The sequence below is a fragment of the Pezoporus wallicus genome, unplaced genomic scaffold (genome assembly GCF_028554395.1).
Source record: "Pezoporus wallicus isolate ANWC-B61680 ecotype Strahan unplaced genomic scaffold, APGP_CSIRO_Pwel_v1 contig_8166, whole genome shotgun sequence".
Classification (NCBI taxonomy): Eukaryota; Metazoa; Chordata; class Aves; order Psittaciformes; family Psittacidae; genus Pezoporus; species Pezoporus wallicus.
In genome coordinates, this window is record NW_026638114.1 from 709,429 (window position 1) to 770,376 (window position 60,948).

The window sequence follows — 60,948 nt, forward strand, 5'->3', positions numbered from 1 at the left end:
ATATCCAATTAAAGACCCTTTTTAGCAGTTTAATACTCATTCTCGGCAGTCTTTGCTCTTTCCTGCAGTACTTCATAAACCTCCTTCTTTCTTATTCCAAAAGTGTTGCTGGGAACACCTGGAAGCCTCCTCCTGTCCTGAGCCAAACCAGCAGTGTGGTGTTGGAGAGGGATCAGCTGCTCTGACCGAAGACTCTCATCCTGCACCGACAGCATCTGCTTTCTCTTCTGCCATGGACTTAGTCCCTGGAGGACACTGAAAACTGCACCAGCTCCATCAAATCCAAAGACTGTTTTCTTATCACATCTTTCCCTCTTTTGTCTCAGAGCACCTTCATAATCCCCATGGTGGTGTTGGGCTTTATCACCAGTGACATTTTCCTATTGAGCCAAGAGAACAACTTGCTTCCCTTACCCACAAGTGAGATACACCCAAACCAACCCACCAACATCAGCCACGGAGCATCGTTTGTATGACATTGTATATAATGCTCCTCTTTGCGAGCAAGGAAAGGGGGAGGTGAGGTGGGTGTGCAGGGCCCTTTGGTCCAGGAAGGGCTGGATTCCCACCAAATCCTGGCTTGCTTTCAGGATCAAAAGAATGGATGACTCTACCCATACGAATGGACACAGAACTCTCCTGTTTGCCACAATTTAACATATTATCAGGGAAAAAATGTGAAGGGCTTCAACAACCTCTCTGTTTTCTAAGGTATAAATTGAATTGGGAAAAGGAAGGATGTTAAATTAGAGGCTCAGCTGCTCTTTTTCTTCAGAAAACAATAAACCAAGTCATATAAATGGCTGGCTATTGCTTTACCTAACTCATCTTGTGTAGCCCTCCAGGGACCTGCTAGAGGTGACTTGTTAGACCTGATCTCCCTGACACAACAGTCCAACCTGCCAGCTGCCAAACCCTGCAGGCATCCCTTTGCAGCACCAAAGGAGGTCTCTGAGGGATGCAGAGCTTATCCCAAACTGTTCTCTACAATACACAGGCCAGCTTCAGACGTCCAGCTCTTTGCTGCAATCCTACTGAGACAGCTGGGGCAGCCCCAGGTCTCTCTTTGGTCTACCTCAGCTTTTCAACTATTCTAGGGTCTTTTATGTTGTGGCTATTTCTGTTTATGCTGTTCAGTGTCTCCATGCGTTCTTTTCTAAGCATGGAGCTTCTGGTGCCGAAACCCAAGAAGAACCATCTCTGCTGGGATAAAAGGACTCTAGTGGCATTGGCAGGAGAGGCTGAGAACAGCCTCACATGCAGAGGGACATGTGGCATCAGGACCATTCAGGGACAGCACTGAATGGTTCCCCCTGTCTTCTCTTGGAGAAGAGCTCCAGGGGAAAAGTCCCACAGTGATGGGTTTAGCAGACACCATCAAGAAAAGCTTCTGAAGACAACCTGGAGCAGCCGTCCAGGTTTCCCCCTTTATGGAGGAGAAGGAAAAAGAAACTCCTGTATCCTCTTCCCTGGGTGAATGGAGGAATTGGTGACAAGACTTGAAGACCTCAGCAGAAAGTGCCTAAAACCTCAGGTTTCTGAGCATTACTCATAAAGGGGGTTCCCAACCTTGGGCTCCTCTTTACTGGGGCCTGAATTAAAACCAGAAGCGTGGCCTCCCCCAAAACTGGCCTTAAATGTGGGAGAAAGAGCCGGTGTTGCTTCATCTCAGGACATGCAGGCAAGGAGGCGCACGATGCCTTTGAGCTTGACAACATGAACTGACAAACAATATGGGTAAAATTAATGAACCTTCACAAAAAAATTTGTTGCTGGCTGCATTTAAGGTTTCATCTATTCCATGTTACCTGTTTTAACGCACATGGATGTAAAACATGTTCTTTAGATGCACAATATGTCTCCAAGGATAATACTTGGGAGAGGTTTGTTTTTCAATGCAAGTAAGTGGTGGTGCTAATCTGCCCACATTATACATTATATACACCATAAAGTAGAATGAATTCATTAAACTGATGAGGTTTGCAACAAGGTGTGTATGTGAATGATCCTGCCCTCTCAGTGCCCAGGTTTGGTCTGCCCAGTGCTCCCTGAGATGTAAAGCCCTAAGCCCCACGTTGGAGCTGTATGGTGAGTTTTCCTGATTTCTTCATCCAGTTAAACCAGTTTTGAGATGGATGCCCAGGATTTAGAGTCATAGATTCATAGAATGGTTTGGGTTGGAAGGCGCCCTAAAGATCATCCAGTTCCAGCCCGCCCTGCCATAGGGAGGGAAAACATAAAGACATGGAAAGTGATTGGGACGTGAATACAAAGCTTTGGCCACATGATGGCAACCTCGCTCATGGCAGAGCATGGCCGTGTGCTGCTGCTGTCTTGTTTTCATTCAACGCCAGGTCCTTTTGCTGTCAGAGCATCACACGCTCCCCTCTCAATAGGCAGCCCCGCACTGGGCACCGCGCAGGTGATTTTGGGGTGATCCAGCCCTGCCAATAGCTTCCCTAGTGTATTCCCCCTGGATTGGAGGGTGACAGCAGCCTCGCAGGAGGTTGGGCTGATGCTGGGCCAGGAACAGCAGGGTTGGGATGAGCAGCTTTTGGGGTATGGTTGTACTCATCGCTGTGATGGATCACGGGGGATCCCAGCACACGGACACATATCTTACTCTTGCTTTTGAAGTAGTGAGTGTACGGCTGTGTCACTGAGGACAGAGATCCTGTGGTGGGGCTGGGTGATGCTGCAGGGGGTCACCCCATGCCTCGAAGATGAGGCATTACAATTTATGCACACAGAGACTTGGCAGGTGGGTGTTTTGTCAATGGTTTTCTTTACGATATATCAAATACATTAATTTGTAGCGATGATACTAATATCATTATCTAGGGATAGAAATTAGGAGTTTTAAGGAATCCTCTTTGGGGACCTGGTGATGGGGTTTTAAACACTGCTTTGCCTGGCAGGCAAACAGCCATAAATACAGCTGATTCAGATCCCTTGTGCAGGGCACTGATTGCGTATGCTGGTGATTTTGTCATTGCATTACACAAAAAATCCCTGGTATCAATGGAATTCAGGATACGGACCCAATCTTCTGTCAGTGGCTGCATTGACCTGCCCTTCATGGTGCGTTCCCCAGCACCATGCACAATGGAGTGCGAGAATCTATCTGCTTGATGGCTTGTTCACAGATGCTCAGAGCCCCACATTTCTAACATTAAATGCAGTGACTCCTGGAATAGATAAAAACTGATTAGGCAGACCAGAAGAACCAGGATACCCACTTCTATGCCCTTCTTGCCTGCAATATGAAAGCATACTCAGACCTGTCATGCCTCACATAAACCTGTAACTGCCTGACTTTCACGCTGCTGGTGGTGTTCCAGCTCTTACGACACCTCATATTACTTAATGAGATGCTGGCTGTCTAGCTGTTTTTCCAGTTTATATACTATGTAATGCTATGGTAGGGAGTAAAGGTAACAGTGGTTTATTTCCTCATGTGAAGAAAGCAAAGCAAACAGGAACCAATTTTCCAGTGAAAATCCCTGACCCAGAGGAAGGTCTCTGGTGGTGGGAGAAGCTTTGTGATGCTCACAAAGTGGGAGCAGGATGGGGCTGCCTTTGGCCAGGGGGCAAGGAGAAGGTTGTGTATCCCCCTGCATCCCTGTTGCTGGGTACCTATAATGTTCTTAAGTCCTTCTCCCAGGGCACCCCAGTGGTTTTAGTGCCTGCTGAAGCCATCCCTGTGATTGCTCCTGGCCAGGCTGGGATATTCTCATGCCTCAGGAGTCCCTTCCTGATGTGCCAACACCTTGGGAAGGTGAGATCACAACTCCCATGTCATTTTCTCTTTTCCCGTTGTACTTGAGACACAGGAGTAGGTGATGTCTTTGCAGGCACTAAGATACGTTACAGCTCCTTGGTTTATCTGAAGTTCTTTGCTTTGTTGTAGAGGTTGTTATAGTAGAGACTTGTCTCTAGGCACTGCATTCATGCAAAACAAGAAGGCCAACGCTGTCTTGTGCCCATAAAAAAAAAGGCAGAGTCAGAAGAAATGATGAGATCCAAAGAGAGGAGTGGGAAGAAGATGCTAAATTGAATATAAAGTGCACAAGAACAGCTTCCTTTCCCTAAAGCCATCTTCTTCTTATATATGCTCCTATAGAGTACAGACTGATCACTGCCAGCCTGGATTAAGTAGTACGTAAAGTAACATTCTAGAGATAGGCTTCACAAGGAATTAAGCCATGCAGTGAGGGGAAATTTAAGCAGTTACACTGATTTTTCCTACACTGGAGATCCTGCAGTAGTTCTAAGATCAGACACTAGTGGGACAAACAACCTGTTAAGAGCCATATATGCAGCAGAAGGAGAACATCTTTTTAAGGGGGTCTCAGAGGTCCCATATGAGGTTTCATGGTCAGATATAGAAATGCCTGCTGTAAAAGCAATAGGACCTACATAGCTTATCTTCATGGACCAGCTCATGGGCTATTCTTCCATGTTTCAAAACATTCTAGCACTAAGGTAGCCTACTTTGTATCTAGTATAGGAAATCCTGCCAACTCTTATGTAAGAGGGCCAGGCTATTCTTACTCATGCAGCTATGTGTGAACCAACACCCGTGCTTACTTCATTATTTAATTGAGATCACTGTGTTTCAATCAAGCAGTCGGCAGTGGTTTTCAATGCTTCCAGCATGAAAAGCAAGCTGCAATGGAACTCTGGCTGGTGGAGGGCTCTAAAGCAGCCACAGAGCGAATGCCTTGTGCTGTCTGTCTGTTCTGCATGTTCTGCCTTCCTCTGCATGCTGTGCTGAGAGGGAAATCCAGCACCCAGGGTCATCTCACAGTGGGACAAGCAAGGAAGGGTGAGTGGATTTATGATCTGAGTGCTCTGCAATGCTTCTCTTTCCTGGTGTGAAAGAGGATCCTGAACTGAGAGCAACGGCATCAGGAAAACCTTTACATACAAAAGAACTGGTGATCTTTGTGGAAAATTCCTGCTTTTTCCTGCTTAGTTCTGGGTACTGTCGGTTGTGAGATGCACTTGAAATATGTGCAATGCCCAGCATGGGCATGTTGCTCTCAGGGCTTTTTTTGCTTTTAGATGCCTCAGCTCTTGCTAAATATCATTGCAGCATGGAAAGCTTGGCTTCCCTGTCAGGAGCTCAGGAGAGCTCCGGCGACTGTACTATAGCATGAAACAAGGATGACCCTGAAGGTCCCTCTGAGGTGTGCTCCCCCATCTCACTGCTCCTGAGCACCACTAGTTGTGGTTAGTCAGTTCAAATGGTTTAAAACCAATTTAAACTCTTCTGAAAGGAATGGAACCCCATTACCTACAGAAGCTAAGGTGAGTCCTGAGGACATCCTGTGGTCCATCTGTGTGTGGCTATCAGGAGGTGCCAATGCCCTCTTCAGCCTGTCACATGCTCCCTGAGCTCATCTGGATTTTACACCTTTTTGTCATAGGCAGTTGTGCTATTACTATGCTATGGTTTACCCTTTCGTGGAGGAATTAGAATGACCTTATTTTCCTTTATTTCTACACTAGCATATGTCATCTTTATCTAAAAGAAAGGGAAAACTATACTCCAAGCCACCTTATCTCTGGAAAATGAAACTATTGATAGCATCTCTTTGTTTGCGGTCTCTGTGAGATGTTGATCAGTAAAACAAGCCCGTACATTATCTTGTTTTTCCTTTACAGGGAACGTTTCTTTTTTTCTATATTAAAACGCCCCAGAACTGTTCAGAGTTTCTTGGAAATGCTGCAGTGGGGTGTAAATTCTCTTCTGGCACTCAGAAAACCGGGAGGTCAAATACCAGGTCAAAACAGTGATTTGGAATTTGGATGTTTGTGCAGCATATTTGGTCAGTCAGCCTAGCTTTAAAATAGGTGCATGAAAAGAGAATATATGCTAAAGTATTTACATATCGACCAGGAATGGACAGGACATTAGATGAAGATTTCCAAAGGCACCAGAGGGAATTGTTTGTAAGAGATCATAACATATTGGGAGAGTTCCGTGTGTCCATCCTTTCCAAATCATAGGATCCCAGCCTGTTTGGGTTAGAAAGGACCTTAAAGCTCATCTGGTTCCATCCCCTGCCACGGGCAGGGACCCCTTCCACTAGAGCAGCTTGCTCCAAGCCCCTGTGTCCAACCTGGCCTTGAACACTGCCAGGGATGGGGCAGCCATGGCTTCTCTGGGCACCCTGTGCCAGCGCCTCAGCACCCTCACAGGGAAGAGCTTCTGCCTAAGATCTAATCTAAAGCTACTGTATTTCACCTTGAAGCCACTACCCCTTGTCCTGTCACTATTCCTGCAACAAATACCTGTTCTTGGCTGGAGTCTTACAATCTGGTCACTCAAGAGTCACCAGGCACATTAAGCTGATGCGATGCACTGGCAGCACCCAGGATGATGGAGCTCTCTGCCCCTTCCTTACTCTGATCATCTACTATAGCCATTAGTGTGCAGGGAAGAGATATGAAGTACGGGGATATATGATATGCTGCCTCAGGCTGACCACAGTGAGTATCCCCACTCAGGTTTCCCAATGGCAATATAGGGGATGTTCTCACGTGCTGTTGCACACACTGCTTTCGAGCTTGGTGACCTTTATTAAGGTTTCAGTTCTGGTTTGATTTTTTTCAGCCAGAATTCTTAAAAGGGAACAAAAAGCCTCAGAAAGACCAGATTTAGCATTGGTGGCTCCCCACTTTGACAGCCGGCCTTTTGAGGCTTGTGGGTTTGCAACCTCAGAGGGAAGTGCACTCACAGTCACCTTCTTACCTACGGCAATGTGGCTACTGAATCTAATAGGAAGCGTTGTTTTGGTTTTTTGAGTGATGGTTGAAAAACCTCTATTTCCCCTCTACATGTTGGCCTGTGTCACTGGAAGAGAGATTAAGGGAGAGGAACAGAGGGAGACCAGATACCTAAACATGAGGATGTTGCATTTAACACACTGGTCATCAAAATGAAGACTTTTAAAGTATCAAACCTAAATATTTAAAGATTACATGAAAAAAAACAGGTATTTTTGCTGGAATGGCAGCATATATTAATTTCCATGGTCTTTAGATCAGTCTCTAAATGCTGGACCTTAAGATCATCTAGTTCCAACCCCCCTGCCCATGCCCTAGATGGTCCTTTCCAACCCTAGGGTCCTTTCCAACCCTAACTATTCTATGATTCTATGAATAGAGCCTAAACTCTCCAAAGAGAAGCCATAACCAGCATCACACTCTTCCGTGCCCAATCCACTGCTGCTCTAACCAATACATGGAAAGTTCTTTCTCTGCCAGTTTGACTTCTGGTAACTTCTGATCTGCTGTGAATGGAATACAGCTTCTCTTGTCACCTCTTTGCCCTGGAGCAACAACAGAGTGAGACGGATCTCACTATGCAGTCAAACAGATATGGAAAGATGTAGAGATAACACTGGCACTGCTGGCAGACGGAGATTATGGGGAGGAACCACAGGCTCAGGGAGCAGCTCTGCCATTCTGAGTTTCAACTCATAACAAATACATGGATCTCATCCTTTCGGGCTATAGGCCTGGGTGGAAGTTGTCTGAACTGCTCACTGCCCAGTAAACGTAATGACATGCAGTTACTGCACTAAATGGGATTTCTAATGAATGTATTTTGCTTAAAACCTCCTGGCTGTCATGAAGAGCTCCTTGTCCCTGTCTCCTCACGGCTTGTTGCCATATTCCTTGCACAACCTTGGGCTAAATCAAAGATGCTTGCAAATTCTTTCCTTTAAAACCACCTAAAATTGGGTTTTTGACCATCTGAGAAACCAAGTGTTGTAAGTGCAAATGTTACTCACATCATTCATTTCCTTCAGGGATGGATGCTTTGAACTACATTGTTCCAGCTCTTGCCGAGGGGCTTTACTGGCTGAATAAACAGAGAGCAGCACGCCCATTGCTTCGCTTGAGCAAAAAGCTGTTTCCTCAAGGGAGACCTACCCATCCTGGAAGCCTCTTCATTGATTTTCTGGGAATCACAGGCTCTCGATCACAAAGCAATGATTTTAGCCCTTCTCTAATCATCACCCAGTGCCTTGAAAGATGCCACTGCCTGGCTCAAGGAGTGGCATCCATCCCCACAATATGCCTTTTGAAAGCTGCCAGCTTTAACTTGCCAAGGGAGGGTCCTTGGCTGCTTCTAGGTATTCCCTGGGGCCTGTGTGAAAGCTGTAGCTGCCTAATGGGATGCACACTTCCCACATTAAATCACCCAAGGATGAGCTTCAAAGTGAGCGCAGGGGGCATCCTCCCCAGCCGGGAACTGGGTGTGCAGCAGCCAGGCAGAGGAGCAGCAGACAGATCTTGCTCCGCTCCCCTTGGTGTGCAGGCAGGCAGCGGGGCTGTGCTCACCAAATGAATCCCTTGCTGGTAGGCAAATGCCAGGGAAAACACCCAGCAGATTGCAACTCGATGTCTTCTCTTTCCAGGATAGCTTCAAGAGGGATTCCACTCATCCTCCAGCTGGACTGAACAGCAGAAGGCTCAAGCTTTTGGAGCTATTTACGGCATAGAAGCAGGGAAGCTTAAAAGTCAGCTCTGAGAGTCTAAAAGGGTTACCACTTGCTGTGCTAGGGTGTGCAACTTGGAAAAGAGGAAACGTCTGTGGCCAGAGAAAGCTCTATGAGGCATTCAACCTGATCTGGAGACTCCATCTGAGAGAACTTCCAAGTTAATACCATCTTGGTCACTTGGGACTATTACTGCATCCACTCCTTTCTGCTCCAAATGTGACAGCGCAGTGTGGGTTTGCTCCGAGGGCCCGATCCTTATCTGCACATTGGTGCACGTGGGATCCCAGCCAAGGATTATGGGAGCGCTGTCTGGATGCAGCAGCTGTAATTCAGTGTGACAACTTCTGCACAGCACAGCACAACAGACGCCCTGCAGCATCACCAACCTTCCCTGAGAAAGTTCCTGCTTTGAATCCAGGGGGAATCCGGCCTGTCCTCTTGTTTTCTCAGCAAGTTTGGCAATGGTGAACACGACCGTCTCTTTGCTTTCATGGAACTCTAATTTACAGGAGCACTGGAGACAAACCCCACATTTGAAAACAAGAAGCTTTTGTAGCTTTCTAACCATTGTTTCCTGTTGGGGTGTGATATCATAATGCTCAAATTAATCACTTATGAGGAGCAGCTGTGAATTTCCGCTGTACGAAAGCAAAGTCACTGCAGTAGGTGACTCAATTCCACGTTTGATGCTGTCCAAGCAAAGTGGGAAAAAAGCAGTGGGCACCTGGTATCAATTTTATGATTGGGTTTTTCCCTATTAGAATGGGAATTTTGTGAAGACTCAATTAAAAGGAGTGCCCTCCTGTTCTGCTGCCACCCACCAGACTGAGCTGCACACAAACGCCAGCATGCTGCCATACATCCTCTTCTCTTGTTTGCTGCTCTGTGTGCAAGCACAGAACTGCAGCGTCCGTGAAATCATCCGGCATACAAAACTCCTGCTTGTAAGTTTAGCACCTTCCCTCTGTCAAAGCGCAGGCTTATGCAGCGGGTGACAACAAATACTGACTTCTCACTTGTTCTTTCAGCAGGAAAGTCCTCTGAGTTGCCCCTGTAGGGAGACAGCTGTCAATGTGAGTACACCGCTTTGGAGAACACCATGAGAATGTATTTGTGTGCTGAATGCTACCAATGCTGGATCTTAACGCTCACTCTTTTCATTTTCAGTCATGTTCCTGTCTTCCCATTGCTGAGGTAAGTATTGATTTTAAACTGTTGTAGGTGTTAGGGAAGTTCAGTATTAACTGAGTTGATTTTGCTCATGCTGTTCCTTATACAGCTTTTGCTTCTCGTTATGAGGAAGCCTTTAATGCATGAGCAGCAGCAAAACTGAGCTTGATGTATAGCAGTAGGGAGGGAAGCAGAAGTCTGCCCATCATCAGTGCAGTCAACCAAGCCCAGCCAAACAGAGCCTTGTGGGTTTCACTCATAAATCAAAAGATGCAGCCTCTTGCTCTGAAAATTTCTGCAAGCCTTTGATTTATGGTTACATGCCAAAGACTAAGTGAACCCTGAAAGAGATTTCAGGCCTCAGATGCTTAGCTCTAGGTGTATCTAACACAATTTCACTTTTGTAAGGTACGGTGAAACCCAGCATTGGCTGAAACTATACTTCAGAGTTACCATTTGAGGGTTTCTGAGAGATGTGACAGAAGCTTCTTAAGGCATACACGACGATTCAGGGTTTTACAAACCTCCCAAAGTTCATGTACCAGCTTTCAATGGAAGAATAGAACAGAATACGTCACATTTGATGGTGACATGCTGCCACATTTAGGAATACACAAAACACATTCTTACCCTTTTTTCTTCCTGTAACAGCCTGGCCACGAACTGCCATGCTTTGTGGAAGGAACTGAACACATGCTGAAACACAACATCTCTTCCAATGCAGTAGTTGAAAGGCTTAACCTAAGCTTTCAGATTCAACTGGACAGAAAGCTCTGTAAAGTAAGACGTTTCCTACTTTCCTATAGATCTTTGTCTATCTTTTAAAAAAGAAAGGATTTTTTTAATAATTTAAATATGTGTAGCTGAGTATTAGATTAATTTGAAATATATTGTAAATAATTGTTCTATGCAGGAGCCAGGTATGATAGCTGCAACATGTATGAGGTGATGGAAAGCTGTTAAAATTGGCAGAGGAAGCAGGGAGATGGGTTCTGCCCCACTGTGCCATTTCCCTTCTCCAGATCCCTTTAGCATGAGAACCTTTAAACACAGAACTCTGGGAGAGGAGCTTAATTTAATTTGCTTTTCTATTCTCTTTCCTCAAATGTGTTTGCACTCTAAACAGCAATGATATGTAACCAGAGAGTAGATGTGCTGGGGACCAGCAGGCATAGGATCATTCTCTTCTGGAGCATTAATTCTACCAAAACTGCAATTCCTTCAGGGATGCTCAGGCCTGAAATACTGCTGTGGCCTGCAGCATCTTCAGATTTGTAATGATGCTCAGGAAGACTCTGGGATCCCCAGATGACTTTCCTCAGGCAGTGAAACACTTTACTTACAGTGAGCAGAACTGTTGTGTAATCCAGTGAGACAGAAGATGCTGGTGATGCAGTGTTGCAAGCTCCTTTTAGCTAGCTTCAAACTTGCAAGGGGAAATATTGTTAGAATGGGACTGCAACACCGAGCAGCCCCATTGCCCTTACCTTACCCAGCTTCTCCTACAGCTCTGTCTGCCCTGTATGCCAGGCTGAAACAGCCTTGTTGAAATGATCTCAGTTATATCTATATGACAGCTGTCACCCTAGTCACCACAAAAAGCCACTCACTGCTCAAGGAACGGTTCTTTAGGACCTGCTTTTGACATCTCTGCTTAGCTCCAAAGAATGCCTATTTTAACTGTTTCATCTAAATCCTTTGTATTTTTATGGAATCTTTGGTAACCCAATCTTTGTTCTTCCTCCCATCACAGAGCCTGGCGCACAGGACTCAATGCCAGTACAAGATCAAAGGAAATGTGAAGGAATTTTTGACTAAAATCCTGAGGACCTATCAAGAAATCAATATACATAATTTAAAACAGCTTAAAAAAAAACCCATAATTCTTTGATAAGAAAGGAGAACAGAAAAGTTATTTATTGTATTTATTGTTCACCTGAACTATAGAAGGTAGAAATACCAACTGCTAAACCAGTAAAACTGCTATTTACCTGAGCAACAAAAGTATTCAGCTCTTCATTTTATATGTTTTGTACTTGGGGAAAGGTTTGAACATCCTATTTTGGTGCCACTGGGCACCAAAATGCTTCTGCAAAGCACTGGTCCAACAATTTCACTCACATGAGATGCTACAACCAAACGCATGCTCTGACCACTCTATAGCTCTAGAAACACTCCTGGACTTGTGACTCAGAGATGCTGTGTTTTCTTTGTGCATCACATTTATTTCTGACAACATCTATACACCATGAGTAAGTCACTTCTTTCTTGCAAGGTTGCAGATTTTCCTGCCCAGAGCCACCTTTTTCTTTCTTCTAAATATTCAGTAGTAGAGAAGTCATGAACTGCTTACCATGCAACAGCAAGATCATACCCAGAGTTAACTGCAAGTTCTCAATGGGCTTGTGTATTTGGAACATGTTGTGGACAATCATTTCTTCCTTGGAATGTATTTAACTTTGAAGATCTTTCTCTATTGCCAAGAGCTTAGATTTGGTTTTGGTTTGGTTTTCTATCACCTCTCCACTCGGCTCAGCAGAAACAAAAGAGGCAAAAAGGGAGATGCGCTGGAAAAAAAAACCCAGTATATAAGGGGAGAGGCTTATCTCAGCCACCTATTCCAGCCTCACTGGTAGTTTCTTAGATCTCTTCACACAAGGGAAAATCTCAAGCAGGTGAAAGAAGGTCAAATTTCATCTACCTCCTTTGTGCCTCAAAGAGGAACAAAAGAGATGAGGCACTGTAAGAGGGCTGGCCTTTGAGATGGAGGATCTTAAAAGGTCTTCAATGCCAGTGTCATTTCTTCGCCACCTCCACTGGAGTATGGATTTTTCATGCCCCAGGAACAGAGGCAGGTGTATTATTCCCTTTCTTTTTTCAGCATGAGGTATGATGCTGATGGATGAACATGTTCCTAGGATCAAAAGCACGATGGTAATGCTCATCAACTACATTATTATTCTAAAGGTCTCCATTAACATGGGCCTGGGGGAAAAGCCAGAATTAGATTATATAAAATGCATCTGATACAACTATATAAAACTTATGTATTATATAACACATCAAATGCATTTCTTGATGTGTCTCTGCTTTAAATTTGGTAAGATAATAACTACACAGAAGACTATTTCTGTGGTAATGCTGATGCAGATGAAACCAAGAAATAAAACAACTATTCCTCCTTTCTCTCATTTTCATATCTTCCTACACTTTCTACTCCACATTCAGCTCAGGCAGCTTTCTCCTAAAGAACCTTTCTTTTCAATTCTAATGCAAAGAAATATCATCCACATTTCTGATACATCAGCAGAATGCTTCTGCATGCTCCATAGATCTTACTGAATCTATGATGTCAGATCTCAGATTCTCCAGGTCCCAGGACTGCAGACAGCTGTCCTAACCTGTGCTTTCAACAAGGAAGAAGAGAATTCTTAGTCTAATACTTTTACTCCCCAAATTACTTTACCAGATTTATGAAGCAGGTACAATAATTGTGAAATCACGGCACAAGCATAAGATACATCATAAGTTCAGTTCTGCCCCATATAAGCTGGCAAGAGTCAGCTGCAGTCAAACAGCTTCCAGTCAAATCACTTCTGCAAGACAGTAATAGGAAACTCTTGCACAGGATTTGAAAACCCAAGCAAACTAAACTGCAGAAGATAAATGTGCAAATTATCTACTCATCTGATGCCTTGGTCTGCAACCTGCGTGAGAGAAATGATTGTTGTGGGGTTGAAGCATTCAGTGCAGAGCTGTGCAACATGAAATAAGCACCTCCACTGCTGTCTGTCATTGCACGTTATCTGTGAGCCGATGCAAAGTGTTTCCTCGCACCGGTGAGCTCCTCAAACCCTTGTGATCTATTGTCCAGGAAACGTGGTAGTGCTCCATCCTTGAGTATTTTAGCCCTCTTCCTTCCCACAGGCATATCCAGATCTCCTCCATGGGACTAATGCCCCGTGAGGCTTTGCAAGATGCACGGCAGCCTTATGGGAAGTGCTGGACGTCCCATGCAGGACTGAACATCCCTTCAGCCAGCCCTGGGCCAGCCCCTGTGCAGCCATGGGACCAAGCAGATGCTCATGGGCCTCTTCTCTCACTCTTGAGTTTGGTTCACAATAGGATTGTGAAACTGCCAGGTGAGAACTAAAGGAAACTAATCCACTGAGTTATTTAATGACTGCAACAAGCACCTTTTCCTGATATCTCAGTTATCTTTCTCTTGCAGCTCTCTAGCAGGATGCGTCATGCTACGCTGTGAAGGAGAGGATGTGGCAGAGGGCAGGGGAGAGAGAGGAGGAGGAGAAGGTCAGATAAGTTGATAATATTGTGGGATAGATTTACAATGGGGAATTGATAATCAAATGTGAGTTTAGGGAAGAGCCCTTCTTCCAGCCATTCAAACCTGTCCTGGTGTCCGTGGCAAGGTGCATGCTTGTATTCAAGTATGCACAGCTCCGCACTTGCCTTGCTTCTACAACTCACACCAGCAAAAGGAGGCTCTAAACATGATTTGCTTTGTGATTTCCAAGACAAAATCCTTGGATATCCGATGCAGGGCACGAGTGGCTACTTCCTGCAAACTGCAAGGTAACACCATTAAGTCCGTACATAGCACCTCTTTCTTTGGGAATGTGTCTCACAAGAGTTAAGCGCTGGGAACATGCAGACCAATTCCATACCTCATACCACCACAACTATATGATTTTCGCCATAAGCATGAAATAATGCTAAAGAATATACTAGGAGTGACCCAAAGGCACTTGAGAAGCTGTTTCACTCTTTGCCAAAGGAGACTTCTCCCAGCCCTGCTACACCAGCCACCACACAACCCTTTCTTTGCTAGGTTTTGTTGCTGACAGCAGTCAGACAGAAACCCATGCACAAACCTGCAGTTCTACAGCAGCATTTTCTTCATTCGGGCATCCACTTCATAGCACGGCTATTACAAAACATCTGGTGTTGTCTTCAGAAACCTGGCTAGGACAGCTTTATATGCCCAAGTTTCTGCTATGATACTTATCAAGGCACAAGCCCAGCGGCAGAGCCAAATGTACTCCAGTACCCTATCCCCGTTTCTGCACAACTCCATGACCTGCTGCAGGACATGCCCAAGCCTTAAGCAGTGCTAATGATCTAATAGGAAGCTGTCTCTAATGACATATGAATGAATATTGGTTCAGGAGGTATTCTTGGAGGGACTGGAAGCGCCCCAGTGCACTGTTTCCCTCCACCCCAAGTCTCTTGCACCCCTGTAAGAACAAGTCTGGTATATGTCATGCTCCATGGGAAGGAAAGGCACTGGGATGCCATTCAAATGCTTCCCAGTCATAAATCACACTGGGTAACTGAAAGCGGTTTCACGTATTTGTACAAGAAAGCTGATCTTATCTGGCTAATCCTCACAACACCCTCCTGAGGCATGTGGACAAGCTTTACACAAAAGTAAGGAAACAAGAGTTTGCTGAGGCAACGGACTCGTTTCTCCCCAGTGCTGCATTCTACAGTTGTCTGAAGAGTGACAGCATTTGCTTCAGAGCTCAACACACACCAACCTTTAACATCACCAAACGACAGCACACATAATATCAGGTGGTGCTACTGGGGATACTGAAGCCAAAGAAGCTACCATTTCCATTTTGTTTTCCCCAAAGGTAAGCCTATACCTGCCCACAGCTGCTTATAGCTCCCTTCACATCTTTCCTATTGGTCTCCCACCTTCAATTCAATCAGCTAGAAAACCTCCAGCAGTTAGAACTAAAAATTCCCAGGACTTTCATGGGCATCTCTCACAGATGCAACCTTGGTGATCTGTAACTTGCAGCATCCCCGTGGACACACGCTCTGTAGTGCAAGCTGCACACCAAGCACCCGTTCAAACAGCATTGTTTTGTTGTCTTCTATGAACTTCTGCAAATAATCCTGAATGTTCACGCTACTGTTATGAGATAGAAGATAAATGTTGCTTTCTGTCGCGACACAGCATGGATGATAGCTCAGGAGCACAGTTCAGGCAACCAAAGGAGCAGAACGGCTGGAAAGAGAAGGCAGAATGCTTCCAAACACAACTCCTCTATTGCCATACAGGCTTTAATAATCAAAGATGCCTCCAGATAGGCAATGTGTCTGAACTGTTTCTGCTATCTTAAACCTAGTAGTGTAGTAAGACATGAAACAATCCTAAGCTGCAATCAGGTTATAATCTAGAAAAAGCCACAGTACATTAAGAAACTACATTAAAAAAAAACATTTTTCCATATAAACCATCAGTGAGGCTTCGTTTTACTCATTTCAGAAACAGCATCATCAAGGGGCTTCACAAGAAAACAGATGCCCTTGACTTATTTATTGCGTTCCTATTGCTGGGTTTTAATTTGGCAACTTTCAGACTAAATAAGCATTTTCCAGGGGTAATAGGTCAAGAAAAAGCCCAGGAGTGAGGGGAGTTTCCCCAGACTCCCCACAAAATTGGAATTTTAACAGAGAAAAATAAGAGGGAAATCATGACTTAAGAGCTGCAGATAATGATCAGCCGACTTCTGACTTTGCAAGCAGCCTGTGGGAGAGAAGAGAGAGACTCTGTCTGACAGTGACTTCAGGCAGGATATAAATCAGCCATTGAGATAGAAGATGGTTCCACAGTGGCAGAAAAGGTTTCTTGCTCTTATTTTGCTGTGCTTCCATACGCTTGACATCATAGTATTATGTAAAATGCAACAGAAAGGAAAGCACGAACATTTAAAAGATCCTCATTGACCACAAGGTATTTTCAGCAATATAATGCAATTAGAAATAGAGGCTATGGTGTACACAAGGAAAAGTGCAAAAAGGCATAGAATTGTTATCACCTAAATACTAGTTGCTTTAGCACATCTCACAATGACTTAAGGAAACAGGCATTTAAGACCTAATGGCCCCTTCCTTCATGACTGAGGCAGCAAAGGGTGTACAAGAGTTTTGGGGAACAGGGAAGGGAGATTCAGGTGGTTTAAAGTATGGTCTCCCCTTGCATGAGGGGAAACCACCAGGGAAGTGGAGCAGTGTGGCTGAAGCAGGGGCAAGAGGTGTGTATTGAAGGAATGCTCTGCTGCCGGCTCCACGGCTGCAGAGAGCAAGGTGATAGCACATTCACATGTGTAAGATAAGGGGTGATGGGCATAAGTCATTCCTGGGGAACATTCCAACTGGACACAAGAGGAAATCTTTCCCAATGAGAACAGTCAGTCATTGGAAGAATCTCTGCAGGGAAATGATGGATTTCCCAGCATTGGATACTTTTGGGATTTGCTGGACAGGGTGCTGCGACATCCAGACTAGGTCATGCTTTGCCTACAAAGGTTGGACCAGATGATCCCTGGGGTCCCTTCCAACCTGGGATTCTATGATTCTATGATACCAGCTACAGAAATGAAGAGAGAATTTTATCTTAATCTTATTTTATACTTATTTGATATCAGGATGAGGGACTAAGGAAAACCTCTGTCTGAATGTATATATAGACAGAAATACAGACAAAATTCCTGCCATAAAGTAATATAAAGTTGTATATCAACAGTGTATATATATATATATATATATATATATGTATGTATCTCAACAGAAGATCCAAACATTCTCCATAGAAGTGGTGGTTAGGAGATCCTGACTAGTGCTGATAGCTTTGCTACCTGCTGTCCCCAGGAAGCAATCTATCAACTAGAAAATGCCTGGGACTTTGGAAAAACTTAGCCTTGGTAAACAGCATCCTATACAGGAATCAAGGGGCTGTGTGGGATGGAAAACTGTCCAACCTAAAAAGAATCCTTCATTTTCCATGCAACTCCTCATACAGGTAGGAGAGGGTAAAGAACAGGGCTGTACCTGCACTGGGTGCCCTCTGTTATGCAAGTTTAGCCATAGCATGAAATGATACTTGGACAAGTTGTGAGTTTTTCTGCTCACAAAGGCCAATTCTAAGTGCACTCATTAAAGGTATCTTTTCAGTCAACACCCAGGTAAGCACTTGTGGCAACATGCTTCATCCTTTTTGGATTAATCAATAATGAAAGAAAACCTGGCATAGCTATGACTGCTTATAAGTCTTGTCTGACATGGAAAACATAATGGATGGATCCCTAATGACTTCTGACAAGATTTAACTGAATCTTCTTCATACAAAATGTGAGATCTGAATCTCTGTGCCCTCAGAATGAAAACATTTTCAAGTAGTATCTACCCATATTCTCACTGGAAAACTTACAGAAATGCTTTTCATTTTCAGCAACTGAAAACTAAGGAAAAACTCCTGGTTTCCAATGAGGTGTTCTGAGAAAACCTCAAGGGAAGTAATAATGGAGACTAAACGGGTTTTGCTCCCATTCAGTTCTTCCTCACAGTATGTTGGAATCAACCAATCACTGCCACATGGTTCTACCGTTGGCACTCCACTATGAAACAAAGTTCAGTTATCACCATGCTTTGCTTTTATTTCACACTTTGGTAATTATATATTTACAGTCCCCCCTCCCGCAATCCCTGACCAAGCTGAAAGGCCAGCTATTGCAGATTGATTAGTCCACAAGGATTAGACTGGCTGAAACACACACTCAGAGAATAACAGCATCCTATCACATGCTCTTTTCCAAGATCATCCAGTCCTGTAATTTGGCTGTATCTATTATAAAAAGACAGATACACAGTAGTGAAGGGCATCTAAAATTATACCCTTACACAAACCAAGTGCAGAATCAGCAACAGCACACATAAAAACATCAGTTAGAAGATACAGCCTTGAGAGGGTCTTCACCCTTCTGACAGTGTGTTTGTGCATACATCCAGGTCACGGTACCATGGTAAGTCCTAACAGCACGAGACATGCTCATGACTGTACACCTGGCTTGAGGTCAAATGTCATCTGTAATTTTCTTGGACTGATCCCAAAGTTTTAGGATCTTCAGAACGAGATTGTGCAAACTCTCTTATCACACTAAGTTAAACAAATAGAACAATGGTATGTAGGTGTGGTGCAATTAAATTAATAATTAGATTGTTTAATAAACCAGTTTATAGATAATGATTACTTCAGCATAACCTTCTCTTAGAAGTTTCAAGAGCAGCAGTCCTTCCATCTATCAAGACTGACAGATAGCCAAGTGATTTATGGCTCAGTAAGCAAGCCCAGGTTAGGAAAGCTGACTTCCATCAACAGTGTCTTTCATCGCATAAGGAAGAATCAGCTTAATGAGTCCACTCTGTGCTTCTTGAAACTTGCACATCTCTCCAAACATCTCCTTCCTCCCAAATCCCAAACAAAACACGTAACAGTTCTTCTAGGAATCAGCCTTTTTTCCAAGGGCCCCAAGTTTATCGCTACTCATCACCGATGCATGGCTGAACACCCACTGCGTTTGCAGCAGTGCCACCAGTCACGGTGGGGATGTTCTTTGTGAGGCTGTATTGAAGGGTAGCAGTGGTACAGAGTGAAAACTTGAAGGGAACTAAGGAACTCACGAGGCTAGAGGACAAGATAGAAGATGTGCAAACCAGACATGATGCATCTGAAAGACAAACCAACCAGAACTGCATGCTGCACCTATTACCTTCTTATGCTGCTTCTGCTGGCACAGTGCAGTGGGTCTGCACTGCCTCACCGCCATGGGATAAGCTGAAGGAACAACTTGTGCTCGAGACAGCAGCGCTTAACAAATCTGTGTGAAGGACCAGACACCCAAGGGGTAAGACAACGTAGTTCACCTCCACACAGGAAGGTTGTTACTGATCCCTAGGCAACCAACCACCCTGCACATCTACAACTCAAATACCAACAAGTCCGGATCCAAATCCAGCTACTGAAGTGTCAGGGATTGTCCCATAAGCTATGCATGGACTGTCTTCTATAGCAGTTGGACAGAAACAGCAGCAAGGTGTCCAAGAAACTCTCTCATACTGTGGTCAGTTTATTAGGGGCATTTATTACATGTTTTCTCAAAGGAACTTGCAAATACATGAGCAGGATTGCTGGCCAATTGCCTGACCAGTGGGAACATCAGTGTAGGAAGATGTGTGACACCAAGTTCTGAGGACATCAATTCTCAGGTTAGAAAGCTCTGGATTTATAGGTTTATTTGGTTGAGAAAAATAAGCCTTGAGCAGATTTGGATCCAATCCATGCTGCTGCCACTGGCAGAAATTGATAATTAATTAGTATTTGAGTCTTTGCCTTTAATGCAGACAGTTAACAACCAAACAACATGCGTGCACAGCCAGTACTAAGAATTCTGGGACTGATCCCAAGAAAGTCAAGTTTTGGCTGGCAAAGAACTCTCAGTAAAGGTGAAAGGCGAGCCTGGGCTCAAACGAGAAAGTTAAAACCAGAGCTTGCTCAAAACTGTTGGTCAGAACTGCTGGTCAGGCTCTGGTGGGAGGGACCACGTTCTGCTCCATCTGTGTCCTGATACTGTGTTTTGAGATTTACAGGATTGCAGTGTGGGAACAGAGGTAAGCCACCACCCATCAGCATACAGCCGTGAGTATACACCCATATATAACCCATAAGAAAGTCATTCATGGGCCATTCTAAAGCTCTTTTCTGGTGTCATTCTTCCTAGGGTTATTGTTCCTTATTTCTGTGGATGGCTTCCCTTCTTTGGTAACTAAAAAGTGTGGGTATATAAATATATATATATATATATATATATGCACACTTACGTGTCTCACACACATGCATACCCTAACATATCCTCTTGCAGAGTCCTCAGAATATTAATATGAAAGCTAAATCAAAGAGACTGAGATGCGAGTTCCCTCTTGTGACCAAGCGAGGCTATAGCAACATCTGGAGGCAAACACAGAAGAGGTGTTTAAACCCCAAGAACTTTGGAGAGCAAAGAAACAATCCAAATAAATACGTCAGTTCTGCGGTTTTTTGTTCACCTGCTATTAATCTAACCTTTAAAAATCATAATTTACACCATCTGTACATAGCACAGAAAAGAATGAACAGGAAAGTGTCTCTGGAAAAGATTGTTATAAATACATATTAAAAGGAAGGTAAGGGTGCTGCAGCTAAAGTATTATTTGATCTGTGTGTGAATCAGAAGCCCTAAAATCCAAAGACACTGGAGGAAACTGGTTAAAACCCCTTTTATAAGCTTTATTGTTGTTACAGTTTTCCTTGTTGGCAGAGGCACTGGGACAAAACTGCTTCCTTCTCCTGCCAACTGGGTGAACAGATTCTGGGCTTTATGGCTCAGTAGGAAGTCACTAGACTTTTGATAGACATTATCCAAAGTGTCAGGGGCACTAATGAATTAATACCTAATAGGTACTAATGGCCCTGAGCAGCCTCACCTGGGGCATCACTCACACCCTTGTACCACTGCCCCAGGTGCCTATTTAAGCTCAGTCCTGGCCCCTCAATCCTTCCCTGAGTGATGCTGGAGTGTTGCTGGTCTCTAGCCATTGCCACTCCTGTTCCTGGCCAGCAATCCTGCCCTGGTGTAACCCTGGACCTGCCTCCTCGCCAGGGACTTGCCTGAAGATGTGGACTCTTGGTTGAAGCTGGTTGCCACCCCTGGACCTGCCTTGCAGGTGAGGCTGTGGTACCCCCTGGCTCCCAGCCAGCCCTCATGATGCCCCAACCTAAAACTTATTCAGAAATAATTAATTTCAATTAATAACTGAAAAGCTGGTCTCTGCTAGATAGGAGATTACTTTTTTCGATGTAGAGATTAAAACATACTGATCCGATGGGATTTTAACAACATGCCTCTAGTATACCACAGGAATACAGCATCTCTAGGTAATTTGTTTCCAGACAACTTAAAAAATATTAATATGCTTTTGTGGTGGCTCCTTCCACAGAAAGTACAAACAGCATCTGTAATCAGTAAGTTTCTTATTTTGCAGTTTAATGGGTACCGTTAACCATGCCTATTACCAGTTTTGTCTGAAACATATATACATAAAACAATTGTAATATGCCACCTTATATAGTCTCACCATCAAACAAAAGGGTAGGACTACAACATACTAGGAGTTGCTCCCTTTAGTGATTCATGCTTCTTTCTGGAGAGATAATATTACACTTATTGCTTTTCTAAAAGCTTAACATTGTCCCAAAAACTTATCCATCCATATAAGCTCACGTTTTAAGTGTTTCCTATAAGGGAAGGCATTTGCAATTAGGCATATAAATGAGCTATTGTTTTCACTGATTATTTCAGATTCTGTGTGGATCACAGAAACTTCTGCAAAGGAACCTGGGTGACTTCTATCCCTAAGACAGGTTGTTTCTTGCCTGCCTGTGCAGCAGCTGGTGTCTAGCAGGGCAGTTCACAAGCCTCCAGCAAACATGACACACTAACCTACTTTCTGAGCATGATCGTCACTTGCTACTCTAGTCTGCTCAGTGAGATTTGAATTGTTAGAGCTGCAGTGTTTGTCACACAGTTTGAATACTTTGGGTTTAAGGGAATGACAGTGTATTACTGTGTTTTCAATACTGTGTGTGAAATACATGGTTCTAAAATTAGGCATTCAAAAGGAAGACCTACAACATAGTCCTTATTTGGCTTAGCACACTAATACAAATGCAACTTCTTCCAGAGAGAAACTAGGCTGGCCGAGTATTGTGCAGCATGGAAATGATGGAGCCTCTGTGAAACTTTGGCCAAAGCACAGCACCACCGGCCTCCGTTGCTCTCTTAAGAGTTGGAGATAGTAAGTGTGCAACCACAGGTATCCTTTGGGTATGTGGCCTTGTCAGAACCACGATCATGACAAAAACGAAGCAGGGCTTGCATTAACATGTAGAAGTCCTGCTATGAAATTCAGATATGCCAAACTTAGCGTATCAAGAAAGCTGGTAGTGATGTCTTGCGAGACTTATTTGTAGGAGCTATTGTTGCACAGCACAATGTACTATGTGGTTTCCTACCTAACCTGACAACAAACATCCTTAACTTTATATTCTTCATTGGTTTTTCCCAACTCCCTCCCCTTACTTGTGGAGGCTTCTGTTAAAAACTAATTAAGAAATGGCCAATAATCTCAAGAATCTCATCTTCACCTTTCAGCACAGGACTTCAAGTGCATGGAGTGCTGATTCTGAATGGTCACATGTTCAGTCTTCACTCTCGGGAAACTTCTGATTTCCAGAAAGCTTCCTTATGCTCATTAATTCACGGGTTTACTCACATTGCTTTCGTGATTACTACTTCAAAGGGCAATGATACAAAACGTGAATAATCACTCTTGATCAAAGTACAGAAAGAGTGTATTATGAAACCTGCGTGAAATGCCATGCATAACATCACTAACCACCATAAACATGCAATGTGAGTAGACATCTCCTCCTGTAAATCTGTCTGCAGGAGAGACAACCACGTGAGGAAGGCTCAGCTTGACTTTGAGTGGCTGGATGATGTAGGCAGCCTGTAGTAGTAAGTTAGATAAGGGGGACCTATATCCAGTGGGGTGGTTTGCCTTTAGCTCTCTGCGTCTTGTGTATGAGATGATACAACTGGAGACGTGAGCAGCAGTGCTGAACCAGGCACCAATGTGATACCTGGAAGACGAGTAGAAGACAGAAGCACCCGGTGTGTGCCCGTGTTTGTGCTTATTTTCTTCCAGTACTTACAAATCCGTAGCTGGTTCTATATAGATTAGTCTAATGGATTTCTAAAGTACATTTGAACCTGTTACTGTATAGCAGGCCAAACATCACCAGCAAGGCACCAAAGAAACCGATGACTGGTGGATTTAGATACTAGCTGCAAATCTGCATTAATCTCTTTACAATCTAGCCTTTAATCACGGTCTACATGGAGTAACTCTTAAGGTAAAGGTGCTTTTTGTAGCAGTATTTACTGAAAAATCAGTTTTAAAGAATATTTTAAGAACAAAGGGCTTGATAAAATTACCTGGAACTTAATCTCCTACTTCCTTTAGGGTCCGAGTTAATACATTTGAGAACCATGTAAGAGTGGTTTTGGTAGATTTTCTAAGCTAAATTGATTGTAAGTGTGCAGTGTATTTTGTCATTGTTTGATCAGGGGACTGGAGCACCTCCTGTCTGAAGAGAGGCTGAGAAAGTTGGGGCTGTTCAGCCTGGAGAAGAGAAGACTGCATGGAGACCTCAGAGCAGCCTTCCAGTATCTGAAGGGGGCCTGGGGAGGGACTCTTCATTAGGGACTGCAGTGACAGGACGAGGGGTAACGGGTTCAAACTTAAACAGGGGAAGTTTAGATTGGATCTAAGGAGGAAATTCTTTCCTGTGAGGGTGGTGAGGCACTGGAATGGGTTGCCCAGGGAGGTTGTGAATGCTCCATCCCTGGCAGTGTTCAAGACCAGGTTGGATGAGGCCTTGGGTGCCATGGTTTAGTGTGAGGTGTCCCTGCCCATGGCAGGGGGTTGGAACTGGATGATCTTAAGGTCCTTTCCAACCCTAACTATTCTGTTCTGTTCTATTCTGTTCTATTGTGTTCTGTTCTATGGAACTGTGTACTTTGAAGTACAGTGATAAGTATTCCTTTCTATTCCTTTCATTAGCCCTTTAACATGCTCAACCTTTTTCAGACCTCTGTGAAGAACCTGTATTTTGATGGTACACAAATACTCTGCTGCGTTCTGCCAGCTATGCTTTTACGCAGATATAATCTACCACTGGAGTGCTTCACGCTTAGTATTATCTCTTTATATAAAGATGCTATAAAGGCTTGTTCATGGTTAATCATTGCTGTATGCAAGAGCCAGGAAACCTGTGGTTGTGTTCTGTAGCAGCTGGTAATAAAACCTCAATTCTTCAGATAAGACTGGAATCATAAAGAAACACTGACTAGTGATGAGCTGTTCTGTTTGCACAGATAAAATATGCTTTATTATTATACATTAGGTAGTAAATTCTTCTAGCATCTCCAGTGTGGACATACAGTGCAGCGCTCGGTTCTCTGTCCTTGGCAGGGTGACATGCATTGAGGGTATGCACAGCAAGCAGGGAAAGCCTTGCTGTTCACAACAGAGCCCTTTTTTGGCCAACAGCCAGCTAAAACCCAGTATCCTTCTGCTTGAACTCCATCTTCTTTTAAAGCATTCTGCAAGGGGCTGACCATCCTTGGCTGGCTACAGCTTCCCTCGAGGAGGGCAGTAATGCAAGGAGACAGAGACAACGCGGCTCCCACGGCCATCCTTTAGGCCAAAAGGATGGATCTCCTGTGCTGTTGTGCCACAGACCCGTTTCCATAGGGAAAGGCTGTACCTGAGGCAAACTAAAGAGGCTCACGGGGCAGTTTCCAAGGGCCGGCTCAAGGAAGATCCGGGGTTACCGGTACTCCCCATGAGGAAACGATACAACAGCCGAGAGAAAGAATGACCGGGAGGCACAGCCTGCACCCCGGGCCTGCCCATGAGGAGCAACCGGCCCAGCCGCTCATGACGGAACGGAAAGGAGAGAGCCGGCCACCAGAGGTAAAACCCCTCCGCTCCGTGTAAGGGATCAGGACCCGGCCCGCAGCCGCCCTCCCCATCTTAGCCGCGGGGCTCGGCCCGCCCGGGCGTGAAATGGCGCCCGCCGCCCTGCATGGCGCCTGCGCGCTGTGGTGGTGGTGGGAGCGGGGGGGGTGTGTGCGGGGCGGCCGCTCCGGCTCCTCCCCGCGGCGGGCGGGCGGGCTCGGGGCACTGCGCGGAGCCTGTGCCCTGCTCGGCGGCTGGGCTCGGCCTTGCCTCTGCGAGGGAGCCGCGCCGAGGCGGCGGTGAGCGGCGGGGCGGCCCCGGCCGGGTGGGTGGAGGCCGCGGGGTACCCGCTTGGCGGCCCGGGGAGGGTGGGAGGCAGCGGTGGTGTGGAACTGGACGGCAAATGCCCGCCGCGGGTGGAGACCTTCATCCTCCGTGAGGAAGCTGAGCTCAGCAGGGCTCCTGCTGCGTTCGTAAACCCTCGGCCTGAGCGGAGGTCGCCGTCCTCAGGGCCATGGCTGCCCTCCGTCCCCTCAGCAAGAGCTGCGGGGGACAGCCGCGGGGAAGGTAGTGCCCTGCCCGGGGCTGCGTTCGCTCGGAGCCCGCTTGTGTTGAAGTGTGAGGTGGAACAGACTCCGAACCGCCGACCTGCGACCTCCTGGTGTGCTTTAACACCGGGGTTGTATCCTCTTCGGGCACCCGGTTAGGGCGAGTGGTGCGCTGGGGATGCCCGGGAGCCGTCGCTTGTAGGAAAAGAGGGGTTTCCAATGTAAAGAGGTTAAACGGCTTGTTAAAGATGGGTAGAACCACTTCTAGAAAGCCCGTAGAAAGAATGTGTTTCTGCCTTGCAGTGTTTGGAGCTTCAGATGTGTCATTAAAATAAGGGGAGTTTTTGGTGGTGTTTGTAGTCTAAAAGTGAATTCAGATGGGGGTGGCTTCTGAATATAGTGCATCAGTAGAACAGCTAGATTTTGTCACTTGAATAACGCTTAAAGTGGCAATGCGTTCATCCTGCTTCAGTGGAAATTACTGCAGGCATTAAGGTGTTCAGCTGAGTGCTGGTATTTTTAGGTCTCACATTAAAAACGTGATCAATCCCTTGCGAGAGAGACTGAGTTTCGAGGAAAAAATGAAGGCTTGAAACCCTGTTCAGAAGCAGAAATGCCCTAAATGAAGAAAAACGCTTGCTCTTGGAGCCTGATGTTCTGAAACGGAAGCTTCAGATGCGTTTTCGGGCTGTGTTTGGAAACCTACGCGGCGATTGAGGCTGCATCAGCAGTTCCAGGGCTGCCTTTCTGGAGTACGGGATCTGCTGCGCCTGTTCTCCACAGGGACTCCGGATTCCTTAACGTGGTGACCTTGGTGCTATCACTGAACTGCGGTTCCTTAAAAGACTCTATGATTAACGGGACAGGTATTTCAGCTCTTAAAGGCAGGTCCATCAACGTTAATTTCCAAGTGCTGGAAAGTTAAGGCTTAATTATCACGATGCCTGCTTTATCCCGGTGGATTTCTGAGCGTAGTTATTTGAAAGGGGTTTTATTTCGCAGGAACTTGATTTCCTTTGGATTTTTTCCCCCCTTTTCTCTCCCAGAAACCTGATTGTTACGGTGTTTTATTAATTCCTGCTGGGTCCTGGTGCTGAGAACTGAAAGGGGAATCTACAAATCAGGGGAAGCAGTCATTTCCTTGTGGCTTGAATCCATGATATGTTGGGTTTTAGTAATAAACCCCTTTTTTTGCAACAGCCATGGGAAGTAGTGAACAGCTGCTGGCTTAACTGAGCCCCTGCTGGCTGCTTCTCTCAATCCTCTGCTGAGACCTCCTGTCGTGGGAGAGATTTTAGCATCTTAATTTTGGCAGAAGTTGATGCTTCTTTTACCAGGATAAGCTGCAGAAACAGTTATTAAATTTGATTTCTTTCCTGATCCCTGGTGGGTTTTGTGGGTTTGAGTAGGATAATGTGCAGCTGTGTAAAAATACCTGATCATGGGATGCTAAAGTCAAGGAGTTTATAGAGAAAACAGCTGTATGGGGTAGTACACCAGTGTTTGATACTGTGCTCCGCACAGATGTGATAAACCTCACCACTTATCCAAGTGTTTCACTTCAATGACTGTGGCGTTGCTATTTATCTTTGGTAATAATTTAGGTAACTCTGCCTTATAACAATTCACTGTTATTTACATTGCAAGTTTGTATCTGATTGCATCTCTGATAGCTAGCTATTCTTTTATTATAAACATTTCTGCTTATGTGAGCTTAGTTCAAGCTGCTTTGCATGGTTCTTCTGACCTTGGAAACTTGAAGCATCATTAGGCTGTACACCCAATTATTTTATTATTTAACAACTTTGAATAACTTTTAATGTGGCATCTAAATTTGTTACATTCCTTACTATAAAAGGGTATTAATGTCCTTTTCCTAAAGTTCTGACATATTATTTTGCTATTAACATTTATTTTGCTTGCAGCCACACTGAGAAGTGTTGGGAAGAATACTGAAATCCTCACGTTAGACCAGATGGAAGGGTATACTCTTTATTTTTTAGCCCAGTGACAGGCATGTAAAGTTTATTATGATGAAGACTTCAGTTATTTGGTGTGGTTTTATAAAAGCCAACTTAGTGAAATTCTTGGAAGCAAAGCTTTCAATGATTCCTTATAGCGGAAGATAGGTGCAAACAGCTGGAATGTAGTGTTAAAAGAAAGTGGTGTGGAGGGATATAGGGGACTTGGAGTCTGAGCCCCCTTGATGTGGTAGTTGGTGATACACTTGCTGCTTTGCACAGCCTTTCATCTGCATTCTGGGAGCTCATCAACAGGAATGAGGCTGCAGTCTGGGTGGTTTATTGTCCATTGGGTGCAGCTCCTGCTTTGTTCCTTGCCAGGTGACTGCGTGTTCCCATGGTTGTACTGGGTGGTGGCTGCTGCACGTTGGGTGGTAGGAAGCCGTGCCATGTGGCCTCTGTGTCTTCATCGTCTGTTGTGTAGTTCCCTAGGCCAGTGTCATTTGCCAAACTTCACTACTAGTGGTAATGATAATGGAAATGTTGAGTAAGTTACTGTTTGCATTGTAGTGTTGGCCAGTACGGTGTAAATGCAGCTGCAACACTTGTTTCCCGTCAATTTTATACTTCATCCAAGCTCACTTTTCTATCAGTGACACGGTGTTTGAAATGTGGGAGATGGTACCTGTGTTCAGATGCCCTCAAGCTCCTTTACTAAAACAAGAAAATGTATAAATTGATTGCAGTGTATTTTCCTATCACTTTTGCATGGGATGTAATACAAGGATTATTCTTTTTGAAGACTAATAAAGGTTTTTGTGGCATTTTATCTGAACAGGAGGGGAAAGCAGACAGATGCTTGTGAATGCCCCATGGCTGCAGCTGCCTCAGTTCATTCATTTATTGCCTGTTGTAACTTGGAAGCATTCTTTAGGTAAGAAAGCTGCTTCAAAAGGCATCATGTGGTTTATAAACTTACACTTAATGCACTCCTTTGTTGAATCTTTAAATTGCATCTCACTGGTTTATGCTCTTAATTACAATGTTATTTATGTGTTCTGTTTACATGTGGTATTATAAACCTGCCTTTGTGTTAGAAACTGACAGCAAACAAATTTTATGTGCTGTGCAGTTGGCAAAGGGACTGTCTGCTCACTTTGCAGGAGAATGTAATACAGGGCCATCCCATCACTTGCAGACTTTTCAGATGCTGTCTGCAGTTACTAATGTGTATCAACTTTCTAAGTATAGACAAGCATGACTATGCAGCTTTTCAATTTTCTGATGCATGAGCTGAGCAACAGCATTACTTGCACGGGTTTCAGTGTTAGTTTGACTTTGCTGAGGAGATGGGGGCTGCTTCTCTTGTATTCATAGCTAAGACATGTACTGCACCTGTGCTAAACTTTACAACTATAAAGCTGATGTTAACTGGGTAATTTTTCACAACATAAGGATGTGACCTGGAAGAATGTAAAGCTTCATGTCTGTCACCTTTTAAAGGAAAAGTTCAGTGTTAGAAGGTTTCTAAAGATGTTGTTACTGGTTGAACACAATACTTTGTAAACATGTTCAGTTTCTAAATCTGCTTTTCATTTAAAATCTGTCAATGATTAAGTAAGATTTGTGTTGCCATTCCTATAGCTTTCCATTAAACCATCTACAAATAATGTAAAGTGGGTAACTGAATCTGGAAGTTTGGGGTATGCTTTCTATAGCAGACCAGGATACTTTCATACTAAGATACAGGGTAGGTTTTTCATATTAGTATGGGGGAGGATGTTCATGCATCATTGATACCCTTTTTCCAGTGTGTTTAATTAGCCAAAATAGTTTGCTTACTGTCAGGATTATCACGATGCAGTAAGCATACTTTTGGAGTAAAAGTGTGTAGTTAACATTTCTTATCGAGGTTTGTAATTTCTTTAGGTAATATTCAAGAATCCAGGGGTGTGTATGTGTTGCATAAGAGGACTGATGTGACTAAAACTTTATATAATAGAAAACCTAGATATGTGCCAACAATTATGCCTACCCACTAGTTAAATGATAGTTTTCAGATAACATTTGGTAAGATGAATTTGCTTGTCACATTCCATTATTCTCCTTCTGTTTTTGCACTACAGTGTCATGTGTGTTCTTCATCTCAGTCTTTGTTCCATATCTGATTTCAGTCCCTCCTCTGGGTCTCCCAGGCATTACAGTGTTTCTTTGGTTGGTGGCTTCACAGGTCAGTTCATCTGGGACCAGTCCCTGCCTTCTGGTTAAGGAATCCATGCACACATTCAGGATGACTCAACAGTGGGATGTATGTTTGGATACCAGGAGGGTGCTGGTAACTTGACAGGAACTTCCAGATTTTTTTGGGGGTATGTATATGTGTAAACCTATCATTGAATACTGCCTGGATTATATGACATGAAACTACAATTTACTTGACTTCAGTTGTGTTTTGAAATATATGCTGTTGGTGGTTAGAGTATTCACATTTTCACAGGGCTTCGTGTTTGGTGAAAACTTTCATTTATAACCAATGGGACCTTTTTCTGCTTGGCATCTCACAGTAATATATCATAATTTTACTTACTTATAGTACTGCAATATAGAATCCTAAAAAAAAACAGGAGGTTATTTCATAGAATCATAGAATAGTTAGGGTTGGAAAGGACCTTAAGATCATCTAGGTCCAACCCGCTTGCCATGGGCAGGGACATCTCACAGTAAACCATGCCACCCAAGGCCTCGTCCAGCCTGGCCTTGAACACTGCCAGGGATGGAGCATTCACAACCTCCCTGGGCAGCCCATTCCAGTGTCTCAGCACCCTAACAGGAAAGAATGTCTTCCTTATATCCAATCTAAACCTCCCCTGTTTAAGTGTGAACCCAGTACCCCTTGTCCTATCACTACAGTCCCTAAACCTTGACTCAGAGAGTACTGAGCCTTTGCTAAATTGGCAAGGCTATGAGCAGCTGCAAGAGAGAGTTATGCAATGGTTAATTGCTACATCCACACATAATGCATTAGAGTTCCCATTCATTATGTGGCTTAAAGCAGTCAGTAGTCATAAAACGTGGTCATGTTGATGACAATTAGATAACATGGTCTAGTAGCAAAATGTTTGTTCATGCTGAGCTTGCATCTTCATTACATTAAGTAACAGTAATGTATTGTTTAGAAATACTGCTGTGTTTTGGAGCAGATTGTTATTCATTCTCCTTGACTTGCTGACTTTGTTAATGCAAGGCATGTGTGTCTATTCAAGGAAGAAAAACTCCTATTATGAAATATAAAGAGCATTTCTAGCTTCTCCTCCTCCATATATTACCTACCACTATCATAAATGGAACTTTAAGGAGATGGAGTGAAGATTTCTAGTGACTGTTAGACATATGAACAGCTCTTGATTAGTGGGCTAATTCTCAAAGAATGCAAATGCTTTCTTTTCATCAAAGTGGAGTTGCACTTATGTGTCAGACACCTTATCAGCCACAGATCAGGTTTCATAAGCTGGGGAAGATGCCAGATAAATTTTTGATAGGATAGTCTATATTTTGGTAGCTGTTTCTGGATTTTGGTTTGGGTTCTTTTTGATCCCATAATGAAGTTACTATGTGAAATGTTTGCTCCAGAAGAAGCATGCTGTGAGTGCTGCCATGGAAGATTGTTCAGTAAAAACAGATAATGTGTGCTCTTTGTTCTTGAAGACTGCATGGTTGCTTTGAAAGTTCAGTTTCAGAGTGGCTGGGAAGAGATAAAGTCCTGTTGAACTTTCAAAGGCCTCATCCAAGGATAAAATGAAGTGGCATTTGAAACGGTTAAGACAGTTGTTGAGAACTGACTGAATAACAGAATTAGTGTGGAATGGACTGAGTAGATAGCACTGTTTCAGCATGTGAATGAGGGGCTTTTCCTTATGCTGCTGTTTTCTGAACTCTGGCTTATATGGCAGATACTCCTCAGTGGAATCATGCAGTTTGCTGTATCCCAGGGTCACTGTCCTTTTCTCCTGCTGACAAACAGCATGTGAGCCGTACTTTGCCCTGGTTTTGTAAGTGGCCTCTGAAGTTTTCTGTTGTTAGCTGTACAAACATTTTTCCTCTGTCGGGTATGATTGAAAAAAAAACAAGACAAAAAACCTCAGAACTTTTCAGTCTGACTCTTCTGAACGTGTCTGATCCAAGGTCATTGGTGCTTAAAAAGGAAGTTTATGAATTGAGTTCTCTAGATGATAAAATTCTTCTAGGAATTGAGTAGTTTCCATAGTTTGTCTGCTGCATTTAAACATAAACAGTTTGCTACCGCTAAACTAAATTATTGTTAAATACCTTATTTTCCCCCATTAAAGTGTTTTATATGCTATGAAGTAATAACTCATGAAACTACACTTGGTAAATTAACAAACCCAAGTTCTCCAAGATTCAGGTCAAGTTGTGCAACATAAAAGGTATTGAGGAAGCAGGTCCTTGCTAACTTCTATGCACTGGATGTTGACATAACATACCATTTTTCATAGTAACATGCTGTATTTAAGTTTTACTGACTTGTTATCTCTGACTGTGTTTCCATTGTCTTGTCTCTCCCTCCTTATCTCTGTTTTTCTAGAGACCTATTGCATGTAATACCTTTCAGACAACTGCAGTTTGAATACATTGGGTCGTTCCAGTACCTGAAGCTTTCACGATGAAGAGAGCTAGGCAGAGAGGTGTGGTTGACAGTGAAGCTCCTCAAGCATCACAGAAAAGCAAAAAGCAGAAAACTTGCTCCTATGGCTCAGTGTTTGGTGCATGTGACTTGCACTCCTCAATGGACTGGGGAAACCTTCCACACCACATTATTCTGCGTGTTTTCCAGTTTCTGCCTTTAGTCGATCGAGCGAGGGCATCTTCTGTTTGTCGAAGGTGGAATGAAGTCTTTCACATCCCAGATCTCTGGAGGAGATTTGAATTTGAACTTAGCCAGCCAGCTACTTCTTACTTAAAGTCTACGCACCCTGATCTCATTCAGCAGATTATCAAGAGGCATGCTGATCATCTGCAGTACGTCAGCTTCAAGGTAAGTCTTGGATGAACGGAAGGCTTGTCTTGTCATGTGGCTGAGTGTAATATATGCAGCTTCTCTGTGTCTGTTGGCTCAAGTGTTGTACCTGGGCAGTCTTATGTTTAAAAATGCAGCTACTGCAACATTTCTATGGATGCACATGGTCTCCTTCCATTTCCTACACTCTGATCTCTACAAAGTGAAGGAAGGGCTAATGTCAAACGATAAAGTGCTGAAGATTGAATGATGCGTTTTCAGCATATACAGAATACGTAGTTTCTGTGAGTCAGTGTTAGTGGCAGTCTCAGTACTCAGCAGATTATGGTGCAGATAAATATTTCTTACACATAGAAGCTTTCAAGGAAATAATTTTGTCTTCTGTATATAATTTGTTTTCACAATAAGGCTTTACAGTGAAGAATGTCATAATTTTAGAACCATGCTTTGAAAAAGCATGAGTAAGGGAGAAAGATGCTGTGCCTGTATATTCAGGTGTTTGATGCATAAAGACTTAAGTAGCAGTAAACTTGATTTAAATAAAAGCTAGGTTGTAGTCTCAAGATTGCATAAATGCAGATTTTTTTTTTCATTGAATACTTGATACAATTTGCTCTGTTCATCTGAGATCAGAGGTGGAATTACAGGTGCTTTGTTCACTTCTTTGCAGTCACCTCTCCTTAGAGGATATCGTAGTTCTAAGCTGTGAAGAAAAGGCAGAAGAAAGGGTTTATATTAATGCTAAGATGAAAGTCAGAAGGTTCTTTTTCTCAGCATTGGTAGTTTTATCTGTAACAGTCTAGAGCTGGTATTTCTAAAAGAGACATACATACAACTATCATAATACTAATTACAGTTGTTTACTAGGAAGGCATGAGGTTATTTGAGGAGAAGGCTTAAATCTCAGCTCGCTGTTCGTATTAGTAATACTCAGCAGTCACAATCAGGAAAAGTTTCTAATAGTGACCTTCCTGAACCTGAAATTAATGTTGTGCTTGGTCCTTGTTGTAAATCCAGTCTGGTGCAGTACAGCTGAGCAGGTGTGGAATGTGCAGGCTTGGGTATCCGTGATGCTGTTCTCAAAATATTAATAAAGAATGTTTTCATTACTTTCTAATTGCTTTTATAGGTTGATAGTAGTACTGAGTCAGCAGAAGCAGCCTGCAACATCCTTTCTCAGTTGGTAAACTGTTCTATCAAGACACTGGGTTTGATTTCTACAGCAAAACCAAGCTTCATGAATGTCTCTAAGGTAATGTTCCACCAACTGTAACCAGAGTAACTTAATTCACACTTAAACCACTTGAGTTTTCTGTTGTTTCATATCTTTAATTTGTGGCATCCATTAGTATTAGGAAAATAATCATTGCTTCTGTTTATTAAAATCAGTAGCACTGATACTTTGTGATAGAGATGAGGAATGATTTAGAAGCCTGGGGTTCTTGGTTCAGGGTTAAAAGATAAAATGACCTCATGCTGTAATGTGGTGTTAAAATATTGGGAGATTTTCCTTTCTTTGCCTCCACAGGTCACAGCAGAGTTACTTTCTGGAAAATAAAATAAATACCACTTCCTTTATTTCCGCAGGTAAATTCTAAATAGTTCAGGCTTATCACTGAATACTTATCCCTGTTTTATTGCAGTGAAAAGGTAAATCAGGTTGGATGAGTTAACTACTGAGTGTAAAGTTAATTCTTGTCACATGTAGTAGCATATTTTTAGCGAAGAGTACCTGTGTTCATGTTCAAATAATGCTTTCTTTGTTACACAACCAGGGGATACCTAAGAAGTGATTATTTTTTGTGCTTTCTGTGTGTGCAAAACCTGGGTTTAGATGTTGAAATTTTGCCCATCTTTTTAAATCATTAAGATTTCTTTTTTTTCCCCCTCCTTCAATTTCTCCCAACAGGCTCATTTTGCTTCAGCGCTGACAGTGGTTTTTGTAAACTCCAAGTCATTATCCTCAATCAAGATAGATGACACACCACTTGATGATCCTTCCTTGAAGGTTCTTGTTGCTAACAATAGTGATACTCTAAAACTGCTAAAGATGAGCAGTTGTCCTCATGTATCACCTGCTGGTGAGTAGTGAACGTGTAAAATGTAGTAGTGAAATACCATAAAATGAGGGTCAATACTTAGTTTGAAACAGGGTATTCATAAAACCTCTGATGTTCTTCTGAGTCACTTAGCAGAGGCCTTTTATTGACCTCGGCTTTAGATAGTTGGAAGGGGAAGAAGAATGAGTTGGAGTAATGAAGGTGGGGGTGCTCCTCATTCGACTGCATCTTCTGGGATTTTATTTTACATTCTTCTCAGCTGCTTCAGTACATCTGATGACAGGCTTTGAGAAGGAAAAGCCTCCAAAATTAGTGCAAGCCTTTAACACATATTCCAAGCACTTAATGTTCATTGCCAGTTCTGTTAAAGGGTAGTGAAATATATGCTGAGTAATGTGGGCAACTTTGTGAACTTAACCAACTGGCGTTCTCTGGGAACACACATGCAAAATCCCTGAGCCATGAGTCAGCTACTGGTTGGTGGGATAAAGGAGATGAAACAACAACAGTTCCATAAGGTACTGAGAGTTTAAGTTACTGACAAAAGTGTTAATACTTCAAAGTTACATTAAAAATACACGCAGTGTGTACAGAAAAACTAGCAGTGGAAGACTACGAGTCTTTCCGTGTCTGCAGTGCCCTCGTGTGTCCAGATCTGGTAGTTATGAACTTGCTCGTTTGGCGTTGGTTGGTGAAGGGCTCACTCCTTTTGAAATACAGCTTTGACCGAAAGTGCAGAAGGCTTTTAGGTCCCTTCTCACTTACGTTTCTCCTGAAACCTTGCTGCTGGGGAGAGGGAATCCTGGTTTTGTCTCTTCCCTGTGCTTTCCAGAGTCCACAGAAGGTGATATAATCTGTCTACTTTATATTCCAGCAGATTGAGCAGTTATGTGGTTTATGTCTCAATTCAGGGAAGGGTCTGGTTTTTAGCACAGCTCTTCAGCTAGGTTTGCTGGTGGTCATTTAATTAGAATCCTTATATGAATGCTGAAGGAAGGAGTATTTAGGGAAGGGAAGTGGCAACTTCAGCTGAACCTTACCTGATTTCAGTTGCTGCTTCTAAGTTGTAGAAATTTTGCACGGGGAAGGCAAAGAGGAATAAGGGTATATGCAGATCCAAGATGAATACAACTAGATAGACTTGCAGCTTTAACTGATAAGTGTTTATGGCCAAAACCCTCTAAAGGATGTAGATATTTGGAACTTTATGGTATTTCATGGGTTTATGGGTATAGGCATGAATACTCAAGCCAATAGAATTAGGACTTGCTTGAGTTTTACATTCACTTTTCATTTTGCAGAGTAATTGCTTTTTGGTCCTCAGGAATTCTCTGCGTTGCTGACCAGTGTCATGGACTTAAGGAGCTGGCTTTGAACTACTACATATTAAGTGACGAGCTGCTGCTGGCTCTGTCAAGTGAAAAACACGTTGACCTTGAACACCTTCGCATAGATGTTGTGAGTGAAAATCCTGGCCAAGTTGAATTTCATACTATTAAAAAGCAAAGCTGGGATGCTCTTGTTAAACACTCCCCCAAAGTCAACATTGTGATGTATTTCTTCTTATATGAAGAGGAATGTGATGCTTTCTTCAGAGAGGAAACCCCGGTTACACACCTTTACTTTGGTCGTGCAGTAAGCAAAGCGATGTTAGGTCGCATTGGCCTGAATTGCCCAAGGCTAATTGAGTTGGTTGTGTGTGCTAATGGACTCCAGCCTTTGGATGATGAACTTATCCGGATTGCTGAGCGCTGTAAGAACTTGACAGCAATGGGACTTGGTGAATGTGAAGTGACTTGCAGAGGTTTTATTGAATTTGTGAAGATGTGTGGGGGCAGGCTTACCCAGCTCTCTATAATGGAGGAGGTACTGATTCCAGATAATGATTATAGCTTAGATCGACTCCATTTGGAAGTCTCCAAACACCTGGGAAGACTCTGGTTTCCTGATATGATGCCAACATGGTGAATTCTTTACATTTGTGGACAAAAGGGTAGAATCAGGGTGTTGCTTTCTATGCAAATAAAGAATTTAAAAATGAAACGTGAAAACTTATTTGCAGGTTTGAGTTTTTCTACCTTGAGAACCTCTAGTAGTGTCACAGCAAAACATTCTGGAGTGGTAATGGTATGTTGAAATAGAATCAGTGTACTTAACGCTTCTGAGAGTGTCTGTGGTTTACAGGTGCTTCAAACCTCAGTGAATTGGGCTTCTCTGAGCTTCATTTTAGGTGTTCCATCCACATTAAAGGTTGGGGCAAGTTTCATGTTCTTGTTTAATCTTTCTGATTTTGTCAGAAGAGGACTAGAGAAATGTTTTTCCTTTAGTAAACCTACATTTATGGCAAGCTGGATACAGCTTGGAATTCAGTAATATGATGCTTTATGCAGCTTTTTTCTATGTTAATAAATGTAAAAGCTTTGTACATTAAAATACACTAGCCCAGATGACTCAAATATAATCTGGTTTCAGCTCATGCTAGTGTGTTGAAATGTTGTGATAAATAAGCTTATTCTTACAAAGAACCTTTCTGCTCTTAAATTGCACTTTATTTTTGTCAGACTGCTTTGTAGAGACTGCATTGTTCACTGTTTTGTTTTACTGTCTTAGGCATTGAATGGATGGGAAAGAGCCCTTGTTAAAATGAATTAATCTAAAAGTTTGGGTTTAGATTGGTTGTTGGGTGAATGACAAAGCACTTTGGAAACTGCCAGAATATAAGGAACAGCTTCTGGATTTGGGAGAGCTCAAATCTTTGGTTGGAGAGGTTGTCTGTATTCTCTCATTGTTAAAAGATAAATGTGGTTAGTTAGGAAGAAGAATCAAATGGAATGCAGTTATCTTTGATCACTTTCTGTCTGGAATTAAGGATTTAGAGCATTTGAAAAGTAAACTACCTGCCAGTTAGAGGCTGTGGCCTGTAGGAATCTTGCCTGTAGCTCATAGAGCTGTGCTGTAAGCCCTAATTTCTAGAGTAAGGGTTGCTGGAGGTGATCCAGGAGTTTTTAATTCAGGACTGTTTAATACTTGTTGCTGTTAATTGTTTTTTGAGGAAGATTTTATTTCTTTTCTTTCAAGGGGAAGGGAATGCTGAATTGATGTGAATTTAAGAGTGTATATTTTTGTTGACATTTTGCATGCTGTAAACTGAAATGCATTGTATATAATTTTTGCTGTAATTATTTTCATGCTCTAGCTGTTCTATCTTCCTATTTATAAGGAGAAGTCTACATTTGATTTGCTGCTGGTATTTGTCACTGTTGTGGTTTAACCCTGGTTAGCACAAAGCCTCACGTAGTCACTCCCTCACTACTCTCCATTGGGATGGGGCAGAGAATCAGAAGAGTAAAAATGGGAAAACTCAATAAAGACAGTTGAACAGATAAAGCAAAAGCCTTGCACACAAGCAAAGCAAAACAGGGTATTCGTTCACCACTTCCACTGGGCAGGCAGGTGTTTAGCCATCTCCAGTGTGACAGCGCTCCAGCATGTGTCACACTGACTTGGGAAGATAAATGCCATCACTCCCAACGTTCCCCCCCTTCCTTCCTTCTTCCTCAGCTTAATATGCTGAGCATGATGTCTGATGATATGGGATATGTCTGGGGTCAGCTGTTCCAGCTGTGTCCCCTCCCCAGCCTCCTTGCTGGTGGGGTGAGGAGCAGAAAAGGCTTTTACTCTGTGTAAGTGCTGCTCAATGACACAAACATCCCTGGGTTGTTAAATCAACAGTTTCCAGCACAAGTCCAAACCATTGTCCCATACAAGCTCCTGTGAAGGAAATAACTCTATCCCAGACAAACCCAGCACATTCACATCAGACTAAATGTTGGTTTCTTCCAAGCTTTACACTTCTTTACTGCAAAAGCAACATCTGAAGGGTTAAGCCACCAGTGTTCTGGACAGATTTGCTCCCAGATGCAAGCTTGAAGGCCTTCAGATAACTTACAATGCCTGTCTGAGTCAGTAATGTGTTACTGCTTGTTGTGCAGTGGAGAAGCGTCTGACTCTGGTTATTGGTGCCTGTTACCCAAGCTCTTGCTTCCATAATCAAAAGGATTGAAAGACTTGAAATGCTTCTAAACAGTATTTGGTTTAAGATGTGTGGTTTGCTTTAAATGTAAACATAATAAAGTTATCTAATACATGCACTGACATTAGACTCCTAGCCATCTGTTGTACCACATCCTCCTGTCAGGCAGGGTTCTATCCTTTTAGGAAGCATCTGCTGAAACCTGGGGAGAGGCAGTAGAAATGTTCAGCTTTTGGGTTATAGGAAATTACATTATAGTGATTTCATGTTTGTGCCTCAAACTTGAGGGCTTTTGATATGCCGAAGCTAAAATGGAATGTGGATAAATCTTGGAGGTGGGTGGTGTGTCCCAGAGTCCTTCTTGTCTCCCCAGCCAGCATAGGGCATTAGTGAAGTATCGAACATGAGTGGCTATTTACAGGAGGAAACTTAAAATACTTCTTCAAATGTTGTTCTTTTCTCTGTCCCTCTTACTAAAGCAGCTTTCCTGTAAAGCCATCAATGTTAGCTTGCTGCAGCTCCAAGCCTCTGGAAAAACGAGCCTGCATTTATTGTGTTGTGACTTTTTGATGCAATGATTCTTCCTGTGGAGTCAGTCTGCGGGCTGATCTTAACAAGTAAGACCGATTGGTACTGGAGTTTGTAACTAGATGCCAACAGAACTGATAAATGTGAAATGCTGATCCTTCCTGAGTAACATGGGAACTAATTTTAGTTGAAAGATAACTTCTAGTATTAGGTTAACGATGATTTTATGGTTTTAGTGTTAGAGTTGTTTGGTGTCATGTGTTGGTGCTTCAGTATATACATAGTGCTTTGGGGAGGAGTGTCAGAACATTGCCCCTGTGTAAAGCAGCATTTGCTCTTTTTCTTCTTATGTAGATCTTCCTAAATGACTTGCATTTGACAAGAACCTGTAGATAGCTGCCTGCTGCCTAAACATCCTCATGTCCGTGGAGCAGCCTGCACTTGAGAGCTCCGCCTTGTCCCAGTTAAGGCAAGTTTTGTCCATTTTATTGGTTTTTCTTGGGATTTACTGCACTGTAAAGGCGTTCTAAAACCCCGTCTCTAAAGCGTATACGAAAACGATACAGTCTGTTAGAGTAACTAAACCCCTCAGTTTAGACCAGATACGCTGAGGAGCTTTGTAGGGTCTGTGCAGTGAGAACTGAGTGCAATGCATCTTTTCTGCCACATGAGGGGGTGAGCTACTTGTCCTGCTGGTTGTTCAGTCTGAGAAAGCTTACCCTTGTAAACGCAAATTCTGACAGAAAACCTTTTTCCTTGTGTGGAGTCCCTTTTGCCACCCAGTAAAGGCACCGGTTGTTCTGTCGTGACAATTCCAAACGGCATCTTTCATACCTTCAGCGTTTCAGTTTCACTCTAGTCCTCAATTCAGGTATCCTCAAAATCTAAAGTAATCTTATTTGCCAAGGTGTAATAAAGTTTGTCAATTTGCCTAGGATACAACGTTCACAAGAACTATAAGTACTTAAAAACCAGTACCTAATTGCTGCCTGGGACATGTAATAATGTGATGCCCTTGCAATATTATATAAAGCTTAGTGTATCAAATCTGTTTTAATATAAGCTTTTATTGTGTATGAAAAGGAAAAACAACTTTTGGATGCTGAGATGAATTTATTTGGAATCTCCTACTCCATTTCACTCTCTTCGCCCTTTCCCCCTTTCAAGGTTGCTAGTAGGATCTGAGCGATCGCAGTTCTCAACGTGAATGTGAGATGTGATCCCAGGAAATACTCTTTGCATTGGCAACATTCTCCCAAGGATTTGTCCTTTAGAAATCCTACCATTGTATCTGATGGGGTGGATGCAGAGTAGTTTTACACAGAATCCTGGTGAAAACAAGAGGGAAAACACCAAATGACTGATGAAGCATTTGTTCTCTACTAACTCTGTTTCAGAAATACATTTTCTGTTGTGTACTTTCCACTGGGATATCAATAGTAAAAATACCAAAATAGCAATGATGCTGTGGTCATAAAAAATAGATAGTGGTTGGAGTTGTTGGCTTGGTGAAAGAGGGAAGAGAAGGTGGGAACTCCTGCTTTAGTAAAGAGAAGAGCTCGAAGACGTTCTTCAAAACTCAATGATTTGCATTCTAACGTAGGAACATAAAGTTCTGCATGTAAGTGGATAGAAGATGCAGTGTTTCAAAACATGTACCTTGCTTAACTACTTGGCTAGCTGCAAGATAATGCATCCTGCATGACCTCAAGTCAATGAAATAGTAAATGAACAGCAGCTGTTTACCTGATCCTCTGATTTGGACCCCATCATCAATGGAATTTCCATTGTGGAAGAATTTGATGGGTCCAGAGAGCTGGCCAGAAAAGGGAGCGTAGACGTTTGCTCCATCAGAACAGATGACATCCACACCTGTGTGCTTTCCTTTGCCATTGTGTCTGAAAACAAACATGTAATTAGAGCAGTCTCTTGTCAGGTTATATGGATGTATAGCAGGCAGCACACATGGGCAACCTGTTCTGGTGTTGCATTACCCCTGCAGTAAAAATGTTTCTTCCTGTCCAACCTATGCCTTCAAGTTTAAGCAATTTGAACAGGGCTCAACTCTGTTTCAGTGGAGGAGCAATAAACCCCCACATGTTCCAATTCTACAGTACCTTGGAGCTCCATAGTATCCACAGCCATATTTATCACAACCTCGGATCTCATTTGTAGGATTCCCGGAGCACAGTGTTGCCCAGTGTCTGTCTTCTTGTGGGAACGGTGGAACAACTTTGAAATACAGAAACACAGCACATCAAAGTTAACTTTTAGGTTCTAGAGTGTTTTGTTTGTAATTAGCTGTGCTTTAATTTTAGTTGGATAGAAACATTCTATACATTCCACGTGTGTAGCTGGATGTTTGCTCCACAAAATATATCGTCCTTTAGGAAATAGAGTGTGCACCTAAGACTGGATTGTAATGTTTCTAACTGAGGGCTATCTCATATGAGAAATGTGACTTAAAGATAAAAATACAGAAAGGTTATCACAGTTCCTACAGTGTAATTGGAAGGATGGTAAAAGACTCAGTATTGTCTTATTCTATGCCCAGGCTGATGGGACTGAGCTCCTCAAGTCCTCTTCTCCATTACTGCCAATGTAGTATTTCTATTTGCAGAGATTCATCCCAAAGTCTGCTATAGATGTCATACTGAGATCATCTCAGTAGTTAAAAGTGTACAACCAGAAGAGATGTCTAGCTTGGTTTATTGCTGAGACCTGATGCTGCTGTGTCATGGGGCAGGCAAGAAACACAAGTTAAGCTCATATATTCTCTTACCTATAACTGCCTGCAGTCCTGTTATGCTGTATGTATAATGCATATTCTTTTTGTTTTGGATGTTGCTGTCAGGGAGGGGGATTATTGCTATTTAATATTGCTTTCCTTATTTGAAATTAATAACTTTAATCATTATACTGGTTATTCTGGGGTGGCTTTTTGTTTGCTATTTTTTTACCAGGAGTAAGTAGATCAGTAGGATCGGAGTGGTCGCAGTTCTCAACATGGATGTGGGAGATAATGCCAGGAAATACTTTTTGCATTGGCAGCATTCTCCCAAGTTGTTGCCCTCTCTGGATTTGGCCGTTGTACCGGATGGGGTGAATACAGACGAGCTTTACACAGTAACCTGGAAGAGACGGGAGAGGAAGCAAGGTCAGGAAACATCAGCTGCCTCTGATCTTCGGGTGATCAAGAAACCTTCTGTGCCAGCCTCTTACTGGAGACTGTAGGGATGAAGCAGAAATGTGTGTCAAGGTACCAACAATCCTCACATCAAAATTACTGAATTTGCTGAGGAAGTGAGGAAAAGAGTGAGTTGGGACAGAAAACATCCTCTCAGCAAAACTGAGGGCTATTCCTGATACTTTATTTTTACTCTTTCGTTTTTTTGATCTGGGGTTGTTTTCCTGCTACCTGTTTTTCAGCTTTTGTCCCTCCTTTCCAAGAAAAGCATAGGAAAAGGACTACATCCTGCTGGTGCTGACTTGTGGTATTTTGGAGCAGCAGTGTAGTTGTGCTTCAGTGGAAGAAGTAGAGAGGGTGTAAGATCAATCAACACTTTGCTTGAATTGAAGAGGTACAGAAAACTTACTCGAGTAGATAAAATGATTACTTGTTCCTGTCTCACGAGGTATCTGCTGTTAATTACTTGCCTGATCCTCTGATTTGGACTCCATCATCAATGGCATTTCCATTATGGAAGAATCGAATGGGTCCAGAGAGCTGCCCGCTGAAAGGAGCATATACTGTCGCTCCATCATGGCAGATGACATCCACGCCAGCATGCTTTCCTTTACCACTGTGCCTGAAAACACAAATATGGAATTAGAGGAGTCTGTCAGGCTTAACACCATGTGTCGATATGGCAGTTAACACAGTATGGTATCTGAGGCTTGTCTAAGACATCTTTTGCATCTGCAGTGAAATTGAAAAGAAGCATTGGCTTTGATCCATCTTTACTGTAAAATGTTTGTATTACCCTGGCCTTCATTAAAGGGGGGGTGAGATTTCAGATTCTAAGGGTACTTCTAATTTTCCCTTGTTCATGGTGTATTTCAAGCTGTTACAGAAAAGTAGCCCTGTTCTGCGCCAAAATACATGGGTGTTGGTATAAAATAGAATCTTAGGTTTTGCATTTCCTCGCTTAGAGATTTGGAAGTTGCATGGATGAGGATGGACACTTCTTATAGTGCCTGGAGAGAGGAGGTGACAGGGAAATGCAGGGAAGGCAGGAGCCATTCTATGCATAAAAGCATTTTTCAGGGAAATACAGCCTACTTAAAGACAATGATGCTGGCAGACCATTAGCTTGTGTAAATTAATCTACTTGGTATCCTTTAAGCTGTTGCTGAATGTTAGTTTAAGTATCTGGTCTATAACCAACAAGAATAAATGATTCACATCCTTGAAATGCTTCCCATTTCTTCTACTCTGGCTGCTAATTCATGTAATGGTCTTGCTTCTTCCCCCATGCATCAGTTGGTAGCTGTGGTATTACTGCACTGTAATAACAAACCAGGCTGTGATTACCTGTCAGCACCGAAGTTGCCACAGCCATATCTATCGCAGCCCCGGATCTTGTTGGTGGGGTTCCCGCTGCAGATAGGAGCCCAGTGTCTATGTTGCTGTTGGGGTGGGTGTGCATCCAACTGCGTGGCAAAAACTGCATGTGCAATAGAGGAAAATGGGGAAAATTTAACCGCATTCTTTGTATAGCACAAAAGAAAGGGTTAAGGTGCAAAATAGGCTGTTTAAAGCGGAAGACATGAGCTCATCAGAGTTTATAATTTCAGAACATAGGTAAGAGAACATTGTATAACCTGCCCTATAGATCTGATTGTTTTTTCTTGAGATCTTATTGTAAGGTACACTAAAACCAAAGCAAAACTGTGGATAAATGTTTTGAATATTAGTTTGTGAAATAAGTTAAGCTATTTTCACTTTCTTCATAAAACCTCTCAACACATCAATATAAATATCTAAATGCACACCTAATTCAGTGTTTTATAATAGTCATAACTGTGCACATTACCATAATTCTTCATAGAACTACATCGAAAACCCCTTAGAATTATTTATGTTTGAGCAAATGTCATTAATTCATTAGTGCCTACCTAAAACCAGTCAAGACCAACTGCAACTTAGAGATCTCAACTCACCAGTGGACACCAGGCTGACGAGGGCGACCAGGCTGAGAGCTGGCATTGTGTGGCTGGTTCACCAGTGTTCTTTGATCAGGTCAAAGACATTGAGCACTTGCTGCCTGGGGTATTTATGTGTTTTTGAAAGCCCAAGCCTGTTGTCTTGGCCAATCAGTCTTAGGTGAAGTATTACAGCTCTGGGCAGATGCTGTTGCCACATTAGGCACTGAGGATGTCTGCAAACAGTTGTTAGAACTGGTTGGGAAAGATGGATAAAATAACTGGTGTCTTAGCACACAGTAACAGATGGAAACGAACAGTCCCACATTTCAGGAAGCTCTGAGTGAAACATTTCTTAACACCTTTTCTTTCCCCTCCTGAAGCAAGGACTCATTTAGGCCAGAAACGGTAGGAACCAAGAATATGGTCCAGAGGATTGAGTTGGAGGGAAAACATGGGCAAAACTCCATAGTGGTGGTAACCCCTTCATTCCAGTACCTCCTCCCCAGGGGTATGTGCCATTAGAGCTTCTAACAGTGACAGAGAGCACATGAAGGTGTAATGTTTGCTGTAGCATAAGTATTCATTGAGGCTAAGAAGTACAGATGTTTCTGCATGGAAATGTCTCTTTTTCATCACCTAGCCTGGACTTAAATCCAGGAAATCCATGAAGGCTTTTCACTGAAACCACAGTTTTTGACAACTAAATTCTTATTAAAGCATCTCCAAGTTCTGAAACAAACAGTTGCAAACCCAAGTTGCACAGAATAAGGTTTTTAAATGATTGATTTAATTTCTGCTTGATTTTAGCTCTTGCACTATTAAGCAGGCTCCTTAATGTCTCTCTTAATCCTCCAGTTTGATTTTCTACACTACATGCAGAAAAGCATTAGGTTTTCTTTACAGGCATGTCTTGGTTAATATGAAATTTAAATGAACCATGGTGCTTTCCGATGCTATTTGATGTTCCAAGTTACAGAAACCTTTGGAAACCCTGCAGGCTTTATTTGGAGGACAAACATGTGTCCCTGCCCAATTCCAGTTTGCAAAGAGCATCTGCACATTGTGTTTTCTGCAAATCTCCATGGAATAAGCAGTTGGAGACAAATTTTCTGCTTATGGTTCCAAGCTTTTTTTACTGACAGCCAATATTTAACCCCCAAACAATCTTTTAGCCCTCCCTGGGGTTACTACAAGTGGCTTGGCTGATTTTACCCATGCTGCTTTCTCCCCAGTCCTGCCAGAAAGGACTGCTGTTATTCACACTCATATTTATATATGAGGCTAGTTTTGATGGGGATTTTGGTTGTCATTTGCTCAATATAACAGAGTCTGGGCTGACAAAGGTGCTGGTAAGAGCTCTTGACTTGCGGCACCTCAATCTGCTCTACATTGTCCTGCCAAGGAAAGGCTGGGTGTAAAGCCAGCCAAGCTGGGAGGCAGGAGGAGAGCAACTCTGTTGTAGGTGCAAAGCTACTGAAAGCTTCGAGTCCAGTTTTGCAGTGTGGTGCTTTGTAAAATGGTTCTAAGCTACCTGTTCTTTACCATTTTTACTTCATCTCATTTGTGTTAGAGCTGACTCCAAATGTCTCATAGCTGTGTACAATAAGAGATCTTAACAGCATTGTTTCTAGCTCTTTTCCCTCTAAAACTTGTCAGAATGTCATTTGCTACTATAATGTATCTAATGCACTTCTGGTAAAGTATTCTTAACAAAATAGTTTTCAGGGTATGATATTGCAGTTGCATTCCCCATCTTCCCTGGGCAAGCTGGAAGTTGCAGACCTGCTTGGTGAAACACTGGACCAAAGCTGGTGGGATTTCTGTGTGGGGCAATGGGGATGATAATAGAGCAGTTGGTAGGTGCAGTTATGAAAGACACAAACTGGCTGCCGAGCACATTCTAACAGAAGGATATGGGACAACCAGCCCGTGTTGCACCATTTCCTTCCCTGTGGTGGGGAGTGGATGAGGAGATGGAGAGGAGCCAGCACTTGCAAGGAGCACAGTGAGAGCAGGTGGGCGCACTTAGGAAATGCTTGTGTGAGTTCCCCATTTTGCCCTTTTTATGTCAGTTGTAACTTCCCTGGCTGTGTAAATCCATTGGAGGTCTTCTCATGGACCAAGCAAGAGTGCAGCAGGCAAATGAGTGCTTAGGGTGATCTTAACAGGCAGTGAATGAGTGAAGCCTGATGCTACCCAGGAGAAATCCCTACTTTGCTGTTGAGCCTTTCCAAAGGTGCTTTGATTGTGCTGTGTAAATGATGTGGTGTTTCAGAAGGGTCCCTGCCAGCTACCAGTGCTTTTGGATGTATGGTAACTGCCATGTATGTGCCTGTAAACCTTGCAAATGTTAGACTGGACCCTCTTATTATACTAATTATCTTAACATTGCTTCTTAATAAGAAAATTCAGATGTTAAAATGATGGAACAAGGGTTTTGGAGGAAAAGAGGCCAGAAAACTATGAGCAACGGTAGTGGACCCTTGGAGCAGAAACATCACCAAAAGGCAGGGCCAAAGCCCAGCCCCAAGGCCTGTGGCTTACTTCCATCTTACTACTTTATATCTTCACTTGCCACCCCCCTTTGATTGCCCCCAAGCGATGGCTGCTCTCTCCGTTTCCTTTACACACATTTCAGCCAGTGTCCAAAACCTGATGGTTTGGTCCATGAAGTTCTTCCTCTGTGGGAATGAAAGTTGCACATCTTACTTCTTGGTCATGTTACTACATCATTACTGTAGGTTGGCCAGGCTTGTTAGCAGGCAATTGGAAACGTACATCCTCTTCCTAAATGTATCTTACAAGGTAATTGACTTTGTCTTCTTGGCTAGTGCAGTGTGTTCAGTGTGGGACACGCCGATGCTGAGTCCTCACCTCCCAGCTGATGTGTGTGCAGTATTTAAAGGACCTTAAAAGGTTTCTCTGAAAAGCTAATAATATTTGTGTTAATTATTATAAAGCAAAATATGTTCTGTAGAAGAATTCCCTCCTGCAATTAGCAGCACAGGCTTTCATGGTGAAAAGCAAGCTGGCACAGCCTAAACTAAACTGCAGTCTCTATTGAGTCAGGCTTCTGATGGTGGACAAGGCTGAGATAAAAGGTATTTTGCCTCAATGGTTACGCTTTGTGTGCAGTATCGCTGGAAAGTCAGCAGGTTGCGCTAGCTGATCAGCCAAAAGGCAGGGCTGGGTATGTCATTCCAAAGCAGGTAGCAGGCTGTAGGAGACCTGAGTGTGTTGCCTTCCTCCTTTGCAAAAGTACGAGCTGAAGATGCAGCTGAAGTTGTGCTGGTGCACAATTCTGATGGAAGGCTCCATCCTGGACTTATTTCGCCTTTGTTAACATCCTTGCTAAGCCTGAGTTAGGCCGGTTTTAATGAGGATTGAGGAACACAAAATCTTTTTGCTACCTATGTCCCGTCTTATGGGGAGGCCAAAGCTCTGGCTGAACCCTTCGGGAGTCCTTTAACGCTTGGTGAAACAGAAGGGAACAGTGTAGATTTGGGCTGCAACTTTAGGCAGGGGGACCTTGTGGTCCAAACTTATAAAATAGAAGGGGTGACAATGGAAGGATCCCTGCAGAACTGGTGCGGAAGCAGAGCAATTCTGCATGGCTCTTCCCTGAAAGGCCTTGTGGCACAGGTTACTTCCCCAGCACCCTCTTCCCTCACCCTGATTATTTCTACATCTGTGTGTTTTACCAGCCCTTTATTTCCTTTCCTATTTGTAGAGTCAGCTACACTGTTCTTTCCCTCCCTCTACAGCCAGTGTTTTACTAGACTGAAAAGATAAAGCTGGATTTACTGATGCTGTTTGCCCCAACTGCTCTGCAACCTAAGCCAGTAAGTGTATTTGCTTTTCCCTCCCAGCTAAACTGGAAGCTTTAGTGTTTGCCCTGTTCCTTTTTCAGGAGCATCCTGCATCCCAAAGCAGTGCACCTCCCTGTGCTGCTGCTGGAAAAGCTCCGGTTAAACAGTAGTTCCCTGCAGAAGGTTTGTGAAACCAGCCTGTGGGGAACACCACAAAGACATTGAGCTGCTGTCCTTGGTGTACAGGAAGAAATGCTTCTGAAATTGAAATGTTTCTGCTTTCAGTGTAAGGAAAAGTGCTTTTTCACTGCAAATTCAATTGTATTCACCCTCCTGCAGTGACTGGTAGCTCTTTGGCCCTGCAATATATTTATAGGGACGTGCTGATTTTTCACTCATAGCAAAATTAAAGTGGTTCCTGTGGGAGGTGAATGGGACACGGCACATTAAGCACTTCTTACAGATGCAGTGAGCATCCTTCTGTAGTTTCTTAGGAGAAACAAGCCTGCTGTCAGGACACACGCAGCTCCCACTGAAGCAGCTTATCGGAGGCTGCATTTGTGATGGTAAATACATGAGTCTGCAGAGCTTGTAAAGCCATTTAGCTCTTGAGACTCCCAGTAGCATGTTGGTAGTCTTGGCCTCAGAAGCCCTGTCCTGTTAACAAGAGCTTGTTGTCCCGGGAAAGTCTTCAGCTGATTTACTAATGGAAAGAAATGCCTCACTTGGACAAAAGGCAGTGCGGGTTTGCCAAGGCAATGCTGAAGCAGGAGTCAGGGGAAAAGGAATGAGTTACTTCATTAATGGTGGTTTATGTTTTTGGTGATGGGCCCCAGGAAAGATTGAGGTTTCAGCTTTATAAATGGGTTTTTCTCCCCAGCTGTATTTAAAAAAGCAGAACCCAGCCCAAACTCTGTGACAGCACTGAAGGAACTCAAAGCCATTTGTAGTGAAGCAGGCCTTTAATAATGCCATTTTCCATATGTTAGTACAAGTGATATTTCTGGCTTATTGAAGAAACCTTCGTGTTTGGCTGCAAAAAGAGCAGGGAAGTCCAAGAGGAGAGAGCTGCAGCCGAGCACCAAGGGTCCATCACCTCCCAGCCAACCCGTTCCCCACTGCTTCAGCCTTCACCTGCGAGTGCCATGACATGCAGTATACGATAACAGTGTTAAAGCATGTGTTATACCTTACTCTGAGCCTCTTTATGTTCAGATGACCACCAACATATTGCTCATGGATAATTTTTAGGTGGAACATCCATTTGAGGCTCAGTGGCTTCGACTTTACTAGTGTGGCTACCCAAGCAATTTAATGAGTACAAATAGGAGGCTGAAGGCTTTGCCCATGATGTGCAGCCTCCCATTTACAGGTTGGGAGTAGGATCTGTTAAGTCGCAGTTCTGGATGTGGACATGGGATGTAATTCCTCGGTAGACCTTCTGCATGGGCAGCAGGACGCCGATTTTCTCCCCCTTCCTGATGGGGCCGCTGTACTTGATGGGTTTGATGTAAAACATCTTAATGCAGAAGCCTGTTAAAGGGAGAAAGAAGAGAGGGAAACTTGCTCCTGTGAAATGAGCCTGGAAAAGTCATAATGTTCAGTAGCAAAATACAAATGACAATAAAATTATAAAGAGATTCAGCAGCAAGAACAGTTACAGAAAATGATGCTCCTATAGCATCACGAAGAGAGAATAGGAAAAGAAATAAGAGGGGAAGGGAGTTAGGGTGGGTTCCTTTAATTATCCAAAATGTGCAAAGGGACCAGCTTCATCCTTTGGCTTTTCTAATGGAGGTTTCCAAGTTAGTTTTCACATGGATTCACTTGCAAGCACACACGGTTCGGGTTAGGGTCATGATTTTTGGGTTGGTTTAAAGCTCTGTAAATGAATCAAAGGGGTTTGCAGTCAGACTTTGCAAGACACACGTTTTAGCTCTGTACCTGATCCTGACAGCTGGACTCCGTTGTCGATGGCATTGTTGTTTCCGTAGGGCCTGGCTCGCTTGTCAATGTTTCCTGTGAAGGGTGCATACACCTCCGAGCCATCCTCACACACCACGTCCACTCCCTTGTGCTTCCTCCCTCCTCTGGAGAAGGAGAGCAAAGGGGTTAGCCCACAGCAGAGTGCTAGAAACCTTCCTCTTGCCCATTTTCTCATGCTTATTCCTATTTTAAGGAAGCTTTAAGCACATCCATCTCCCATCATCCCATCCCAGCACCTGGGGTTGTTGTATCCGCCACAGCCATGGGGGTCGCAGCCTCTGATTTTGTTTGAGGGTTGACTGGAGCAGATTTTGGCCCATTGTGCTGCAGTAGCTAGAAAAGAAGAAAAGAGAACAGAAGATGAAAGCCACAAGCTAGAAAGGGGATTTTTCAGCCTGTGTTGTTTATTCAACAACAAGGTCCCTTTGGACTTTGCTGTAATCAGGGATCAGGCTTCTGGGAACTTGAAAGTTGCTCCTCTTTTAATGTAAGTTAATATTAGGGGTACAATGAAACAGCATTCTGTTGTTTCATGCTTTTTCCAGTGATGTTTGAGGGTACTTAAAGCAGCAATCTCAAAGCAGAAATGCAGAACAAATAGATCTGGAGGGGACATCACAGGGTGACCCACTCCTCTCCCACTGTCCCCCCAGGTGGGTTGTGCTGCACCCACAGTGCCAGGCATGAGGCCAGAGCTATGGGATCTCTCTGCCTGGAAGGTGAGCTGAGCCACCAGGAATTTTGAGACATTGAACTATAAATGGGGCTTCGGGAGACCCACTGAGTTCATTCCTGTTCCCTAACATGGGATCCAGTCAAAAATATAAGCTGTCATCCATCTTTTACTAATTGCATTTTCTATCTCCCAGTGTTTCTGTATCACTGTTTCGAAGTAGCAATCAGTAGGGGATTAGAGGAACATCCTCCTAGCGTTCATTCCAGACTCTAGCTATCACCACCCACAGTCAAATCCGTGCTGATGCTAAACCCCTTATGATGTCTGAGAGGTGGAAGACACAGGAGAGAAGAGGGGAAAGGCAATGCCTGCCTTGCTACCTTCTGCAAGCATCTGACAGCCCTGCTCCCCACCCAGAACTACCAGGACTTCCTATAGGATGCTTTAGCACAAATGGGGCTGGGAAGAAGCAGCAATGAGTTGAGGCTTATTGGTGTGTGTGGACAGCTCAGCTTGGGCTTGGGAGTGCACACAAACAGGGGAAATGTGCTGGCACTGAAGGTCTGATGCTATGAGGGTGCAGAAAACCTCTAATCCCTTTCTCCAGCAAAACAGCCCTTTGTTCTAGGTAGTCTTCATTTAGTTTAATGACTTCTGTATTCTTTGTGGAATCAAAGGTGATGACATTAAACACTGCAGCATCTCTGGGAGCACTCTAAGCTCAGCGGGCTGATCTTTGAGGGGAAGGCTTGTGAGCAAACATGCATGCTGTTAGTGATCGATGTGCTTCATCTTATTCTTTCTTACCCATTCAACATTATTACTCCAACAAAATCTCACCACAACTCTTTACCGTACCTAAAAGGGATTTTCCCATGGAGGTTTCTATGCAATGGGCGAAGGGCTGTTTTCCAAAGCAAGAAAACAGCAGAGAACAAACCAGTTCCTAAACCCTTAGAGCTACCCCTCATTAAAAGCACAACAAAGAGGGCAGGTTGCAATGAGCAATGCTCACTACAATGCAGGCAACTCACCACTGGAGATCACAATCACGAGGACGACCGCTGTGGCTCTGCGCATGGCCATGCTGCCTGGAGAGCTGCGCTTTCAAAGTGGAAGGTCCCAGATACTCTGTTTTCCATTTATACTCTGCAGAGGCTCTATCCAGACCTTTTCCCCAGCCAATCAGGGAATTTATGTGGCCTCAGTTCTCCTGTTTGCAGATCGAGGCCAAGAGCAAGAACTCGGAGAGGCCCTCGAGGTGTGCCACCAGCCCTGCTAATCAGTGGTGAAGAGGAGCCAACCTCTTGTGCAATAGCAGCTGCATGTTTTGTTTGCCTTTCTTGACGATGAAACCATGATTATTAAACACAAATGTAAAGCTCCGTTTGTTTCTGTCCCTGCCCCTTGCACAATCCTGAAGATAACTTAGGTGAAGAGGGAAAGAGCTTACATGAACTTAACAACATATCTGGGCCCATGGATACCTTGCCCTCCCACCATGGCTGTTGCTTCATGGAAGGAAGGTGGACACAGCACTTGAGCATCACAGCCAAGCTCATACTGGAAACCTCTGATTAGGCAACCCATGAAACGAGACCTTTGTACCCCAGTTTTATTAGCCAGCTTCATTAATGCATCCCAGATATTGCCGTGTGCTGCTGCTGTCCCTTCAGGATTAACAGTGGGAGTGGCAGATGTTTACAGTCTTCACTGGGCCTGAACAGAAAATGTCATAAAGCCTATAATGTTGTGGCTAAGCAGGATTACGGGAAAAAGGAGAAGAAGAGAGCACTGGAGCACGAACAAGGCCACCTCGAGTGTTGTTTCTGGGAAGGGAGGGAATGTGATGCCCTGGTTTATAGCCAGGAGCTGAAATCCTTTGTGTTCTTGGCTCTTTGGCCGCCCGGTCTGTGCTGCTGGGAGCCACTGACCGCCTTGTTTCTCTGTGCAATTAAAATCTGGGAACCCAAGTTAGGTACAGCTTCGGGTCAGGGCTCCCAGCCATGATGCTGTGCCTGTGCTGGCACTAGATGGGTGAAGACTGGTTTCACATCCCAAAGGACAGCCAAGAGCAATTCTGTTCCACAGGGTTCAAACCTCTTCTTTGTCATAGAATCCCAGCATGGGTTGGGTTGGAAGGGACCTTAAAGCTCATCCAGCTCCAACCCCTGCCACGGGCAGGGACCCCTTCCACTAGAGCAGCTTGCTCCAAGCCCCTGTGTCCAACCTGGCCTTGAACACTGCCAGGGATGGGGCAGCCACAGCTTCTCTGGGCACCCTGTGCCAGCGCCTCAGCACCCTCAGAGGTGTTCCCACCACGCTGCATTTCATGGGGTTTGCAGCCTTGTTCTGTAACTGAGCAGCAGCCCAAGGACTGAAGCAATGCTCGTGGCCTGCCAGTTGCTTCATGTTTTGCTTGTTGCTGGCTGTAGCCAAGGGTGGGTTCCTTTCCTTGGCAGAAAATCAGGCTGCAGAAAGGTGGCCGCAATTTGCAGTTGCTTGGTTTGGCATTGATGGCAGGTGAAAGAGTTAAAGCAGGTCAAGGGGAGGAAAGCCAAGGGCAGAGTTTGTTTGATGCACATGATGAAGGGCCTCTTCCTTGGGCAAACAGTATAGGAGGTAAGTGAGGCAGGGGAGAGCTTTTCCTCATCTCCCACAATGCTGGAAACCACTCAGAAATAGAGGTACAATGTGTGCATTAGGCAGTGTGTATGACTGGAGGGGACTAAACCCCACAAACCCACCCCAAGCACTGCAGCTTTGCAGGATACCTTGTGGCTTACAAATACCTGTTGTGCTGTGCTTAGGAATGATGCTGGGGTTAGGGGAGGTCTTGCTTGCAAAAGGATGAGTAAGGAGCAAAATGGTAAAATGCAAATAGAGCACGGCAGCACAATTGAATTAAATGTGGTTTGAATGAGATGAAATTGAAAAGACAATGACTTAAATCCTCGCTCCCAAACTCATCAAACTCCCTAAAAGCAATTTCCAAACTTGTAGCCATGCTGGGATCTAATAAAGGTTTCATTAAGGAGGAAGTGTTTGACTCAGCCTGGCACTCTGCAATGTAAGGGGTTTTTCCCCCCCTGTTATGGAAGGGATGCACACAGCTGTAATATCTGTAATAGTTTCCTTTCTGTTTTACCAAGGCATAACTGAGTGTGCTGGAAGCCCTCTGAAGGCTGTGAATTCCTAACTGACTTAGGCAAAGAGTGCTTTTTCTCCTCCCTCCCACCCCTTCAAGTTTGACCTTTTGCTAACCCAGGTATGCTGCAGCTCACAGCCTGCTCTCGTTTTTGTTCACCAGAATTACCCAACACATAAATACAGCAGGAGCTTCTCATGCTCTTCTATTTAGTTCTTCTATTCAGGTGTGGCTGCCCCATCCCTGGCAGTGCTCAAGGCCAGGTTGGACACAGGGGCTTGGAGCAAGCTGCTCTAGTGGAAGGTGTCCCTACCTGTGGCAGGGATTGGAACTGGAGGAGCTTTAAGGTGCCTTCCAACCCAAACCAGTCTATGGTTCTATTCACCAGTTAGTGCAGCCTGAAACACCTAAATATGCTTTAAAAGCCTTCAGAGTCAAATAGAGTGAAATCCCTGGGTACAGGTATGTTGCAGTGAAGAAGAGCGCGCAGTTTGGGTACTGAAATGTCAGGTTTTGGAAACATCCAGGTTTTGCAAGATCCCACTTAAATTTCTAACATGAAATTCAAGGAAGTGAGCCCTGAGGCACAGTACTGCAGATGTCTACTGCCAGCATCTTGGTTTTCTTCTCTTTGTTGTTGATGGTAGCAAATGCCACACATGAGCCTTTCGAGGAGGGGATGAACTGTAACCCCATGTGCCAGCACGCTTTCCCTCTTGCTATGCTGGCTTGCGTTGACCATGCCCATAGAGACTGCTGAGTGCATAAACCAGGCCTTGAATTAGTTAAAAAGCTGTTTGTGTGGATGACTACTTATTGCTTCTGTTCATTATGCTCATTAAGAACAAATATATTGGGAGAACAGGGCATTCTAGAGAGAACTCTGGTGTCCAAAAGCAGCTTTTCCACCTCCATCCCCTTCCCCGATAACATCCCAGACTTTTAAAGAAATAGGAACCAGTTTATCACCAAAAGTTCCTTTTTTACATTATTCTTTCTATTTATTTTAAGAGGAAACGTTTTTGTTGTTAGCATGTAATGGATTCCTGAAGTGCAGCACCCAGCTAGTGTAATGGCTGGTAATGAAACCCACTGTAGGCAATGAGTGTAATTTAGAGACTTTATTGCAGAGTTTCATGGGGGGGGGGGAAGTTTAGAAACCTTCAGCCTGTGGAAAAGCAGGGTTTTGTGGTTCCTCAGAAAGCCTTGCTTCAATCTGTGGAAACACAGAGTGGGTTTTTATTAGCCAACGTGAGCAACTGAAGGTGCTGTGTGCAACCATGAACGCACACTTACCTCCCAGTGCTTTCTGAGCTGATGGAGAGCTGTCCCACAAGGTGCTCCTCTGTGTCACTCTGCACCCAGCCTTTAATTTAGCCCGTTTTCAGCTTGCAACCCTGCAGTTTACTGGGCAAAGCTGCCTCTTTGCTTGTGCAGAAAGGGATTCCTTTGGGTTCCTGGGTCCCTGTTAGCGTTGGGATGCGATGGGATGAGCTGCACGGCCCCATGTCCCTTCCTTCCTGATGCAGTGCGTCGCCCCCAGGCTGCTCTTCATGCCCCAGGGCAGTGGTCACTGTGTATTCTCCATCACAGGTCTCTGCTCTTGTCCTGTTGCTGGGTTTGGGAGCATTTTAGGATGTTTTCTTCTTCCAAAAGAAACCCTGTTGAGCAAGAGCTCATCTTGGCACAGCTGGAATCATCCTGGAGAAACCCATGGAAACCTGGTGCCAGCAGGGTTTTGGCTTTGGATACCTGAGAACCAGGGGAGGGCAGTGATCACCCTCCAGAGCATAAAGGTGTTCATGAGATGAACTGGACTGTGCAGGGGATGGTGGAAATGCCACTGCTCTCTGATGGAAAGCAGGTGAACACGGTCCTACCAAGCAGCCTGCCCTTATCTCCCTGGGTCTTTATATCTGTGTATATAGCTAGAGATAAAATATCTCTGTGTGTGTATATTTACCACCTGCACTGCTCCTTCTCTCATGAAGGGAAGCCCAGCCCTGTGGTGGGTTTCATGGGGATGCTCATCAGCATCTGCCCACTGGGACTGGAATGAACTGGTGTGGGCAGGTACCCAGGATCAACCCACAGACAGCTCCTCAGTACGATGGCATTACCAGCAAGGAGAACTGCAGTGCAGTGGATCTTTAAATATGAAAGCACATAAAGATGCCTACAAGATAAGCGGTACAGATGTAGTGGTGATTGTTACTCCTTTGTGTCCAGCAGATCTTCTCTTACCCTGTAAGAGGAGCTGTTGTTGGGTTTTTAAATGCAGCAGGGAGAAAGTGTGGTGCAGGCTTGAGGCCAGTTTTGCTGATAGGCAAAGGAGATGCCACCTCTCCCCTTACCCTGCCCTCACTAAAATAAAGACTGTGTGGGAATGGTCTCTTGGCAGGGCTTTGAATGGAAACCATATAATTATAAACCACTGTCTAGCCCAAAGTACTGCTCAGTGCTCGAGCTATCGTATTTCCAGGGCTCATTCAGAGGTATTTTTAGCGTTGGTGGAAAAAGTTGCTGACTCTGGGTCAAGCAAAACCCCTCCCGCAGCCTATGGTCCTGATTCGGGGAATTAACCATGTGCTTAAATGGGGTGAAGCAGCCTCTCTGCCCAAGCCCAAACCTCAGAGTTGAGATGAGCACAGCCAGGGTGCCCCTTTTTGAGGTGTGATACCTTAAATCCCGCTTCCAGCAGCATCGGCCCCCATGCTGCTGAGCACGTACCTCAGGTTGGATAACTGCACTGCACTATTAAGAGAGGGTTTGTAAATAACTCCTCTTTGCACCATTAAATCCCTGCCCTTATATTTTATTGCCTGGTTGCTGATAACTCGCCTGTATGGCTTCTCTTGGAAAACGGCCTTTCCTGCTAAGCATTTCCTTCCGTTGGTGCACGGGGTTAATTAAAACCTCCCTAGGATTTGTTGCTTTGCAATGAGGGAAGCTTTCTTTTGCCTTTTAAGAAGCAATCGTGTGTCTGCAGGTAGCCTGCACGCTCCTGCGGCTCTGCTGAAGGAATTCCTACTTGTTTGCAAGGTCCTTTTTGGACACACAACTTTGTTTAGTGCGTTGTGAAAGGGGGGACATGTCCTTCTGCAGAGCTTCATGGGCTAATGGGTTGTTATGGAAAGCCACTTTATCTCAGGCTGTGGTTGTCCAGCTCAGGAGCTGGATGATGCCTCTCTGTTTCGCCCCATTGCCCTTCACAGGTAGAACGTGTCCCACCAAGAGGTGGGGGCTGAGTCCAGCTCGCACAGGGCTGTGGATCCCCAAAACCTGGTGCAAGGGGGAGGATGCCCATTTGGGCTGACTGGTGGCTGCACATAGAGCAGAGAGAGGTGCTTGGCCCCTCTCTGGCCTTTCTGACCTATACCAAGAGTATGGGATCCATCTCCCCTCTTTGCTCCTGGATGCTGCTGCAAGGCTGTCCCTGAGCTGCTTTGAATGCCTAGGTTAAACGATGTTTAATTATTGCTGGGAGCAAATTCAGCTGCACATTCACTCCTAGTCGAGACCGATGCCGGATTTGTCATTCTTGGTACCCAGAGCACGATTTGCACCATTGCTCATCTCTAACTGGGGTGAGAGCTTCTTTAGCCTTGCTGTGGTTTCATCTGTGCTGCACAATTAGAAAGACACCTTCAGGAAAAACTAATTTCCCTTGTATAAGACAATACAATGTGAACTGCTGGTCTAAAGGAGTCCTTCGGCAGTGGCCGGCAGAGGGTGCAGTGGGTTTTTGCATCTGCAGAGCTGGCTTTTGGGGAAAGGATGCTCTCATCCCTCGCTTCTGGTTGGTTTTGAAGGGAAAAAGAGATTGCAGGGCCCTTTTGCTGCCTGAAAACTGAAATTATTTCATGCCGCCATCAAAAACTATTCCATTTTGGAGAAAAATAGAGTAGAATTAGAGCTCCTTCAGAAAACACTCTGATAAACGACTGCATGAAAAGCTGTCAGTATGCAATGACTGGGTGGTTTGTAAGTGTCCTTTTGTATTGAATTCTATATGCATTGTGTCTGTTCACATTTGGTAGTGGTTTTTGGGGTGTGCTCTTCCCAGGCCTTGTAGCAAGGGCAGGATGTTGCTTTCCCCATGTTACAGGTGCTTGGTATCACAGATGCTGCTGGAGAACATAACCCTGGTGGATCACCTCAACCTTTAGATTCTTGGCTTCAAAATGCACTGTGCAAAATGAGCTCTCCTTGAAATCAAGTACAAAACTTCTCCCAGGGCTCAGTGGCCACTTTTGTATTGACTGACATGAGCTTTTTCCCCTGGAATAGCAACTGTTGGGCAGGAGGAACCTGACACCACAATTACAAAGCCCTCCTTTGTAGGACTGGGTTCAGAAGTCACTTGGTTATGACCCTTATATCGACCAGTCGTGAACAATTCCTCTGCCACAAAGGTCAGCCAAGCAGTGATGCAGAGTTGCCAGGGGCCAAGCAGTCGCCTTGGCCAGCAAAGTCTGGTTTTGGGGGGTTATTTTGAGCAAAAACCAACAACAAACGCAGCACTTGTCCTGCAAAAAGCCAGCAGGCAGGAGCAGCACTGGTGTGAGCCGGGCAGCCTCAATGCACCTCTATATGCTGACACCCAGCAAGAAGAGGAGAGGATAATTTGACTAGATACAGCCCAGGGCTTGATGCTGAAGGCTGAGTTGATCAAGGCCTTGTTATTCCCATAGCAATGAGCTGTTGTGCCAAGTTCACCCGCTGGTGAGCAGCACGACACAAGTGCCAAGTCTCCATAAGGTCCCCAATCTCTTTGCAGAGGTATGGGGATTTATTCATTTTATAGTGCCAGTTATGATTGACAGGAATTGGCATGAGGATAATGAGGGCTCCTGCAAAAATGATCTTAGGCTTTGCAAACCCTGCTCTTTGCAAGCATCCAGCAATGTAAAGTGTGTATCTCAAATGGGATTGGGCTTTCGTGGTCTTTTTAAGACCTGGAACATCGCAACTCGGTGCAGCCTAATTGGATTCAGCCTCCTAAGTCAAGTCTATATTCTCTTTTTAATGAGCTGCAGATCTTGCAAAGATTATTGATGGGATATCAGTGACTGTGTTGAGCAATGCACCAGATTTATTCCTCTTGCAAAGGGAGAGAGAGCCAAGAGCTTGGCGATGCTGAGTGCTGGCTGCACCCAGGCTGAGCACCCCTCATCGCCTCGGCGGCTCTAACAGCCATGTGCACTTATCCAATGAGGGCCAAAAAGTGATCTAATTCCTGCAGGATCTGCGCTGAGCAATTCAGCTCCCATATTCAGACCTGCTGCTCCCACTTAAGGCTACGCCAAGGACATCAGCTCAGGCCTGGGTATATGCACTGTCCTGCTCATGGCTGTTTGATTTATCTATTTAATTTGAGCTGTCCCTAGACATCACTAAAGGGCACGATCATGTGTTTGGAAAGCCCATTATTTCTCTGAAAGGGGAGAGTTCCCTCATTGAATTGTGACACTTCTTTTGCCTTGTTGTTACCTCAGGGCTTGGCTTCCACTGAACCTGCTCAGATGTGTTGGGTTCAGACAATAAGTGAGAGGCATAAATTCAGCAGCTCCTTGTCCTCCTGGTAGAAAGAGAAAATGAGGCTTTTTTCATTTCTGCTTCCTCCTTTCCTTCCCAAGGAATGGGATGAGAAACTGGGTGGTGAACTTCCCGTATCTCTGAAAGAGGAAACCAGCCCGATGCTGGTCAATATTGCTGCTTCCCCATTACTTTATGCTGTGATTTCTGTAGGAGGATGGTGTCAGGGCAGGTTGGGATGAATTGATGCAGAGGGCAAGACAAGATCATTTCACCCATTTCTCAAACACTTGTGTTCCTTCTTTTTCACCTCCCCTGGCCCCTTGGCTCAGAGCAGAGCTACGGTGGGTGAGGGTCTCAGCATCTCTGTTTCAGCAAATGACCATGAGATGCTCTGTGTGATTTGAGCTCCCACAGTATTTCCAATGGAAGAAGGAACCAAAATGACTATGAAAGCCCCTAAGAAACCTTCCTGTGAGGTTTGTTACAGCCCTGAGTAAACTCAAAACCTTATTCAGCCATAGGAGGGGGAGAGGAGGGAGTTCCTAGTGCTCTTCTGCAATGAGCTGGAGGTGTGAGTTTGCTCTGGGCAAAAGGCTGCCCACTGCTCAGCTCTGATGGTCAACAGTCCTGAGTAACCCTCAGGCAGCTCTCACTGGTAATTAATAGGTGACTAATTAGTACTCATAGGTTAGAGTCCATAGTGGGTATTTGCCTAGTGATCAAAGCAAGCTGAAGCAGTGATGTGCAAGCGCTGCATCCTGTCCACACCATCCCTCTGGGCAAGGAAGTCTCTCCCCGTGCTTCCTAGCAGGAGGTTCAGATCCTAACCTAACCGTATGTATATTCTTCAGATATGATGAAGCAATGTTTTCCTACTGAAATATTACTCCACCCCTCCCTGCAAGTAAACCTTCATTTTGGTTCTCTGAGGAAAATGTACATCTCATTTCAGCTCTACCTCTGTCCTGGTCTCAATCTTTTGCATTTGCAGTTCATTTCCTACTTCAAAGCGAAACAGAGAAACTCTTTGATTTACTAGATTGGCTAAACCCAAGAACTTTCCCAGAAGCAGTGGCTCAGTGTTTCCTAACAATAAGTTCAAATGGTTGAATGATATAATTTCCTCACTTCTGACACTCGTCAAAAGCAGCGTACTGCATCCACGTTGGTCTCCTTCATACCCCCGTGGCAAGCTGAGCATAGATTTCATCCGCTTTAAACTATAGCTGTGTTTGCCACACAGTGTCCTACAGCTTCGAGGTCTGATTCGTGATACGAATAACATGCACAGTTGGACACCTACGTTAAGTCTGTATGATGAGATCACTTCCAGTAAAAGCTTGAAATGCAGTAA

At 44.0% G+C, this 60,948-nt stretch overlaps 5 protein-coding genes across 9 annotated transcripts in view; 3 read left to right on the plus strand and 2 right to left on the minus strand.

Annotated features, from left to right (window-relative positions):
- SLC25A48 (solute carrier family 25 member 48) overlaps window positions 1-624 on the plus strand; it is a 12,041-nt gene extending 11,417 nt beyond the window's left edge. Inside the window, exon 8 of one of the 3 annotated variants that reach the window (XR_008972181.1) lies at window positions 104-237. Coding sequence is in view for 1 of the 3 variants with exons in the window: in XM_057409434.1 (XP_057265417.1) it covers window positions 104-259 (156 nt within the window). In the remaining 2 variants the exon portion in view is untranslated. Of the gene's footprint in view, window positions 1-103 lie in introns of all 3 variants that reach the window. The other 2 variants (XM_057409434.1, XM_057409435.1) reach the window with 2 other exon arrangements.
- Window positions 625-8,885: 8,261 nt separating this feature from the next.
- On the plus strand, window positions 8,886-11,675 carry IL9 (interleukin 9). Of its 2 annotated transcripts, none has more exons than XM_057409403.1 (5): window positions 8,886-9,463; window positions 9,548-9,592; window positions 9,687-9,713; window positions 10,341-10,469; window positions 11,443-11,675. In XM_057409403.1, the coding sequence occupies exons 1-5, from the start codon at window positions 9,368-9,370 to the stop codon at window positions 11,578-11,580; spliced, it is 435 nt and encodes a 144-aa protein (XP_057265386.1). In that variant the 5' UTR covers window positions 8,886-9,367; the 3' UTR covers window positions 11,581-11,675. The 2 variants fall into 2 exon arrangements, with proteins under 2 accessions (XP_057265386.1, XP_057265387.1); XM_057409404.1 differs by having other exon boundaries at window positions 9,551-9,592.
- A 13,655-nt stretch (window positions 11,676-25,330) lies between these two features.
- On the plus strand, window positions 25,331-36,768 carry LOC130599183 (F-box/LRR-repeat protein 21-like). Of its 2 annotated transcripts, XM_057409437.1 has the most exons (7): window positions 25,331-25,420; window positions 28,469-28,564; window positions 29,861-29,999; window positions 32,234-32,683; window positions 33,795-33,917; window positions 34,575-34,746; window positions 36,050-36,768. In XM_057409437.1, the coding sequence occupies exons 4-7, from the start codon at window positions 32,312-32,314 to the stop codon at window positions 36,691-36,693; spliced, it is 1,311 nt and encodes a 436-aa protein (XP_057265420.1). In that variant the 5' UTR covers window positions 25,331-25,420; window positions 28,469-28,564; window positions 29,861-29,999; window positions 32,234-32,311; the 3' UTR covers window positions 36,694-36,768. The 2 variants fall into 2 exon arrangements, with proteins under 2 accessions (XP_057265420.1, XP_057265419.1); XM_057409436.1 differs by lacking the exon at window positions 25,331-25,420 and having other exon boundaries at window positions 28,336-28,564.
- Window positions 36,769-40,379: 3,611 nt separating this feature from the next.
- LOC130599184 (myeloid protein 1-like) lies at window positions 40,380-44,544 on the minus strand. The gene is made up of 7 exons (XM_057409438.1): window positions 44,450-44,544; window positions 43,821-43,953; window positions 42,944-43,095; window positions 42,247-42,417; window positions 41,404-41,518; window positions 41,033-41,184; window positions 40,380-40,614 (listed from the first exon to the last, which is right to left on the minus strand). The coding sequence occupies exons 1-7, from the start codon at window positions 44,493-44,495 to the stop codon at window positions 40,424-40,426; spliced, it is 960 nt and encodes a 319-aa protein (XP_057265421.1). The 5' UTR covers window positions 44,496-44,544; the 3' UTR covers window positions 40,380-40,423.
- Window positions 44,545-49,186: 4,642 nt separating this feature from the next.
- LOC130599161 (leukocyte cell-derived chemotaxin-2-like) lies at window positions 49,187-52,006 on the minus strand. The gene is made up of 4 exons (XM_057409405.1): window positions 51,940-52,006; window positions 50,466-50,562; window positions 50,188-50,333; window positions 49,187-49,776 (listed from the first exon to the last, which is right to left on the minus strand). Exons 1-4 carry the CDS (start codon window positions 51,989-51,991, stop codon window positions 49,610-49,612), a joined length of 462 nt encoding a protein of 153 aa, XP_057265388.1. The 5' UTR covers window positions 51,992-52,006; the 3' UTR covers window positions 49,187-49,609.
- Window positions 52,007-60,948: the final 8,942 nt, after the last annotated feature.

Bases quoted from the DNA above. Each gene is read 5' to 3' on its own strand.
- IL9 (XM_057409403.1), top strand. From the start codon at position 9,368: ATGCTGCCATACATCCTCTTCTCTTGTTTGCTGCTCTGTGTGCAAGCA. The intron at 9,593-9,686 runs GTGAGTACACCG...TTTCATTTTCAG, and splicing joins GTAGGGAGACAGCTGTCAAT to TCATGTTCCTGTCTTCCCAT. The intron at 10,470-11,442 runs GTAAGACGTTTC...CTCCCATCACAG, and splicing joins TGGACAGAAAGCTCTGTAAA to AGCCTGGCGCACAGGACTCA.
- LOC130599183 (XM_057409437.1), top strand. From the start codon at position 32,312: ATGAAGAGAGCTAGGCAGAGAGGTGTGGTTGACAGTGAAGCTCCTCAA. The intron at 32,684-33,794 runs GTAAGTCTTGGA...TTGCTTTTATAG, and splicing joins TGCAGTACGTCAGCTTCAAG to GTTGATAGTAGTACTGAGTC. The intron at 34,747-36,049 runs GTGAGTAGTGAA...TTTGGTCCTCAG, and splicing joins TCCTCATGTATCACCTGCTG to GAATTCTCTGCGTTGCTGAC.
- LOC130599184 (XM_057409438.1), bottom strand. From the start codon at position 44,495: ATGCCAGCTCTCAGCCTGGTCGCCCTCGTCAGCCTGGTGTCCACTG. The intron at 43,096-43,820 runs GTAATCACAGCC...TTGTGTTTTCAG, and splicing joins GGCAACTTCGGTGCTGACAG to GCACAGTGGTAAAGGAAAGC. The intron at 42,418-42,943 runs GCAAGTAATTAA...CGTCTCTTCCAG, and splicing joins AGTCCAAATCAGAGGATCAG to GTTACTGTGTAAAGCTCGTC.
- LOC130599161 (XM_057409405.1), bottom strand. From the start codon at position 51,991: ATGGCCATGCGCAGAGCCACAGCGGTCGTCCTCGTGATTGTGATCTCC. The intron at 50,334-50,465 runs GTGCTGGGATGG...CTCCTTCTCCAG, and splicing joins GGCGGATACAACAACCCCAG to AGGAGGGAGGAAGCACAAGG. The intron at 49,777-50,187 runs GTACAGAGCTAA...TCCCTTTAACAG, and splicing joins AGTCCAGCTGTCAGGATCAG to GCTTCTGCATTAAGATGTTT.